The sequence below is a fragment of the Protopterus annectens genome, chromosome 14.part0 (assembly GCF_019279795.1).
Source record: "Protopterus annectens isolate FY-2018-M chromosome 14.part0, PAN1.0, whole genome shotgun sequence".
Taxonomy (NCBI): domain Eukaryota; kingdom Metazoa; phylum Chordata; order Ceratodontiformes; family Protopteridae; genus Protopterus; species Protopterus annectens.
This window is the reverse complement of record NC_056748.1, coordinates 339,080,978-339,153,066: the sequence shown is the minus strand read 5'-3', so window position 1 is coordinate 339,153,066 and position 72,089 is coordinate 339,080,978. Positions and strand designations below refer to the sequence as shown.

Sequence of the window (72,089 nt, the reverse complement as noted above, 5' to 3'; positions counted from 1 at the left end):
AGTATTAGTTAATTTTGTTTTAATCTCATAGAGGTGCTCATAAATATGATTTTTTTTAGTTTCCTGTCAGTTTTTCCAATATAAAAACAGCAACATTGGTTTCATAAAGCACAATAAAATCACTCTTTCAAAGTTAGTTATATCTATGATGATTTTTAAAATTAATGTTATTAATAGTAAATGTATCCCCTTCCTTAATGTATTTACAAAGTTGGCACATACCACATTTGTTCATGTATCCAGATCTATCCTTGAGTCCACTTCATTTTGTTTCAAGTATATTTTTCTGGTTCCTACCCTTCTTAAAACTAGGGTTGGAACTGTATCAGTGAAGGCTCTAATGGATTTATCTTGCCTTAGTATAGACCAGTTCTTGTTTAGTATTTGTTTTATTATGATGCTGTCAGAAGAAAAGATAGCAACTAGGGAAGTCCTATAGTCGTTAATGCCTGAAATATTGTCTTGAATAGTTGTATCAATATTAGTACTGGGGTGTCCTAGATCTTCTGCTAACAAATGGAAATCAAAAGCCCTTTCTCTTTGTAGACAACTTCAGGTAAAATCTCTGTGATAAAACTAGCAGGATATCCTCTTTTCAGAAACATATACTTAAATGTATCACATTCAGTCCGAAAATCATCCATATTTGACACCATCCATGCAGCACGCACAAATTGTTCCTTTACTATAGCTTTTTTGTTTCAATGGATGAGAGCTTGAATAGTGAAGTAAAGAATTTGAATACGTCTATTTTCTGAAGATTTTAGATATAAATTTCTTATTCTGATAGTCTTTAACCGAGAAGACAAGAAAAGAGATTTCATCTAAGTGATGTGTATGAGTAAACTTTAAAAATTCTGTTGTAGAATTAATGTACTTAATAAATTCATTAATTAATAATGCAGGTCCATCCCATAAAATAAATATATCATCAAGATATCGAGTATAATGCTTGATGTAACCATAGAAACTAGAGGGAAATAAATTTCTTCTCCCATTGTGTCACAACTAGATTAGATTATGACGTATTTTTACATGTCTTTAAATGTGGATTTCACATTTTTATTGCATTTGATGAAGTTCTAGTGTTCTGGGAGGAAAGCGCTCATCTTTCTTGTATGTGGATTTAATAAAGCTGCTTTTTGCACTTGGACTACAACTAAATAATTTCCTTTGGCTTGAATAAGCATTCTGCAATTTCAGTGGGGATTTCAGCTGCCCGGTTTGGTTTTGCGTATTTTTGGGCAAGTTTTTCTTTGTATTTTTCATTTTCTAGTTGTCTGCATGCCCAACAAGGACAGCTTTGCTTCATCCCCTCAACTATTGACTCGAAACCCCGATTATGGAGTTTTATAACAAACAGTAACAGATCTTACTACTATAGTTCAGAATTTAACCAAGAAAGTGGATTCTCTCCTCGCCATGCCCCCCCGATGATATCAGACGCAACTCCTGCATCAGCACAGAAGTCAACATGGTGGTTTCATGTTTGTGGAATGTTTTGACTGTTTCCAACCTCTCTAATGCCTCACAAACCAGCTCTGAACATACTAAAACACCATCGGCTGGTATTTCCAGCACTTTTACGGCCTTTTTTTCTTGTGGACAATGAGGTTCTCATAGTACACAGCATTATAACAGTTCAACAACAGCACCTGTACTAAAAGACTTATCTGCTTCCATTAACCTGAATCACAGACATTCAGGTAGGACTCCTACTGGTAACACCAACTTGCATACCCTTTTTGAAGAGTTTGACTATTACCTTGCTAAAATCAAGCGTTTGCAATTAGATAATGCTTATTTTACTGAATGCATAAAATAAAAGCTTGTACCTAGAGGTTTATGCATGTTGCATTACCCTAATGGTCTACAGCCTGATTCTACTTTAAAGAACTAACTGCATTATTTGACCAGCATGGATTAGAATATATGAATGTTATAATGAAATGCAATGAAGTTCTGATAAATGAATTAATTGAGACTGTCAGTGATTTGGACAATAATATTTGTAGTCACATCCAATATAATTTTAAATATAAGCATATATGCATTTTTAAGAGCACAGATGAAATGTGTTCTAGTATAAAGGCACTTAACGTGAAAAAACTAATTAGGGAAAAGACTGACTATAGCAAGGGTGTAGCATATCCTAACCCCCCCACCCTCACAGGAATGGGGTACTAAATTCTCTGCCCAAAATAGGACTTTTATTAATGAATCTTAAGCTCATGCCTCTAACTATAGTTCAGAGGAAATTTTTTTTAGATCAGGTAGAATTTCTTCCACTGCGACACTCCAAGTAGTTAAAGAACAGAGCTCCCTCCCACAGGACAACCACTGGGTAGACAGGTACACACCTTCTCATTAGCCCAACAACCGATGGGGGAGGGGAGGACCTTTTACAGTTGTACCAACAACAGGAAATGATTGAAGTGGACTTCCCAGAACAGACTGATGTTTTAGATACTATAGGCATTAATCATGACCATGTTTTACCTCCCCTATAACATTATTACAAATTCTTTAGGTGATTTTAAAGTTTACAATTTTTCAAATGTTTTCATGGATACTTCACATTGTGATATTTTTGTAAAGGGCTTTATTTTTGTACCTCAATACAGGTGTAATGTAGCCACCACTTTGATGGACCTAAAATTATACACCTGCAAGCTGAATTTAAAAGTTCTGTTTCAGAACTCTCTATCTAGCCAGTTTGACCCCCTTGCCATTTCTAGCACCTACAATCCTCCATTACATCCCATGATTTCTTTATTTGAGAGAATTTGTGAATTAGATATTCATAACCTCCCCTCCAGCCATAGGAGAAATACTGAAATTCACACTCAGGATACTTTCACTATTAATGAAATCAAAGATGTTTTGGAGAAAATTAGCATTATGAAACTGGACAAAGGGGGCGGTGTTGTTTTAATGAACCTAGATGATTATAATAATAAGATGCTATTAATAGTAAAGCCTATGCAAAATCTTCCATCAATAAATTGAATGGTGCTTACTTGAAAATAAGGAGTGAACTACAAGATCTCTTCATAAAAGGTTCAATTTCTATTGAAATTCTGAATTACCTATCGATTTTATATCCATAAGTTTCAGTAATGTTTGGTTTACCCAAATCACACAAGAATTTAACCCAACCACCCATGCGCCCCATAGATGCTAAGGGATGTATTACACACCCTTTGGCTAAAAATCTAGACTACAAACTAAAACATCTCGTTTTTAATGAAATTAATATTTGTAAACATTCCAGGAGTTTTCTGGAATCTATTAACAAGATACCTTTCAAAGAGACTTTTGTCTTTTTGACTATTGACATAAAAGAATTTTACTCCATTATTCCTCACAGAATTGGTCTTGACTGGTTTAGTGAGTTTCTTTATGCAAAAAAAGTTGACCATTTTGATGTATTTATACTCATCTCATGGAAATTGTGTTGAAAAACAATTTCATTCTTTTTAACAATGAGATTTTTCTGCAACAAGAAGGGGTTGCTATGGGTTCAGCATGTGGTGGATTGTATGCCAATGTAGTTGTGACACAATGGGAGAAGAAATTTCTTTTTCCCTCTAGTTTCTATGGTTACATCAAGCATTAAACTCGATATCTTGATGGTATATTTATTTTATGGGATGGACTTGAGTTATTAATTAACAAATTTATTATGTATATTCATTCTACGATAGAATTTTTAAAGTTTACTCATACATATCACTTAGATGAAATCTCTTTTCTTGATATCTTCATGGTTAAAGACTATCAGAATAAGAAATTTATATCTAAAATCTTCAGAAAAAGCGACATATTCAAATTCTTTACTTCACTATTCAAGTTCTCATCCACCGAAACAAAAAAAAGCTATAGTGAAGAGACAATTTGTACGTGCTGCATGGATGGTGTCAAATATGGATAATTTTTTGACTGAATGTGATACACTTAAGCATATGTTTCTGAAAAGAGGATATTCTGTTAGCTTTTGTCACAGAGATTTTACTTGAAGTTGTCAATAAACAGAAAGGGCTTTTTATTTACCTTTGTTAGCAGAAGATCTAGGACACCAGAGCCCCAATACTAATATTAATACAACTATTCAAGACAATATTTCAGGCATTAGCGACTATAGGACTTCCCTAGTTACTGTCTTTTCTTCTGACAGCATCATAATAAAACAAATACTAAAGAACTGGTCTATCCTAAGGCAATATAAATCCATTAGACCCTTCACTGATACAGTTCCAACCATAGTTTTAAGAAGGGTAGGAACCTGAAAAATGTATTTGAAACAAAACAAAGTAGATTCGAGCATAGATCTGGGTACATGAACAAATGTGATATGTGCCACTTTTGTAAATACGTTAAGGAAGGGGATACATTTACTATTAATAACATTAATATTTAAAATTAATTTTAAAATTCATCATAGATATAACTAACTCTGAAAGAGTGATTTATTGTGCTGTATGTAACCAATGCTGCTGTTTTTATATTGGAACAACTGACAGGAAACTAAAACATTGTATTTATGAGCACCTAAACCTAAAACAAAAAAAATAACTAATGCTTTGAGTAAACACATACTGGATAATGAAGAACACATGTTTTATTTTTTTGTAATTGATAATATAAAAACAGGCATCAGAGGTGCAGCCTGGTCCATACTTTTAGAAAAAAAGAGAGCTTTACTGGCAGTTATATTTTGATGCAGGCAACTGGCCAGGATTAAATGAAAACATTTCCATTAGTTCCCTTTTAAAACTCAATGCATTAGATTGATAGATTAATTAACTATATGGTCATTATTTGTATATTTATATAACATATTTTAAATGTTGATTACTTGATAAACACATTTTTTCATGTTCTCTTATTTCTCTGACCTTTTAATACTGTATTTTATACATGTTTACATATTTATACCCTGTTTTTATAGTTAAATTAAATTTTTATAGCATATTTATTACATACAACTTTTTCTGGCATTTCAATGTGTCTTTAAGGGAGTGTGTCTTTTTTCATTTAATGATTATGATGTCTTTTTACATGTCATTATAATGCGGACTTCACATTTTTATTGCATTTAATGAAGTTCTAGTGTTCTGGGAGGAAAGTTCTAATCTTTCTTGTATGTGGATTTAATAAAGCTGTTTTTTGAACTTGGACTACAACTGAATAGTTTCCTTTGGCTTGAATAAGCATTCTGCAATTTCAGTGGGGATTTCAGCTGCCTGGTTTGGCTTTGGGTGTTTTTGGGTACGTTTTTCTTTACACTTATAATTTCCTGTAAAGTCCTAAATCGTGACGGCATCAAGTACAAAAAAGTGAACTTTTTGAATGAAGGGCATGATATAGAGTGCTTCACAAGTGAATTTTTGACATCTTTGTTTAAATAGCAAGAAAATGTTAAAAAATTCAGTGACTACATTTTTTCTTTTCACCATAAAAGCATAAACAGGATTCACAAGTATCCAAATATACTGTTCCTTGTGAGTTACAATCATGTCTCCATCAGACAAATTGTAATGTTAAGTGCATTGATGTGTCTGCTTGAACTATTGTTGATGAAGTGACATTGCTTACACATCCCACATTTAAAAGTGCCAGGTGTACAGTGAGTCATGTTTATTTGGGGAACCATTCTCAAGCAAAGATTTAATGTTTTATACTCTCTTGTAAGTAAAGAGTGGCTGATTTCCCAGTATCTTGATATAGTCACCATTTCCCAGCATAATTTTCCAGCTATCCTTTAGTACATCCTTGATTACAGACATATCTATGGTGATTGGAAGGGGGAATGACATGTTATACCCAACCAACATTTGCAAAGCAGGTGGTGTGGTACTGTTAACCAGTGAAATGTCTGTAATACTCTGTGAGTATTGGTTTAGCAGAAGTGGATTTGAGCAATCAAGCTTCATCCTTAATCATAGATGACTAATCCTGCTCTTAGTGTCTTGCTGGGAAAAAAGTTCTGAAAATGATACTCTTCCTCAAAAGTCTGATCATCACTAGTTAACCTTCTGAATATGAAAAATTCCCCTTCGCAATTCCTTTTTTCATGTGATAAGGATGAAGGATCTTTTTGTGTAAATATTGATTGATGAATGTACTTTTCCTAAAAAAATGTACTCCTAATGGTTATATCTTCATCAAAATGCATTAAAGTGTTGTCAAGAAAATTGACTGACTTTCCAAAGCCACTCATTGTAAATTTTAGAAAAGATGTACTACTGTTGACAAATGAAAGCAGCTCTTCAAATTGTTTGGTGGACCCTTTCCAAATGAAGAACAAATCATCAATGTACCTAAGATAAAAGTGAACATAGGAAAATAATAGATTACATTTGAGACTCCTTTGCTCCCAAAATGCCATGACAAGATTGGCAAAGACAAGGACTACTCTTGCCCCCATTGAATAATCTGCAAGAAAATGAGAAAAAAATGTTTTCCAACATGATCTTGAGTAAGGTGCAATGTGAATCTAGTCAGATATACTTTGACAATTTCTATCCCACTTTGTTATTCAATGCACTGGTATAGTGACACCACATCAATTGATCCAAAAGAAATCCAGCCTTAAATCCCAGTTTATCTTGTAAAGGTTCAAGCAAGTGCCAAGAATCTCTTGGATACAATTCAGATGTTTGAGCTATAGGCTCAAGTATGTGGTTTAAGAACAAGGAAATTGGTTCCATTTTAAAAATGGCTGTTGCCAGTAATGGCCTGAATGGGGGTTGTTCATTTATTTGTGCACCTTTAGCATTTCAAATAATCTGGCTATTTTAGGTATCACCACTTGAAAAAAATGAATGCACCTCTTGATCAAATTCTCATTGACAGAATAAGTCAGAGTAAACTGTGAATGCTTAAAAAAACTTCTGTGAGTGTTTTCCTTAGTAGTTTCTTTGTAGCAATTGTTATCAGATAAGTTTCACATTAATTATAGTCTTAGTAAGATTTGCTGCTTGTGTGGGAATCAATGAGAATCCTTTACAAAGTATTACCATATGATGGGAGTTGAGTTCAAAGTCACAACGTCACAATCTACTTTTGTCTCTTTCTTGTTCTTCCCTCTCACTTTGCCCTGTGTCTTCCAACCTGTGGGCCACTTTGGAGTTCTTATACTTCTCAATGGATGCAATACAAAAGGAGTTGTTGAGAGGAGGGGGTGACTATTAATTGTTTCTGTGTTACCCTCAGTATTGTGTGATGTAATGTTGTTGGTAGCTATTTGTTTGCCCAGTCCTATCTGAACATACAGTTGTTGAAGCATCAGCATTCAAGTGAACTTCATTGAAAGGGTATGCTTTGCTTTCCACATTGTAGACCTAGATACGTAGGGCTTCAACTTGGCAATGATGTGTGTGTGTGTGTGTGTGAGTGACTGTAGTGATAGGTAAGACTGGCATACCCAATGGATTGTGGGTACATTTACCCTCATTACAAACATTTACACAGGGAAAAGATTTCCGCAACTATTTCACTCTCTTTTAAGGCTACCAATTGCATTGCCACACAATCATGAGGTCCTCTCTTCAAGCATACTCTGTCTCATAGTTAGACTTCACTTGTGGTGTGAGTGGCTGATGCACATTCCTCTACATTGTGGACATAAGCAGGGTTTTTGAATCCGATAATATCATTGTGGAAGACAGTAGTGACTAACAGTACTGACTTACTCAACAGATGGTGACAAGCAAACACAGACTACTGTAAACACTGACAAGGCTGAAAGTCTTTGAGTCACAGAAGACATTTTAGGGGAGGCTGAACCATAGCAACAGACAACTGATGTAATTCCTTTTTGTTTTCATTTATATAAATGTATGATTGCATATGTTGTCAGTGATGGTTTAATAAAGATGTTTAAAAAAAGGGTCAGGAATTGAATAATTTATGTAATGTTGCTTAGGTTATATGATATATAGCAATATATGTGAAGTATAATGTTTGTTAATGTTAATTTGTTAATACAGTTTGATTACTTTCGTATAAATGTAAATTTGCTATGTCACAAGTGATAATTCAGTAAAGATGTTTAAAAAAAGTATGTGCTTTACGAAAAATTAGATTCATTTCTGTTTGTGGTGTCATTGGTTGATATACAGCCCTATGAACTATGACTCCAGGTAGGCAGGTGTTTTATACACACACAGTAGTTACACCTTGACAAATTAAAGACTGGTAACATGCAGGATTGGCTTCTCAAAATCAGTTGACGATTAAAACTTTATGTATTGTAAACTGTTACAACTGGAGAGAAGCAGGCAAACGTTGTAATCCCTTTAATGGGAGCCACGTGCAATCAAATACAATACCAGTTTATTTCTTCGCGTGTGTGTTGTCTGACAAGTGTCATATGAAGTGCTGTGTGACATGCTCAGTTGGTGCACAAGTCAAGAGGACCTTGACCTACATTGCAGATGTTGTACTCCAGTAGTGTAGGCCTTCTATTATTTGTTCATATTACAGTGTTTACGGGCAAGAATGGCTTATTCAACAGATCTGGATGTGTGTCCTGCTAAACGGTGGTCAGAAATTGTAACAGGACCTTTGTTATGATAGTTTGTAATGGCTTTTGAGATGGGTTGGTGATCATCCAGTAATTGCTATTATTCCTTATGAGTATGCCCACTATAATGATGTTTGCATTTGCTCAGCTGTTATTACAAACATTAAGTAATCCATGCTGTAAAATAATGGTTGTCAGTTGTGGTTTTGTGGCAAAAATGTCTTAGAATTTGCCTCCAGTAGTATGGTTCTAATAATGGATGTACAGTGGAAGTAGTGGCTGAAGCACTTAGGACAACAGTGTTGTAGACCACTGTATGCTACAGATCACAGTCAATAGCTGCTTTCTACAGTTCACTTACTAGCAGATGGTAATAGTACCTCTTTGATGGGTATGTTGCATGTTGTGATCCAGGTATTATAGATGTGTTGCACAATGCTCAGTTAGGGAGATATTTTAATTTAGGACATGATACTATACTATACTATACTGCCTTCAGAAGTGTACTTTATCAGACTGCATTAGCTTGTGTATGTGTGTAAGCAGCAGGAACTTGATATTTAAGCAGCAATGGGTTACACTCACTGTATAATAAAGTGAAACAGAGCAAGCAGCAGTAATTACACAATACTAACATCTGGCATATTTTTGTTTGACTACTTCTATGTACTAACTATCATGAGTGATCACTGTGACAGTCTTGCACACACAACCGTGATGTTAACAACTGCCCCCAAATTACTTATATCCTCCAAAATTTCCATCTTCGTGTATTTTGTATTTCTCATGACATGCCCCACATCTCACATGTGATTACATCTCATCTGTTGTAGTTAGATATCTGTACTAATACAATGATATCTGTACTAATACAATGCAGCACAATCTTTGAATAATATGCTGTTCAAAGTGACAGTTTTATTTGTGACATGTCCTTTGCATTGCACCATATACTGATTTAGGATTGATTAAATATCCCAGTTCCTACCCCTCCCAACATAACATGCTGCTGCCACAACTTTTGTTATTGTTTCCAGTATCAGTACTTGTCAGGGAATTGTGGGGCACTCCTTATTTACGTCATGTTCCATAGTTTTATTTTTGATAGTTCCCTATTACCCCACATTGTTACATCAATACATATAACGGCATGGGAATTTGTACACTTGTTTCCAGCATGTCTGTTCACACATCACACTTAGTGTGATATAAAACACAGGCAATATAAATGTTCAAAATGAACTATGTCTGACAATGCTACTAAATCTCCTGCACGTCCACTACCTGCAATGGAATACAATGTCTTTCTATATCAGGTTTGCTTGTCCACTGTTAACGTACCTCTCTGTCTCTGAATTTCAGGGACCTCCCCGAGTTTAACTCCAATATTAGTTCTATTCCTCTTAATCCTATGTAATAATACGTGACCTTTGGAGAAAGGTGGTGGAGTCTACTTAACTAAATGATGATACTAGAGGTATACACTTCTTTCATATCTTAAACTGTGTACTACTTCATACTCTCTTATTCTGTCAACACCTCAACTTATAATACTAGCACTTAAAAAAGTGTCCCTAATGGTCCATGATTATTTCTGGATTTTTCCTCATTTGGATTAGGTTTGTCCCTGATCCACTTCAGAGTACTGACTTGATTATCTGTTTGTTCGGTTCCCCTACCCGTTATGTATTCCCTGTTGCCCTAGCTAGTATTGTGCCATTCATACAAACTTGCTTACTGAGTTTAAGCTTATTTCCCATCTGGTGTTTATATTGTGTGCTCGAGCCCCACTGGACCTCATTGTGGGCACTAGCATGTGTTCTGGCTGTAAGCAGATGCTGCTCAGTGTGGAGGGTTGCTTCGTGTCTTGCATATTCAGTTAGCACTACTGCTCATCATGCAGAACTGGACAATTGCATTAGCTTCAGGTTGCGCTAGTTAGTGAATTCCCAGGAAAATGTTGGGTAATAAGGGGCAACATAACACTGATATAGCCAACAACTTAGAGATGTAGTGTTCCGCTATGTATATTAAAATAGCAATATTAATATTTTTTTTTAAATGCCATTTCTTGTGGGTCCCACACATGATAACCCAGATGTTCATCGTGTTACCCTGCTGCAGTCATCACACTTGGGTTATCCTGTCGTCAGGTGGTCCCGCAGTCGGCCGGATTTCCAAAGTCTTGGTCTGACGTCGGTTGCTATTGCCTCATCCCTGACGTCAGTGCACCAGGGGTACATATGTTGCAACCGACGCCATTTTCTTCAGTCTTTCTTGCCACACGGTGCCCGAAGCAGAAGCAGTTCGCAAGTGCCGGTTGGCTGACTCCTGAGATTTTCGATTTCGAATTTCAGACCGAAGTCTTCTATAAAGCTAAGTACCCCATTGGGGAAACTTTTCTTGCCTCAGACCGATGTCAGAAAAAGTTAACAATTGTATTTCTTGTGGGAAGCAAATACCTCATAAGGATTTTCATTCTTATTGCATACCTTGCCTAGGCCCTGATCACGACGTCACTTCTTGTCATTTTTGTGCTAGATTTAATAAACGTACTATTAAAAGACGTTTTGATTTTGCACGGCACTTTTTTGGTAGAAAATTTAACTATAACATGCCGTTGGAGCTACCGACTACCGGCGTGCACAAAAAGCGCAGGGACAAGGACTGACAGTCCAGGCCTAAGCCCGATTCCGAGGCCTCGGTTGATCCGGTCACTGGTTCTCTGGTTATTAGTGAGGCTCTGACGCAGCCTCTGACTACCGCAGTTCTGGAACCCAAGACCGCTACAGATATTTTGACGGAATGTACTAGGCCGACACCGCCTTTTACTTCAGGCCCTTCTGACGATTTACCTTCCAAGGACATCGGTACTTCTGAAATGCCATCGGTTTCTGAAGGCATTTTCAGACCGACGACTCTTACAGTCAAAACGTTTTCCAAGTCAAAAGCTCCTTCTAAATCGAAAAAGGCTTCACTTCAGTCTCCTGTTCAAGGCCCTATGCCTAAGAAACATGCTCAAAATGGCTGAAGATTTGATTTCTCTTATCAGGGGTTCACAGCCTCCTCCTGACAAAAGGCCTAGACAAGAGGAAGATTCTGCTTCCTCTGAACAACTGTCTATTTCTTCGGATTCCTCTGAGGACCAAGACTATTCCTTCTCTCCTTATGAAGATTCTGATGCTGAGGAATCTATTCCCTCAGCTTCTCCTCCAGAAGATTACTCTTTTGGGGAAACTTTACACACTATGAGGGAACATTTTCACTGGGAAGGTCAGGATTACTCTGATTCCAAGAAAAGGCTGAGAGAGTTTCTTTTACTCCCCCAACACAGACCTCTAGCCATCCCTCCTGTTTTGGACATTGTGGATGATGTCTACTTAGAATACAGTTTCAACCCTGACTCTCTACCTCCTGCCCCGGCCAAGCCTGACAGATACTACAGAGTACCTGATTCCCATAAATTCCTTTACAAAAGCCCAGTAGCTGACCCAGAGACTATCTCCCAGGGTCCCAAGGGGGCTAAGGCTTCCATGGCTAAAAATCCAGTACCTTCTGAAAGGGATTCAAGAGCACTAGACAGATGGGGGACAAAGGTTTACACCTCAACCACTTCAGCTATGAGAGCACTAAACTGTCAATTTCATATGCTTATGTATCAGCAATTTCTGATCTCTCAGTTAAAACAAAAGCTAACCACCTTACCTCAACAATCTGAAATGAAAGAAGTACAGGATTTGTTGCACGCCACCGAGCAGGTGGGCAAACATACCTTACAATGTGGGTTTGATTCTTTAGAGGCCTCCTGCAGAGCAGCTGTCACTGGATCAGTTATACGTAGGCATGCCTGGTTAAAAGAACAAAGTCTGCCTGATCATGTTAAAGCAAAACTATTAGATGCTCCGTTACAGCAGGATGTTCTTTTTGGTGTTAAAGCAGAAGAAGTTTTAAAGAAAATGGAAGATAAGGCGAAATCAATGCAGACAGTCAAAGATTTTCTGCAAGTACAACCCCCTCGCTTCAGCAGAAACTGGCCAACAAGAAATTGGTCCTTTCCAGCAACTGACAGGCCTCAGAGGGGTAAATACAGGCACCCAAGGGGCAGAGGACAACCACAAGCTCAGTATAAGCCTTGCCAATGGGGCACTCCAACCCAGAAGGGAGGAGAAGACCGGTCTCAACCCACCAGAAGGCAAACTCAATGACTTGCACCTCAGCTGGCCAAACAAAGCTCTTTTGTCAGCCCCCTTGGGGGGAAAACTAGCACTAGTTGCAGACAACTGGCATATGGTCACAAAGGACAAATGGGTCCTAGACATAATTTTACGAGGATACAGATTCCACTTTCACACCTTGCCAATAAAAACAGGAATGCCAAACCTGCCACAAAATCAAAGGGCAGAGGCTCAAAAACAAATTACAGCTCTCATGGCCATGAGAGCCATTCAAAGGGTACCAGCTCAAGAGCAAGGCCAAGGATTTTATTCAAGACTCTTCCTAGTACCCAGAAAAGAAAATGCTTGAAGACCAATTCTGGACCTTTCAATTCTAAACATTTACAAGTTCCCAAATTCAAGATGCTAACACTACAGCAGCTACTTCCCATGTTGGTCAAGGAAGCATGGCTGGTAACGTTGGACCTCAAGGAGGCATACCTGCATGTCCCTATCAGACAAAGTTGCAGAAGATACCTCCGTTTCATTGCAGGTTCAACCCATTATCAAGTCTCTGCACTGCCCTTTGGCTTATCTACTGCGCCCAGAGTATTCACAAAATGCCTGGCACCAGTAATTGCATACTGCAGACAAAGAGGAATTCAAATATATCCATATCTGGACGACTGCCTCATCCAAGCAGAAAGAAAAGACATTCTCTTACAACATCTGGCTTTTGTGAAGCATCTACTAAATTGTCTGGGGTACACAGTAAACGAAAAGAAGTCAAAACTAGTACCCGCACAAAAAATGACATTCCTGGGTGCCAGCTTGGAGACAATGGCCCAGAAGGCTTATCTTACACCAGACAAGCAATTACAACTGACTCAATATTTCAAGACAATGCCAACAAAGACCCAATTAACTGCAAGAAAAATTCTGCAGGCTTTCGGCTTCATGGCATCTTGCATTCTGATAATACCATTTGCAAAACTGCATATGAGGAAATTACAGTGGTACCTAAAAAGCGTATGGTCTCAACAGCCACAGCTTGGACACAGTGATATCTCTCATTCCCTGCCTTCAACAGGAATTTCTATGGTGGGCGCAGGCATGTCACCTCAACAAGGGTCAGCCTTTCATCTTGCCCCCCACCCAGGCAAACTATCACAACAGATTCTTCAGACTATGCCTGGGGGGCACACATGGCAGGGCAATGCATTCAAAGCCTATGGACTGCAGAACAAAGAAAACTGCACATAAACCAAAAAGAGATGCTAGCTGTACAGAAAGCTCTGACAGCTTTCAAGGATCTACTACAGCCAGGACAACTTGCAATAAAGACGGACAACACCACAGTAATGTGGTACATAAACAAACAAGGGGGCACACATTCCTACCCTCTTTGCAGGCAAGCAATAATCTTATGGAACACAGCTCAGGCCTACCAAGTCCAGTTACAGGCTCAATTCCTGCCAGGACAGAAAAACACATTGGCAGACGACCTAAGCAGATACATCAAAGATCCCCACGAGTGGAAGCTAGACCCACAAATATTTACAATGATAACTCAAAGATGGGGTCTACCAAATATAGACCTGTTTGCCAGTCCTCAAAACTACCAGCTGACAAAATTTTGTACAAGGACATTCCACCATCAAGCTTGGAAAGTGGACGCTCTCTCCTTCAGTTGGAAAAACCTGACAGAATATGCCTTTCCTCCATTACCTCTTCTCACAAAGATTCTTTTGAAGGTCAAAAAGGAGAAACCTCGACTGATTCTCATAGCCCCAGACTGGCCCCGCTATTGAAGAATATGGCTCACAGCCCACCATGGATATTGCCTCAAATTCCTCATTTAATCACACAGCAAGATGAGCAGATTCTACACAGCCAGATCAAAACCTTAAACCTGGCTGCATGGCAAATCAATTAAGCATTCCACCAGCCCCTCTTTCACAAGCAGTAATGGATGTTATTCCAGAGGCCAGGAGGCCAAGCACCAGGAAGGCTTACTTGGACAAATGGAAAAGGTTTTGTGCTTGGAACCAAGCTAAAGGCCAAGACACAACTCAGCCTCATATGCCTCACATTCTGCAGTATTTAGCTGAGATGTTGCATAAAGGACTTTCCTTCTCCTCTATTAAAATCCATGCTTCAGCTATTTCAGCTCACTACGACACAAATCCACCTTTATTTTCAAATCCTCTTCTAAGGCAGTTCCTCAGAGGGGCAAAAAACATTAGACCACCTAGAAGAGCCCCTACACCAACATGGGACCTCAACTTTGTTCTGGAAAAACTAACGCTACCTCCCTTTGAACCAGCTTTTTCTGCAGACCTTCAGTTCCTATCCTGGAAGACTGCCCTGCTCCTGGCAATAACTTCTGCAAGGAGAGTCTCAGAATTACAGGCACTTATGGCAGTGGAACCTTTCCTCATTTTCCATTAAGACAGAGTTTCTCTACGAACTAATCCTTCCTTCATGCCTAAGGTGGTTTCTAGTGTAGCTTTAAATCAAACCATCCACCTACCCACTTTCTTCCCCAATCCACAGAATAAAGGTGAGAGACTCCTGCATTCCTTGGACATTCAGAGGCAACTTCGTTACTACTTGGATAAAACTAAGGCTTTCAGAAAAACTGACCAGCTCTTTGTTTCCTATGCTACAGCTTTTCAAGGGAGGGCCATATCCAAACAAACCATTTCTAAATGGATAGGCCATTGCATACGATTCTGCTATACCCATCATGGGAAACTAGTTCCTCCTACCATTAGATCCCACTCTACCAGCGCAACAGCTACCTCTACAGCCTTTCTCAGGGGGGTTCCTGCCAAGGAAATTTTAGAAGCTGTAACTTGGAGTTCTGTACACACCTTCACCAAACACTATCAGTTACCTCTTTTTTCTAAGTCCAGGGCAGGCTTCGCCACTGCAGTTCTGCAGGGCCTCATTGCCTCCACTAACCCTCTATGATGCCTCCACCCTACCTTAGCTTTGGGACTCAACCCAAGTGTGATGACTGCAGCAGAGTAACACGATGAACATAGTACAGTTTTGTACCTACCATAAATGTAGATGTTCGAGTGTTCACCCTGCTGCAGTCCAGGTTAGCCTCCCTCCAACCCTCTGATCTACTGGCTAAATCTTTGCTATGCCTTTCTGATGTATTTGCTTATAGCTGAAGGGATTTTGTGTTTGTACAGTGTTCACACCTTTTGGTACTAATTTGGATCACCTTTTTGGGGGCACCTGACATCTGGGGCAAGAAAAACTGAAGAAAATGGCGTTGGTTGCAATATATGTATCCCTGGTGCACTGACGTCAGGGATGAGGCAACAGCAACCGACGTCGGACCAAGACTTTGGAAATCCGGCCGACTGCGTGACCGCCTGATGACAGGATAACCCAAGTGTGATGACTGCAGCAGGGTGAACACTCGAGCATCTACATTTATGGTAGGTACAAAACTGTACTTTATCCCTATACCTTGTTATACATTTCAGCATTTATTCATTTACCTTTAGTTCAGACAACCAATAAAATATCTGGCCCACCTTTCAGCAGGCCAGCTTTATGCAGTTAGTGCAGAGGATTAAGGCCTTGAAGTGTTAATGAGCTGCATTCTGCAACCAAAGATTACAGGGTTTAATTCCTTCAACATAAATTTGCCAGTTGTGTGACTCTGAGCAAGTTACTTATCCAGACAGTCCTCTTGGGTCTCAAGTGAAAACAGACACTTGTGTCCAGAAGGCTTACCCACTAAAAATGTATAAAATAAAATAAATAAGGCAGAAGAAATAAATGATATACAGTGGCCTAAGCTTAGTTAGTCATATCCCCTGAAGAGACTGGCACTGTGGCCATGTTATTAAAAAAAGCTATATCTGGATTTCAATTGGTGCATGCATGACTTGGCTAGCTGATCATATGCATAATATATAATGCAATTCAAAGTCTTAGATAATGATTTGCAACTAAGTTTGCCACCCATCCTGTTGTCAACGGGGCACTCATGGGTTGAGCTGCCTCATCCCGTTGCCCACTGTGCAAAGTGGTGGGACTTGAAACATCCTGCTTTTCAATTGCACTGAATTGCCATGGAAAAGCTGCAATTACTTCTGGCTTTTCCACGGCAATTCAGTTATGTCACCAACCCAGACCAGTAGACAAAGCTACTGCCTATTAGGTCCGGGTTCTTTAATTTGTGGACCAGTTGGCTGCAATTCATGAAAGGGATGGGGATTGGGGCAGGAAGAGCCCTGCAAATATCACAGCTGTAGGAGCACTTTGTTTTAAGGGCTTCTACAGCCGCAAAAAAAATCATAACGAGATTTGTTTTTTTTTTCCCTAACTAGCCATTCATACAGCCATCCAGCTATTCATGCAGCCATCCAGCTATTCATGCAGCCAGCCAGCTATCCATCCATTCATGCAGCCAGCCAGCTATCCATCCATTCATGCAGCCAGCCAGCTATCCATCCATTCATGCAGCCAGCCAGCTATCCATCCATTCATGCAGCCAGCCAGCCATCCATTCATGCAGCCAGCCAGCCATCCATTCATTCAACCTTCCATCCATCAAGCCATCCATCTGCTACTCCAGCAGCCGGCCAGCCAACCACTCCAGCAGCCAGCCACTTGTACCCATAACAGCATCTCCTTCACCACTCCTGTGATGACATCATTGTAGAGGGTGTGGCTACTGTCATTGGCCACACCCCCATGCCCCACTTTGGCCCACTTAAAAGGTGGCAGCCTTATTTGCAACAGTGGTCAATTATTATAGCATGTGTAGAAGAGGGCAAACATCTGCAGTGGGAAAAATAGCTGGACAGAACCAAATGTCAGAAAAAAGGGCATCCCTCTTCTATGAATATTGGCTCAGATTTATAAAGCTTTCCTGAAAATGACTAGGGATGCCTTGTATAACTCAGAAATTCCCTAAAAGACAGGGGATATCAGCATAAACTCCTGCATAACTGGAGGAGTTCCAGTATGAAAAAGGTATGCAAATAAAGTAAATGTCCACATTCTTTGATTCACAACATTAGAGAGTACATTTGAGAATAACATTTACAGAGATCTAACAGTGGACTAATAACACAGAACTAAATGTCTAACAGCCTAGTGTTACTAGAAATAAACAAGTGCTCAGCAGAGCAAGACTTGGTAACATCACCATAAATATACTGATGAATGGATTGAGCTGATACATAAAATGCTGTCACACTGGAGTCCATAGTGAAAGGCATACTAACCACAGCAGAAGGCTGTGCCCTATGTAGTGTGATGCCACTGACCCATAGACAATGCATGCTGTGATTCCACTGAACTAAAGCCAATAGGGAGTATAAGCCTTACCAGATCCTTACCTTTGTATACAATGCAAATGGCAGCTTCTCTGCAGTCATGATAAAGGAAGCTGAAACTTTACTAAATTACTCCTGCGAACAGACTACTCAGAGATCTTCACATGTACTAGTGTAATCCACAGACAGCATTATCTAGCCCACCTCCTCTTTCACACTATTTAATACTTCTGTGTGTAATACTATATTTATGAGTACAAGCATTCTCTCTCTCTCTCTTTATATATATATATATATATATATAAGTGTGTGTGTGTGTGTATGCATAATATATTGTTGAGCAGTTTATCATTGCACTTTGTAGACTCATAAATTCTAGCTTGTATCAATGTGTTGATCCATAATGCCAAGTGTCACTTTTCTTTTATACTTTTTATCCACTCATGTGCTGTCCATCTGCTCCCATGTCATTCCATTGCCATCATTTAGACATAGTATTTTCTGCAGGGGGTCTTAACCACCTGGCAACAAGTATCTTGCTTCCAGATTTTAGCATCCTCCTGGGTATTTCCTGCATCACCTGCTGGTTCATAGGTTCATGTCTGTATAGTAGGCATGAAATCCGGGAAGACAGCAGAGAAGTGTAGAGAGTTAAGCTCAACGCTAGGAATAATTTAGTCTTTATAGTCTAGGACTATCATCACACAGTCCTCAGTGTATGGTCCCCTTAAGGACCTCTCTGTGGTTCAGCCACATGGTTACTGAATGCCCATGACTTTTTACTTGTATTTTTTTTTTTTTTTAAGAATTTCCTGGAGCACTTGGGCCAATAAAGCTCACACTCAGTAGCTGTAGACATGACTTGGCATGTTTTGCCATTTCCTTTCCAAGGTTAAAGATATGGCACAATTAGATTTTTTTGACTATACTTTGAAAATAAAGTTTAAATCCAAGCCTGATGTCCATAAACATTGAAGTATCTGAAAAATATCCCAAAGATCATCTAAACTAAGGGTGTAAAGGTCACACAGACAAACCATTGAGTAAGAATTACAAGAAAGACATAGTCAAGCTTGAGACTTCACTGTGTAATACCTTAAACCTTCTGTAGTGGAGGCCCATGGGACATATGCTAATGACCTCCTAAGAGTTTCAGCTACATGTCTCTGGAATGTCCATGATTTTTTTCCCTTTTACTTTAAGTGTTTACTGGACCACTGAGGCCAATAAAGTCAAATCCCACTAGCTGTATGCATGGAATGTGTTTCCCTTTTTCTGGGCTTATTAGTGCATTGTAGGTGGATTGTTTGGCTGTACTTTATAACCACAAATCTTAGACAAGCCCGATGCCCATAACATTAGGGCGACCGTAAAATATCTCAAATAATATCCAAACCAAAGGTAGTCCTTAAGGAATAATTTGCATATATCACATTGACCTTAATTACCAGTATTGACAGAAATTGAAAGCACATGTTCTTGATCCCATATTGATCTGGTCTTCAATAATGATGCATCTGCATCCTTTAAAGGGTTAATGATATGTATTTATTGTATCTAAAACTGGCATGAGAGATACTGTTGACGCTTTTTGGAATTTCCAGAGTGGGTCAACACATTCTGCAACATAAATCACACCCTAAGACCATATCAATGAGTGCTTTTCACTTAATTAGCAAATAACACTCTGCTTCATGCATTACTTGTTGCATTCTATCATCTCGGGTCATATTTTATTTTAGCATGGATTTATACAGCATTATTCATAAAGATTGTATGCATTTACGTATATGTCGCTACATGGTAAAATCAAGTACCACAACTTTATGCAATTCATAGAAATCCATGTACACTATAACATATCTGCTCATCTGCATACCTGGCATAAACTGTTTATGCAGTTGGCATGTAAAATGAGACCCACAATATATTTTATGAGTAACAAATGTTGGAATCATAATATACATTAATAAGTGATAGGAAGTTAATGGTGTACAAGTACACGACAATTAAAGTACATCCAGTGTACCACACAGACTCTCAAAGCTTTGTTGTGATCAGCTATACAGACCAGGGCTGAGCAACAACATTAAACAAAATCCATTGGTTACAGAAAAGCATTAAGAAAAAATTATACACATTTTGAAGTGTCCTGAGCTAAGTGTACCAGGCATACTAAATATGAGAGACTACCACACTTAGCCTACCCCAACAGTTTTAGCATTGATACTCCCCAGTGACAGCAACAGTAAGGACATATTAATTCATTTAAATAACATGCAAATATCTCCTTTTCTGCAATCCTGGCAATGTAGCCACAAAACTTTGAGCTGTTGCTTTGATGTGGTTCTAACAAGTAAGATTAGTAAGGAGTGCCATGGTTTCATTGCATATATGTACCAAATGTTAAAACTCTTCATGTGGAAATATAGATTACCATATATTAGGCGTTGAAGTATACAGGCAATAGTTTGCCATATAACAAATACAAGTATTACTGAAATCTGCAAAGATCTATGAAACAAATCAATGGCCACCAAGGCATTGCCATCTTGCAGACTGCCACTGCCTGACTATAATGATAATCAACAAACATTATTTTTGGCAGTAACCAAATCTGTCATGGTACAGAACCAAAGTCCCAACACCAATACCCCATTATAATATACATTTGAACCCCTTCTAGTAGCATGGATTGTATTGTATTTTTTTCTTCTAACTGGCACATTATTTTAAAAGAGAAATTGCAACTGTGTAATAAAATCTTGCCTTGCCTACTACTGCAGCACTCACTTCATGCAAAAGAAGGTACAGTGCAAATAGGAAAGTATCTAATGTTTATTATTTATTTATTTGTTAATCCCTGATGATGTGAACAGGACTAGCCCATAGTCAGCCACTGACTAAATATACAGTAATATGAAGAAAGTAAAAGGACAGAAGACCTGCATTAACAATAATTATTACAGAAAAAAATCTCATCACTTATACTCTGCATATACGAAATTGATTCTTAAAACTGTTGGGAAATATGTTTTTAAAACTCCATTAATATCAAAATGGAAGTTTGTGTTTCCTCTAGATTTTAGGAAACTCAGAACAATGTTAAAATTAATTTACTAAAAGGAATGGATTAGTATTATGGTCTGATTGCTTTGAAAAAGGAAAGGTTAAGTCTTCACAATATTTAATGAAATAATATAAGTTGGTGAATCTGCTAACCAGTTAATATTATTCATCAGTAAGAAATTAAATGAATTTGTGGATAATATGAGTGAAAAGGAACAGAAAATTATTCCTCCATTATATGAATATATGAATGCTGTTCTCAAAGGTCGATTGACATAAAAGGAAGCTTGTCCAAGCTATATGTTAATTATAAATAATAATAATAATAAGACTTTTGATACAAAATTCTGGAACTTTCTAGAAAGTGGTGGATTAGATGACTCAATAGATGGTAAGAATAAAGCTTTGATACATAAATCAGTTAGTCAAAGTTCTTCAGGTTTATACCAGAACGTTTTTATGTGGAAATATATACATAGAATGTTTGTTACTCCATATAAAATCTCTAAGTTTGATAACATGACTTTGGCTTGTTGGAGATGTAGTAAAGATTTAAAAGGTGGTTGGACATGCATCTTTATGGATTGTGAAAAATTAAATCTATATTGGGATGAAATAAGTATGTTTTTAAGTGGTTACGGTCTGATAATTGTTCTTTAAACCAATAATATAATGAATGCTCCACTTTCTATAAATGTAAAAGCCAAACAGCAAAACATGTTCTGGGCACATTTGGCAGTTGCCAGAAAAGTTATTACAAAAAAAATTGGAAATCAAATTAAGTTCCTACATTCAAAGAATTTTTACATTTAACAAAAATACTATGTAAAACTGAAAAAAAGAAGTAACAAGAATAAGATCATAATAAGAACTTTATTTGTTGGGATAACCTTGAAATGTTGCTACTGAAATAACAAGAGTCTTAATGTTTTAATTGTGTAAGATTACCTTGATGACTCAATGTATTCCTCACAATGTATAACAATATGTGATGTTGAATTTCTTCCTTTCTGTGTATCTATTGTAAATAAGTTAAACTGATAAACATTTTCTGAAAAAAAAATCTAATCACAACCAATAAAGCAGCATTACTTGTGTTACACAACACACAATAATGTTACATGTGACAGAGTCATTTTGGATCATGATGTTGTTACTAAGTGGTTAGAACACTCAGGGGTACACATACATGGGCAGCATATGGTCTGCGAGTGCATCAAATGACAGTGGTGGTATTCATTTCTATTCAACATGTTTCTATCATGGTGACAGAGAAGCCTCAAGGTGCACAACCCCTTTAGGGGGGCCTGTGAGCAACAGTTTCTAATAACATTTTAGAATGCAGAATCTCCATCTATAAATATTAATACCTTTGCTTCTTTTCATGTTTTATTCATATCCAGGTCCTTTTGACGTAGCCCACTCCTTTACTTTTCTGCTCTTCCAGGTAGTTTGTTTCCCCCTTTTTCCCATGTGTGAGCCTTACAACTGACACAATTCTCAAAGGAGAAATGTCATATCTAGACAAAATAATGCACAGCACCAGATTCCAAAAGAGTTACTCCCAGTGCCAGCCTGCCTTGATTTCAAAATACTTGCTCTCAATGTAAATGACTTTGATCATATTAATGCCCATTTCCAAAAAACGCCAGATTCCAAAAAACATGCTGTCAGGATAAAGGGTCACTTACACTGAGAGCATGTCTTTTGAAATTGGGCCCACAGCTTCCATTTTGTTAGCTGCCAGCTGACAAATAGCAATTTATTTGTCTCGCCATTCTCACTATTTAAACAAGAAGCAAAGCTCACTCAGTTCCTTTAGAGACTGCAGAAATGACTTCAGTGGTCAACAAAGCAGAAAAATAAATATTTTATATTTGCTTTCTGTATGCCTTAAACAAGTTTGTATAAAGAATGTAAACAATTCTGTGGTGAAAAAGTATTTCTGTTTAAATTTTTGCTGACTTTAATGTGCTGATCACACAGTCAGTCAGGCTGTTCCAAACAACTTTCATTGTAGTACTAATCAGACTACTAGAAAACTGCTGCTAATTCAATTGTTAATCCTTCTTTTCAGCTATCTGAAACATTTTTTCCCAAAATTTTCAAATGAATGCACTTGTATAGAAATTATAATGCTTTTCAATGTGCACTTTTTTCTTTGAGTAATAAGTATAATTTTTCTGTGACCTGCCTACTAAGAGTATCTGTTCTGTTTTTTCCACTGATAAAATATTTTTGTCAATCTTCACATTACAAAACAATGTTCTGTACAATTGTAATAATCCTATGGGACGTTTGTTATACAAACACTACAGATTCTATGTATTGTATGTGAACAGTATCTGAAGCTTTACTTCTTTGGTATTGCCTGTAAGTGGACACTGCCCAACAAGGACAGCCCAATAAACAAAGCATACACCAAGAAATAAGGTAAAGAAATTGAGATGAAACAATTTCCCTTGACTTTGCATAATAGTTTACCTGAGGAGTAGGCATCAGGTGAAAAGTTTCCACCTGCTCTTGTTAAGTTACAATTCTAAACTAAGCAGTAAAAAGTTCTTTCACTGGATCATTACGTGAACTTCTCATTTAAGGAGAGTAAGAGTAATAGCAGAGACTAAAATCTGGGTGAGGGAATGTATATCAAGGTACACTACAGAAATGCTGCCATGCATGTTCAGCAACTGACCACTATAAACAAATATTTATTTTTATTTTACATTTGTTGACCGGGCTAGTCTGGCTGGATACAATGTCCAAAAAGCTCCACTATATACTAAGTACATTACATAATAAAATTTACTATTTTTAAGTTAACAGCTAAGATCAGATCTTAAAAAAAAAAAAAAAAAAAAAAAACACTTTTTTTACTATAAAGCAGTTCATTAAATATACACATTTGTACAAACAAAAACAGTCAAAACAGAAAAGAAAAAAAAAAAACTGAGGAGGAGGGAGAGGAAGAAAAGGAGGGAGGAGGAGAAAATGAGAAAATGGTGTATTGCAGCACAGTTAGCAGCATTTTTGAAGTATTTTGTTTTTTTTTTTTTGTGAAAAGTGGATTATTGTCAATGGTTATTCCTAAAATCTTGTAGTGAGATCATGATTCAAGAATATTGATTAAGAGAAGTGGTGACCATGTCGAAAAAGCTTTAGAGAAAATGAAGAGAGAGAAAGAGTATTGTACGATTTTGTTGTGTTGATTTTTGTTATGAAGGAAAGAAGGGCAGTGGTGGTACTGTGTGTGGTGGAATTAAGCTGCCATGCTGAGTTTGCTATATTATGTTGTGAAGAGAGATAGTGTACAAGTTGCTGATGAATACATTTTCATGATTTTTCTAGAGATTTTCCAGATGTCAGGATGGTTCCCTTGATGTTATAGTTTTTATAAGTAAGTATAGGATATGGTTTCATTTCTTTTTTGCTTGAGAGAGAAAGGAGAGAAGAAGGCAGAGGGGTGGGAGGTGCAGTTTTCAGTTGATGAATGAGCTGTATGAAAGAAGTAGATATGGGTTTTAGAGAGAAGAAGTTAGAGGAGTTAGTATTATATTTAATATGTTGGAATAGAGTTGTTTGGTTTCATTTGTTTGTTTGGCTAGTAATTGAATAAGAAAAAAAAGAAAAGTATTAGAGTTCTGAGAGGGAGGGCTCTGGGTCAATGGGGGAGGATGTTTAGGGGATGGAGTGGGAGAGAGAAGTTTACTGATGAGTCTATTTATTTATGATTGTGGATTAGTTTTTCCGTTGTTAAGTTGTATTTTTTTCTTGTCAGAGATTATTGATTTTTTTTTTTTATTCTTAAGCTAAAGAAAAAGAATTAAATCAGGTTTTGTCTATGGGACTCTCCAACTTTGTTTTAATGTGGCATCTTTGAAGGAAGTGATTTTAAGCAATTCCCATTGCATGCTCAGTTCAGCTTGGAAGAGGGTCTATGTTAAAATAAAGGATGTCAAAGAATGGATATCTAAGAGGGCATGGATGAATGGTATTTTCTTGTGTATGCTTTTGATGTGAGGAGCCCCTAGAGGAAGTTTTTTTTTGTTATAGTGAGGCAGGGGTGTATGTCCCCATCTTGTAGGGTAGGATTAACTATTTAGTTTAAAAGATTGCTCTTTAGAAGTGTAGGGAGAGTTTTTTTTTTTGTGTTGTAGGAGGTAAGTAAGGTGATAGTGCCTGTGAATAAGGTAGAGATGAGCTAGGCTAGTGGAATTACATTAGGTAAGTATGTTTTGTGAAGCATTTTGATAGTTTATTAGTGAAATTTCAAGAGTAGTTGAGATGGGGAGGAAGGAGAGGAGGTTAAGTAAGAGTAAGAGTAGAGGGCAAAGGCAAAGATGGTATATAGGAGTTATTTATAGGAGGAAAAGAGGGGAGGAGGGAGGAAGGAAGTGTGGGTGAGAGGGTGAGTATGTCAAAGAGGGTGGAGAGGGTGGTAGAGAGAAAAAAAAAAGGAATTGAATGAAGAGATGAGAGAGAATAAAGAATGAGTATAGAGAAGAGGATAGGTATAAGTAAAGGATAAGTAAGGGGTGGTGTGTTAAGGCTTGGTAGTAATGTGGGAAGAAGGAGAGAGGGATGGGGAGGGGGGGGTGGTGGTTATAGGGCTATAAGATTAGGAACAATCAGGAGGCCCGTTTCAGGAGCCCCCAGGGAGCAGCACCCTTAAAGTGGAGAGGAAAAAAAGTGAGAGAGGAAAATAGTATATGAAGAAAGGATGGATAGAAATATGTGAAAGAAGAATATGTAAAATACTGAAACTAGTCATAAAAAGCAAACATGTTTTGTACAATTGCACAATGAAAGTGTGATTTTAACATTTGCCTTAAACAAAGGTGTGCGTGTGCTTGTGTGTATGGCTGAGTCCATATTTTAACACTACATTCACAAAGTCTACCTGAAGTCTATTATGAATCCATTGTCACATTCTCAGCAGTATTTGCATGTACCCTCCCTGTGTGCTTAACTTGTTTTCATGTTCTTTGTTGCTCCTAACCCTCCACATGTTCTTCAAATCTCATATCCCCTGTCTAGCTACCTTTTCATCTGACCTTTGTTATCCTCCTTCCCTAATTGCCAGACATTTTATCAGGTGTTAACAAAAAGAACCTGCATTCTGCAGTATCTTCCTTTACTAAGGCATTTGTTTCAAAATTAATTCTAATACATTTCTCCTGATTAAACTGTAGCTTATTAATGCTACTGTGTATCAATGTGTTGCCAATTTCTGTAGTTAGTGTTGTATGTAACCTCCTGGCCATTAATGTCATCGACATATCTGGAAAGACAGGTTTCATTATTTTTATTCTGAATCAGCCATAATGACGTTAAGTAAAATGTGATACAACACTGAGCCCTGTTGAGCACGGATGGTAAACTGGATCTTAAGAGTGCTGTTACAGGTGCACACTGTATTTTGGTTAGAAAAAAAAAAAAAGGCATTTACTAACCAATTTAATAATGAGTGGATATTATGGAGTTTAGCAAGTGGATGATGTCTTCATGCAGGATAGTGTCAAATCACATAATTTTGGTGAGGAATACTGTGGTGCTCAGAAAACCTTGTTCTAATATGGAGCCTACCCCTTTCTAATTTTCACTTACATCTGATTACATGACTTCCTCCAGAGTAAATCCATGTTGTTGTAGATCTCATAAGTAGGCAATACTAAAGTAACTCCTAAATCAAAAGCAGTGCTATAATTTGTAATGATGTAATAGTTTCTCTGAAAGGATGAGGAAGTTCAGTTGTAACAGGAAATTTCATTTTCAAAGTTTTGAGTACATTAGTATGAAAAAATGAGTAAAATAGAAGCCATCTCCAAGGGGCAATAAATGTCTTGAAACTTAGTTGAGTGCCTACAAGTCATTATCTCCTAAACATTAATGTAGTTGAAAACAGTTTAGTGCTTGTTTTCCATTTTTCAGCCATTGCTGTTTTTAAAACAGCTTTAGAATGTCTATATATACTGTATGCATGTATAAAATAGATATTTTTAATTTATGGGTTTTAATAGCCTGCTCTGAAAACTTTAAAAAACAGTAAAACTGTCTAAGCATTTCAGTTTTTGAATGGTCAGTGTAGTCACAGAGCACAATGCAGCAAAGGTTTTAGTAATTGTCTATTAAATGCATTTATTTAAATATAAAGTTCTCGACCTGTATCATAATTTTATCACTGCAATTTGCATAGGTATGTCTATAACTGCATTCAGATATTCAGTCAGCAGATGAGTTTCTAATCTGTCTGGGCTGGACAGTATGGTGGCTGAGCCTCATAGCTGCCCTCTGTGTGATTCAATCCTGACTTCCCATTCGTGTCTCTCGGGAGTTTGCCAGTTCTCCCTTGGCTGTGTGCATTTCCTCCGAGTACCCCAGCTTCCTTCTAAAAGAAGTTGGCTTATTGTCTACAGTAAATTGATCATGTGGATTGTATTTCAGCAAGTCCTTATGGCTTGGGTAACCACAGTTATAAAGGTCTATGTACTAACTCAGTTAAAATGTTTAAGCAGACTATTTGTTTTACATATTTATTTAATATTGTAGCCAACACCCTATGACTAAACCTCAGCTTGTGTGTAACCTCCTCCAGTGTACCTCTCTCAAGTGTTCTTGAAAGGCTTCATTATTTTAGCCAGAACCATCTATTCTGACCTTTGCAGTCTCCACTGTATCCATGAAGAAGTATTTTATTGTGCCTAGACAAAAACAGATTTATTCAATTTCTGATTATGCTCTTTATTTCCTGCCATACATTTCTTTCTCAATTATTTTCCTTAGAGATGCCTGTAATACCCTTGTGTTCATTTATGATATCACTCATTTCTGGAGAACATGAATATAAGTTACTGAGCTTTTTCACATACAATCTCCACTGCAGGTCTCGACTATCATGGTGACTTTGTCTGTACACTAGTTCCATGCGCTCCTTCATATTGGACCTTCAGAGTTGTATATAGTGCTGCAGCTAAGGCATCATTCAGCTTAAAATATGTAGAGCAGGATGTTTAAAGTCTTAACTTCACAGATACAAGATGCAGGGTTTGATTGATTCTGACCTTTGATTATTAGCTAAGCTTATAAGTCTGCAGACTGATAGCATAGTATCTACAATGAGCCTATGAAAATCATACTCTAATTTTTGCAGTAGGGTACTCAGATATTTTGTGCCAGTCTAATTCTGCCTTAAATTTTGCCCCACATCCCTTTCTAACTCATACTCATGAGTCATGCACCCCTAGTCTATATTTGTCCATATTCTTACCTTTGGTTGTCCTTTATTATATACAAAGCTCAGCACTTCTCTTAGTTGAGTTTTCACTGCCATCTATATGACTATGCTGCTGTCTTACCCAGATACATGTTTAAACTAACCTCATATTTGATATCATTGTCAAAGAGCTTGCTTTCCATTCAAAGAATCATGTATAGTGCATACTCACTGAATGTTGCAAGGTTTGAACATAAACCCTGTAAAACATCCCTTATCTCTTTTTGACATCTATCCTTTCAATGAGAGTCGGTGCTTCCTAACTTACAACCACTTTTTTGTCTAAATGTATATCTTCAATACCTTGGTTATCTTGGTTTACCTCTGAGCTACCTGTGAAAGGTGGAATTGAGAATCAAGTGAAGCTTGAAAACTTAATGTCAACTAGTTCTCCCCTGTCATTCATTGAAGTACATCAGGTCGGTGTGACATGATTCCTGACAGTAAACATTTAGTGATCACTGCCTTTTAGGCTGTTGTCTTCTAATTCATAAGTTTTTGAACTGACCATAATCTAGAAATATGTTCACTGCCACCTCACTGCTAGTTCAAGACGCTCAAATGTACAAATGTCCAATGGAATGTGCATTCTGAGAACACAACAAAATGGTCCAAATTACATATAGACAACGTTTTAGTTATCTACTTGGCTAACTACAACAAAGTAAGGCTGTGCCATTACTTTCTTGAAATGGGCATGCCACTGGTGTTAAAAGTTGTGTTTCATAAACTATCACTAGCTGAAGTACACACAAAAAAAAGAACAGCTGAAAATGTCCACTTGATTGCTAGATGCTTTTGATTTCTAGCCTTATATGTTCATCTGTAAGGTTTAATTACTTTGTCATCCTAGAAGAGCATATAATCAATAAAATGTACATTTATATGTACAAATTGCTTTCTCTTAGAGAAGGTTGCAATAACTTATCTTGACGTTATAGGGAGATCAAATGCATTTATACACACATGAATTAATGGAAAAGTCTTGCTGTGGAATGCCATACAGTGAAAAGTTATGAGACTCTTGGTGCAGATATCTGTACATTTCAGCATGCTGCACGAAAAACAGCAGTTCATTTTTAGATACTAACTGCATGAAAGAATGAGGAATTGGTTTAATAGCAGAACTATAATACTGCACGTTATAACAGCAGCAGAGAGTCTCACGTCCCCCTTTGCAGGAAAGGCAGTACGTATTAGTTGTCTATGCTGATGGAAGGACATATGTGCCCATCAACTGCAATTCCCGTGTTCACCTTTTATAAGATGTACACCCTAGTAGTGTGTGTGCGCCTCATTTTTATTTTTAATTTGCATTTCCTTACATGGCTATTGTCTGGTATTACATATGCTTTTGTGCTAAGGCACTTGTTTCCAAAGTGCTATAGTATCTATCAGTTGCCCTTACATCATTAACTCCATAGCCAATCGTTGCCCAACTGACAGCTCTTCCCCTGGTTTATGTTCTAAGTCAAGAACGTTTGTAAGCAACTTCTGCAGTTTCTGTTTACATTGTTCACACTTTGCACAATGCAGGCATTCCAGGTTGTATGAATGCAGTATTACGAGTTATGTGATCACCAGCATATTCCTCATTTCCATGGAGCATTTCAAATCAGAACAGCAGCTTGTAAATCCAGATTTAGATGTGACTTATTTTGATATTTTATTGCTAGCATACTTTGTGTGAAAATAAAAATGAAGCTAGGCAAGATACAAATGACACACTGACATTTTAAGACATTTTGCATGCAACAGTTAGAAAAAGGGAGAGCAAATTCAACCCCATAGGATTTAAGTTAATGACATCTTTTATTTGAAAAGTTGAAGGAGGCCAAGAGAGACCGGCAACAGAGCTGATGAGCGGGACTGACTCTTGCCCTTTGAATAAGGTCTGCTACCTGCAAAAGAGTACAAGTGTTATTTAGCAATATTACTGTTAAATTATTTTAAAATATAACATATAGTAGCTAATTAATGATGCATACTTTTATTGTGTTGTTTAAAACCTGACTGAGTTTTATCTGTTATCTTGGTAGGTGGATTGGTCCAAGGGGGGCCCCTTATAGTACTGACCCAAACCAGAAGAACAATTGATAAAAATTATCAAAATGCTTTGAATATTTATTGCACTGCTCTATGCTGTCCAAAGTATTGTATGCCATGAAATTACACCATCCACAAACCCATCTTTACTGTGTGTGTTTATGTATGAGCCATCATGTGTCCCTTGTCATGCATTATATGATGCACATGTCAGTCTGTAAGCAGTCAGCAGCAATCATTAGTAGAAAAAACTTTCATAAACTCACATTGGAAATATAATTACATGGCATGATGAGAGATGCAAACAGATACTTCATGGTCTTGTTAGGCTCCATCTCTTGCTGTGCACAACAATGAATCAGATGATCACTGCAAACTTGCTTTTTTAAGCACATTGCACTTCTGTTAGCCTCTATATTAACATAAAGTAGGTCCTGTGCTGACATTCTCAAATACAAGTCAGACAATTTTTATTGATACAACTAGAGAGAGTGCATCCCTTTCACACTGTTGTAAGACCGTCTTTCAAGGTACAGCATCATCCAGCCAGTTTTCTTGTGTACAGTTCCTGTGGCCTGCATTCTCAGTATGTTTTACTGTTTGTTGAGATCATAGAGATGCTACATGTACTTTGATCAGGCAGTAGTCACGCCTTGTGCATTTTAAGCAGTGCAGTGTAACGTGTGCGTGTCTATATGTATGCTATGATATAATCTAGTCATGCATTCTGCCTTTTGAGCAGTGCACTGTAGCGTGTGTGTTCATTAATACCATATACACCATTAACGTGCTTTGCCCTTTTAAGTGCAATATATGCAGTAGGAGTATATACCTTTGTGTGTGTGTGTGTATATGTGTATGTATATATATATATATATATTTTTATTTTTAATGCTGTTTCAGTGTTTTTGTCAGAAATATGTGCTAATATTTTATCTGATGAAAGTCAGCACTATGTGCTGAGTTCTGGATGACATATATTTAGAAGTCCAGGCATGTATCAGAGTATAACATCTTAATCCGCATATGGAAATAACATGTGTATATATATATATTTTTTTTTTATTCTGCAAACAACGTGTCTTAATTAAAGCAGAGATACACGGTATTCCTTTGCGGTTGGAAAGCACAATTTTTAATACAAGTGAAGCAACCATTATTGTTAATAATAGTCCTGCTGCAAGTAAGAGTAAGCAAATTTATAATGTGATAAAAATTTAGTGAAGAATAAAGCATCAGTAAAGAATCAAGTTAGAGGGGAAGTTAAGGTATTTAATGACATGTTCTGCAAATTAGTACCAAGGTATACTGTTCTTTTAAATGCATATTACAAACAGCATAAGTGCAAGCCTATTCATTTATATTGCCATGAGAATGTTGCAACTGTTGTTAAATTTGTTCAGTCAAATCAGATCATCAAATCTTTACTATGCATTTAAACAGTCTACTTTCAAATAAAGTTCTTGTCATCAAAAATGACTAATCTGTGCAGTCCGTTGGCTTAACATGAGTTAGGCATGAAAAACTGTGACTGTTCTTACCACATCTTCAGTCAAATATTCCATTATTATTTCTGATCGGGCATCTGAAAAATAAATTTTTAGTTGCCTTATTAATGATAAGGAAGGGACAGATTCCTCAAAGTGGGTAGTTATCTGTTATCAAACTGATTTATGCAGTAAGTTACATCCTTACAGTGAAGCTTATAATAAATCTAATCAAGCCATGATATGTCTGACCTTCAGTGCACTGTATAATAGTATAAATACTGCACAAACAACCAGAAAACATGTTTTCCAGTAGAAGCTGTCTACAGAGTATGAAATGCACATTAAGATTTCTGAACCTGCTGCTGTTGATGAAAGCACAACTGCTAGAAGTATGCAATTCACTTTAAATTAAACACTTCCAATTACATTCCATATTCATTCCCCTAGGAGATAGTATATGGTATTCCTGATATTTTTTTTTAGTGTATTAGACTAATTATGTTGTTGAATAATGATGTTTTTTCAAGAGATTGTTTTCTGTTTAGATTTTTTATGAACTCCTCTGAAGGGAAAGCTTAATATATTTAGGGTACTGCTGAATGTTATATTTGGCAGCTTTTGTAGATAAGGTTTCAGTTGTATGCTGAGTATTGTAATACACTGTGCTAGAAATTTATTTCCAAAATTAAATCACTAGGAAGAAAATGAATTGAAAATAAATCACTGCTAAAAGCACACAATTTTTACAAAGTATACTATAACACTCAAAATGCAACTGAAAACATGTCTACAAAAACTGCAAAATGTAACAGCAAACATAACCTAAAAATTAATTTATACACTTCTGATTACATGCAATATTCATTCTCCTAGACAATTATGTATATGTTGCCTGCTTGTTGCTGTATTTGGCAGTGCATTTTTGTTTTAAATCTATAAAAAATAATTTCCACATGGGGCAAAGCCTCCTATAATGCCATGTAGGGAACTGAGGGTGATATTCATAGACAACTGGCATAGCACACAAATCTGGTAGGTTTGTTCGCATATTAGGTATGGCTCTCCTGATTATTGGTCCCCCTCATTGCTCAGTAGTAGAGCCCTACTGTACAAAGTGGTGAAAGATTCAACAACACAAATAAATATGATAACTGCTGGTTGATACATATGCTAATTAATATCCCAGTGCACAGCTCTATGGGGTAAATTGCCTAGTGCAGTCATTCATAGATGTTTCCACTGGACAGAGAAGTACATAAAAAGATATATGTGTACAGTAATTTAGCTGCATACATCTATGCATTTTAGTGATAACATATTTGCTCAGGTTTAAGTGGAATAAGCCCCAACATAACTTACTGGATTGCTAGCTGACTCGCAGACAAAACCCAAGAAGTCAGGGTTGGTGATGCCACCACCATTAACAGACTAGTCACCAACCTGGTACTTCAGGGCTCTGTGCTGAAACCCTTTCTATTTGGCATCTTCTTCTTGGAGGTAACGGCTAATGTCAAGGGATCTTGCCTGACCAAGTTCATAGATGACTGCAAATTGGGAGCTATTATAGATTTCCCCCATGACACAGACATCTTACAATAGAATCCAACACAGACAAAAGACTTGTACCAATTCATTGAATAAAACTCAGTACCAACAAATGCATTATAGTGCCTTTTTGGAAAACTGCAACCTAGGCTAATTACTCCATCAGTAAGACATGCTTAAGTGTTGATCCAGAAGTCAGGGATATGGGAACATATGTAAACAATAATCCGGCCTTTAACCAACATGTGGTCAAGCTAGTAAGGAAATATTTCTATGTCACCCAAATTATAAGTAAGGCGTGGTATGGCAACCAAGTCCAAGAAATGTATACTACCACTTTATTTACCCGTATCAGACACATCACTGAGTATAATGCCCCCTTCAGCACGTACCTAGGTATCCTATGTTCTAAAAGGTAAAAATAAAACATATGCCTCCAGCTAACACTGGAATATTCAGAAACTACTCTAAGGCTAACTTCCTGCTATTAAGTGATAACTTGGCAAGATTAGAAGCCCCTGTACCCCTGAGAACACTGCTGCCTATGCAGAACTATTAACAGATACCTTATACATGTATGCTAATTGCTGCATTGAGACAGCTGTACCCACCAGGAAGAAGTACAGAACAAACTCAAAAAATAAGCCACCCTAGTGGAATCACAAAATCAATAGGCTGGATAACAGAACAAAGACAATCATAGGAAAAATTAGGAGGTGCAGTACCCAGCAGGATTAAAGTACTCCTGTCAATCTAAACAAACAACTCAGAGGGCAAATAAAGTCTACTGATGCCAAATTTGAGGTATGTTTGGCCTCCCAGGCCAAGGACAACCACGAAGCATTCTTTAGCTATGTCTGCAACCTTAAAGATAGTACACAGTTATGTGCAGAGCTCATTGTAAATGTAGCCACCTATACTGAGCCAGAAGATATAGCAAACTTACTGGCTGACAAATTCGGCTCCAACTTTGCCCCTCCCCCCCTCAGCCTTCCCTCAGGAAATAACACAAAATATAACAACTCCTGCTATCACTAGGGAACAGGTCCATAATGCTGTCACTAAGGCCAAGAACACTGCATCAATTAGCCCAGACAGTATCCCAGGATGCTTGCTAAATAGCATAAGACATGACCAATCAGGATCTCTGGAACTGTTATTTAACTGTAGCCTCTAAACAGGCTTAATGACTCATGAATGGAGAACAGTAACAGTCATCCCTCTGCACAAAGGTGGGCCATTTACAGAACTTGGAAACTACAGACCCATAAGTCTCACTAGTTGTATATGCAAAGCCATGGACAGACTTATCATGGAAATGGTCAATAATATAGTAAACCTCCAGACTCTGGACCCAACCCCATTTGGTTTCATCAAGGGTAGGTCATGCCTACTCAACCTAGTGGCCTTCTTTGAAAAGGTCACCAAAGCAGTGGAGGAGGGCAACATTGCCCACACTGCCTACCTTGACTTGGCCTAGGCATTTGACACAATACCCCACTTAGGCATTGTTGACAAATTCAAAGGGTTAGGTGCAAACCTACATGTCACTCAGTAAATAGGCTCACAGACAGGACCTAGGGAGTTAAAATTGGGGAGTCCACCTCTACAAATCCACCTCTACAAACAGGCCACTCAGAAGTGGAGTCCCTCAGGGATCAGTCCTTGGACCACTCCGTTTTTGGCATTTACTTCTCTGAAGTCAAGCCCAATATCATTGGTCTGTCTGACTAAATTTGTTGAGGATTGCAAATTAGGTGCTGTCAATGAATCCCACACCGATGGAAATGTTCACCAGGAAAGGCTGATACAGACAAACAACTGGTGTCAGAGCCATGGACTAAAACTAAATGCCAAGAAATGCATAATAGTAACCTTCTGGAAGTCATCCACCCCTGGTAACTATCATACTGACAACACACCCCTTAAAGTTGACCCAGTAGTCAGGGACTTGGAGGCACAATATAGACAGTAATCTGGCCTTTGTCCATCATGTGTCAACAGCAGTGAGGAAATAATTATATGTTGTGCAACTTATAAACAAAGATATGGCATCTAGGTCCAATATAGTCATTGTTCCACTGTATTTAGCATTCATCAGACCTATTATTGAGTACAATGCCCCCTTTGGTATGTACCTAACCAGGCATATCTAACAAATTTAAATGTCCATAGATATTCCTCATTAAAAGAATACAGAGCATAAGTAAAATGTCCTATGCAGACTGCTTCAGGGTGTTATCTCTATATTTTCTCTCCAACAGGCTGTTGAGGGGAAATCTATGCTTGGCATACAGAGCATTGTCAGACCACTCTCTGATGGGCCTCCTGCATATCAGCAAAACAAACAGCACCATTGTTACCTGTTCTAAATACTTAAACCTTTCCTGAGATATAAATAAAACATGCTGGTAAGACAGGTATGTACCCCAGAAACTACCCTGTCTCTGGAACAGGCTTCCCATCCATGTGAATCAGAGTTCCTTCCTAATCCAATTCAAGTGTAGCTTGGACAGTTGGGTGCCAAGCCAGGAATGAATTTCCTGTTCCCCATCCATGTCTCAAATGCACCCAGGCAACCTGTAAATGGTTCACATTCCAGGCTCCTGCTTGTAAGTGTTTCATCTCCCATGCCCCTGCTTACAATTGTCAAGGGTACCAGAGCTTGTTGGAGATATAGGATGCATGGCTAGGCTTACAAAGGGCCTTGTGGTCATTAGCCTAGTAAACATTTATGAACCTATGAATTAATTTAGAGCCATATCTATTTTATTATACAAAATATTACAGAACTTAATTTTTTAACACAGGAATGTATCATTGTTGCGCAATACCCTAGCCATTGCAAGCAAATAATCAGTCGCATCAGAAAGAACAATCCCACTCCTCTTATCAGGCCTCATAATGCATATATGCATACAAGTTCCTGAAGCCTATTTTTGAACACCAGTCCCATCTGCTGAAGGATTCATGGGGCTTTTTGGGGAGGCTTATGAACAGCATACGGAATAAACAGCTAGTTTTTTTAATAATATATGTGGTAGATTTCTTTTCAGAAGTCCTCTTAAATGAAGGTATAGAATTGTTCCATGAAAGTCTAATTGAATGTGATTTTCTTTCAGTGGAGATTATCAATTTAATTATGGAGGTTGTATTTTTGGTTTTGTATAATGATTTAATATTTTTTGAGGGTGATATCTTCAAGCAGATTAAAGGTGCAACTATGGGAGCTGTCTGTGTCCCAATATATACTAATTTGGTTTTATTAGCATGGGAAAAGTACATTTTTAATTTAGAATTTTATAAGTTTTGTAAGCTTTATTTGAGGTTCCTGGATGACAATATTATTTTATGGGATGGCTCAGAATATATTATTACAAATAACAATATTATTTTATGGGGTGGCTCAGAATATATTATTACAAATGTTATGGATTATTTAAAATAGTACCACTGTTTTTAATTTCAATAGAATGGAGTTGATTATTTAGATATTACTATTAACACTCAAATGACTTTTTTCACCCAGGATCTATTGAAAGCCTACATTTAGTAACTCTTATCTACCTTTTTGAAGTACTCACCCTTTTATTAAAATAACAGTGAAAGGGCTATGCATTACAGTTGTTAGAATGACTGCCACTTTGAATGAAGTTTATAATGAAATTGATAAACTCAAAAAGATGTTCTTGGACAGGGGTTACCCCAAAGACCTCATTAATAGGATAAATAAAGAGGTAATTAATGAATAGGATAAGAAATAAAAACCCCTATTAGGCAGAGGTTTGACTAATATGAAATGAAGCATGGAAAAAGCATCTAAAGCAAAACCTGTAACCAATTACAGATGCTTAATGCAGGGACCAAAGTCATAGACTATGTCAAGTAAAATGGGAAAACTAATGCAATCTTTAGCGCTCTCTTCCCTATCACAGGAATGCAATGTTTTTCCATTTTATTTGACTTGTGTTAGGGACAAATGCACTAAACATTGCATTAAAAATGTTTCAGTTTTACTTGACATTGCCTATGACTTTTGTATCTGGTTCCTGCATTAAGCTTCTGTAATTGGTTATATGTTTGACAAAGGCAATGAACAAAATGAGCAGCCTGGGCAATATTTTGCTTGAGGATTTGATACAGCATTGCTAATACAACATAGTGATGGTTCTAAATATGTGAAGGACATTTTTAATAAGAATTATTATATAATGAGGGCAGTTTTGATGGTCTTTGATGTAGTGGGCAGCAATCCTATTTTTTTTCTTTGTCAATGCTGAACTTAAAGTTTTTTGAAAAACCTAAAAGGAATGGGGTTGACAATTTAACAATAATCAGACCAGAAGGACCACTAAGCATGTTTTTTTGTAAGCAGTGCCCATATATTTTAAAGGGGGAATCTTTAATATTAGAGTGTGTTTTCAATACCAAATTGACTTTATAGGAAGGAAATAGTTCAACAGCGGGAGTAGTATTTGTGGCTAAATGCTCATTGTATCCCAGCTACTACATGAGTAAAACAGAAAAAATTTAAGGAAAAGAATCTATGAACATTTGTATAATATTAAGAATAAGAATATTAATACTGCTTTGTTTAAGCATGAACAAGAGAATAGTAGATGTAAATATGTTAAGTTTGCCACTTTGGAAAAACTTGATATTAACCCACTTGGGGTAGAATGAGAAATGTGTTTGGAATATGGAGACCTTTTCTGGCAGCTTAAATGAAATGCCAGCTCTCCACCTTGTCTAACTGGGTTTTTGTCTTTCCAATCAGTTTTGACATTGCATTCTGCCAAAGTTTTCCAATAATAAAGTGTAAGTGTATATTTTGAATGGGTTTCTTATATTTGGATACACATTCTTATATTAAATATTTTAATATTTTAAATGTAGGGAATGGTTTTAATTTGTAATGTGATTTCTATACTGGCAAGTAAAAGGAGGCATCTTTTTCTTTAAATTGTCATTATCCATTAATTATTATGGAGCAACTTTTTTATAAAAGGAAGTGATGTATTTTTGTATATAGGTTTTGATGAAGTCCTGTAATAGTTGGGGATGAAAGGACTTACTCTTTTAAATAAATATATATTTTTAAATCAAGACCCACCTATTCTTAATGAGTGTTCGCCTTCACTGCCATAGCATTACTGGGTTGCTTTCTTTGGTTACTAATTCAGAGTATGACAAGAAGAATTTGAACTACAGATAAAATAATATCCTAGCTATCACTTTCAAAAGAATACTATCCCTCACTACTCCATGCTAAAAATAAATAAGTAAATAAAATATACAGAGGTAGATCTCTCACACCTTTTCATAGATGCACAAATGATGTCATATAGCAAAGATAAATCAGAATAAATCAACATCCTGCAAGAGGGTCTTATATTGGTGCCAAAGTCATGGCCTTAAACTCAAGGCAAAAAAATATATCATTATCCCTTTCGGTAACAGCAGTGTTCCTGCTAACTACCACATCAGTAACAACACGCTAAGTCTGCACTCAGTGATGAAAGACTTTGACACACAGGTTGACAAAAATCTTACCTTTGATCACTATGTCTCCAAAGTGCTAAGAAGGGCATTCTATATCGCTCATCTCATAAGTAAGGGCTTGTCTCCAGAAAAAAAGGAAGTTATAACTTCCTTGTACTCTTCCCTCATCAGTCCAATAGTTGAGTACAATGCCCCTTTTGATATATAACTTTCCAAGCACCTGCAGCAATTGGAGAAGCCATAAAGGTTCCTCACAAGGAAAATTAAAGTTCAACATCTGTCCTATGTGGATCGTCTGAAATCACCATCAATGTAGTCCGTTTCATACAGCCTGCTCATTGGTGATCTCTGCCTTGCATATAAGCTACTCTCAGACCCTGCTTTTTTGGAAATGCTGGATATCCACAAGTCAAATGATACACAGGTTACTCGCTCTAAAGACCTTAACCTAGTATGTGACATTAACAGAACCTGCTGGAGGGACATATTTGTTTCCCAGAGTTTACCACACCTTTGGAACAGACTCCCACTTCATGTCAAACAGAGCACTTCTTCAAATGCAATCTGGATGATTGGATGGGTAACTGTAAATTTGTCCTGGCAGTTTCACCTGTGTCCCTCTTGGATACAGACATTAGGTGCTGATCTTGGAAATAAGGGTAGAACTTGGCTAGGCTTGTAAGGGCGCTAGAGCCATTAGCCTAGTAACTACCTATGATAAACAAACAGTATAAAATGTTTATACATTTTAGTTCAGTCCTCAGTTGTGTTTTCCAGAAACCTTTACACCAGCTTATTCTAGCTCCTGGATTTCCCCCAGCAAAAATAACTAAAGCAGTTCTACCAGTTGTAAATGACAACGGCTTAAATTCATCAGCCTAGAATAATAGACTGCCAATACAGAGGATCTCAACATACATGTCTTACTTGTCTGCATTTTAATGTCTGCTTTCTTTTTACAGTTCTTTTTACAGTTCTAATCAGCTGCTCCTTTGAAGTGGACTCTAATTACAGATTATGGCTTGCTAGCATAGGAGAAAAAGAGATTGTATTTTACATTTGAAACAGTTGATTTATGGATTTGCCTTTCTTTCATCTCCTTTTACTGTGACAAAAGAAATACCTAAAGGTTCACAGATTTTGCAGAAGAAAATGTATCACTGGTAAGAAATAAGAGAGAAGAAAAATACACAAGATCTTTATAGTTGGCTTTCTTAGCCATGATATCTACAAAGTAAATATCTATATATATCTAGCTATCTATATAGATATATACCACTGACATTCTCCAGTATGACAACTGGTGCCTTCTATGGCTTTAGCTTTTCGATACATTTTGTTTCATGGAAAATGATGGTATGATGCAGAGACGTCAGTTTTCTCAACTCAAATCCGTTTATTTTTAATCTAAAAACATGTTACTTTCTGGCCTTGGGAAATAATGTTTTGCTTGCAGATAAAATAAAAATGCACCTAGGTTTAAAAAATAAGTCATTCATATTTGTATAAAGGATTTCTGTTTCTTTTGGATTTACACAGAAATCTACACCTTCCCCAGATCTTTTATGCAGGCCTGTCAGACTAAAATCCTTCCTATTCTCTTCTGATAGTTACCTAGCGAGAACCTCAAAGTGCCTCTTTTTATCTTCAGCTGATTTTGCCAAAGATAGTCTCAAAGCTTCTCTCCACAGAGCACTCATCTGTATGCTTTTCTGTGGAGTATTCCGCCATCCTATTAATAGATTGAGTGTGTACATCTTTTTGACATAGTATAGATGTTCTAGAAATTATTTTTCCCAAATACCAAAAAAGTTTGGAATAACCTCGTGATGAAGGGTTCCAAACTGTGCGACTTACCTGCAGGGGGGCTTGATACAGTGGGGTTAGGAAATTAACTTTTTCCCATTATAGTGCGATATTTGAGTTGGTACATTTAATTTATGGGGGGTGTTGGGTGCAGGGGGGCTTATCACCTGCAGAAACATAGTTAAAAGTATGTTTGGTGTCATATGTGGAGGGGATGTTATTTACATGTGATTTTTGTAGTGTTAGATGTTATGAAATTCAATGTTTTTAAATGTTCTGGTCTCAATGTTATGAAATTAGATGTTATGGATTTTAGATGTTTTGAAATAGACCTATATATATATATATATATATATATATATATATATATATATATATATTCTCAAATACAAAAATTCTGAACATCAAAATATAAAACAGAACAATAAATTGACCAACACACATAGTCACAAACACTGTCTAAATACCTCTACCAAATACCAAAGCACAAAAAAATACATTTTAGCAGTGGAGCAAGCCCACAGTACTAACTGTGTAGATGGCATGCCACCCCAGTCTTATATATACCAGTTCTACAGTTGGACAAACACGAAGAAAATAGAAACGAATCTCTGGCAACATACTTAGAAACAATACCAGCAGTGATTTCCTATAATAATACAATACCAGTAAAATGACTCCTCCTTTCATTATTGACTTACTAGGTAAAAACACCCATTCAGTTCTACTCACAATACTAACCAGCTGTGCCCTATATGACAAAATGTGAGTTGAGAATATTATGCATTCACTACCTAAACATGCCAATGAAATTTATGTTTGAGATTCTCCTCACATATTTGCTGGTCAATTGAGGGAATGATTCTAAAATGCAGTCAAGTGTCTGGTTCTTCAAAATTTTAAAATTTAAGTTGAAAGAAGCATTGAATATGTGTGGGTAAAATACAATATTCTGTAGGTTTCAGTATTAGAGGGCAAGTGAGTATGTGTGACAATGGGGGGGGGTGGTTAGGGTTAGAGTAGGGTTAAGAGAAGGCATAGATGTAGTGTAATGCATCCGTGCTGGTGCGTGCTACATATCTTGATTAGTGCAGAGTGACAACGTTTTTTTTCGAAGGTACAGCATTAGGGTTAGTGTTAGCAAGTATTAGTAAGGTGGTGCAGGGGGGCAAACCTTAAGATACCATTTGCTATTAGACTGGCAACAGAAGGATGAATCTGCCCATTGTCTTCCTGCGATGAATAGAGCTGCCATATACCGCTTATATTATCTATCTATACCTTTCAGCACCTGCCCTCTCCCCACTCTTAGAATGGACTTGTATATTTTTATTTTTATTTCGTAGCATAGCAGACAATACTTCTAATACTTTTGTATATACCGATTGTTATATTTAATCATCATTTTTTTATTTCTTTTTAGTTTTACTTCCCTAGTATCTTTGTGTTTTATTGTATCCTATGTATTCCATTATCAAACTGTAAGTATACAGGCTTTTTTAATTATATTTGTACTAGTGTTATATTTAATGTTTAATTTTCTGGAACTTTGCACTCTAGGCCTCCACTGAAAATGTATATTTATTACCCAGTTAGACTTTCCTGGTAAATAAATGTCAATAAATAAAAAATAAATAAATAAATGTAATGAAGGATAATGAGGAATTAGAGTAGTTGGAGGGGGTAATATAGGTAGGAATTTGCTGGACTGGAGAAACTCAATACCATGCAGCTAAGAGAATTGCAGAAATCTGGTCAGGTCAACTCACCTCACTGCAGCTCTACACAGTTCAGCCCACCCTAGCAAAAGTGAATAACTCACTCACTGCAGTTTAAAAAAATTGCTCTTTCAAAAGTACAAGAAGAGAGAATTCACTTCCACAAACTACCCACTATTTAAATAGAAATAAAACTACTGCAGTGCTGCATTCAGTGCAGCTCTGTGCAGTAAATATTAGCCAGGAAAATAAAAGAATCATTGAAGAACAATTGAAATATGAAGTCCATGTTGTCTAAGCTACCAAGAGCCTGCAGTAGTTAGTCTAACTTTCGCACAGACCAAATAAGCACTTAAATCCAAAATGACAAACAGCACGGTAAACAAAATAAAATGTAGATTTGCTGGAAGCAGCAAACAAAATGCAGAAACAGCATCAGGCAATGCAGAACACAACTTTAGATGGCTAGATTAGTTAGGCAACTTAAGTGCAGACACAAAAATGTACTTTCCTGGCTTTTTCACTAATTTTAAATTATAGCAGTTAATCAAACAGTCTATACAAATAATGCAGGCTTCATTAGTCTTTTCAGAAAGACAAGGCTGATATGAACTTTGCTCAGTAAATATTAAACAAGAAAATAAAAGAACCAATGGAAAGCAAGTGAAATCTGAAACCTAAGTGCTCTGTGCTAAGCAGGGCTTGCAGTAATCAGTATAACTCTCAAAAAGATCGAAGTGCTACTTAAATCCAAGATGGCCACTAAATCAGGTCAGGTTGCTCAAAGCAAAAAAGAAAATGTAGAGTTATTTAAAGCAGAAAGCAAAATGCTGAAATGGTATCATCAGGCAATGCAGGAAACACCTTTAAATGGCTTGATCAGTTATGCAACTTAAGAGTAGACCAACAGAAAAGTACTTTCCTGACTTTTTCTCTGACTTTAAAATCCATCAGTTAGTCAATAAGTGAGTGAGTGCTAAAGATATAGGTCTTAGCGGTCTTTTCAGTGAGTGCTTTCAGAAAGACAATGCTAAGCTGTATGTGCATTTATCAATATGTACAAAAATTGAATAATGTGCATCATCCCAGTGTGACAATTCATAACAAGTTGAATCACCAACATGAGTTTAACATGGGTCCTGCATGGGCATGAAAGTCCTGTTCTCCAACTAACTCATGATCAACTGAATCAGAACTTGATGTATTGTGATTGATGACTCTGGAAATAACTTGACTGACCTGCTATCAATTATATGCATAGCTATTAAGTTAGAGAATATATAACTGAAAACAAAAGTAGAATTTGTGCTAAAACCTTAATGCAGCTGAAGCAGAACAACTACCTAACTGATTTTACAATGAGGAAATCATAGCTTAGTCTTGCAATAATCAGTCAAATCTAAAATGATCCACTCAATCTGCCATTGTTATAAACAAAAAATATTTTACATTTCTGTCAGTTTCATACAAGTTTAAGTAGGTATAACATATTGCCATTACGTCTGTCTAAATTTTTTGAATATAATATTACTTACTTGGGCAAATGTAAAACTGCATGGACTGCATTAAGGTGATAAAATATTCTCGGAAACCTAGGACACTTGACACTTCTGAAATGTTTAAACAGGACTTAGACATTACATCAGCGAGATCTGACAGCACTACCTTTTTCTAAGGAGCTGGTTCACTCGCTCTTTTGCTGCTGTTTGTGGCATGCTGCCATTGCATTATTCAGCTGTCTTTGTGACACATAGCACAGGGAGTTCAAGATAAGGCACATCTAATTATACGCTGACACTAATGTCTGTGATAAATAGGTCACTGATGGAAAACCTGGCTAATTCAAATGAATGACAATGCAGCACTGAGTGGCAGGATACATAATGACAAACTGAAAATGAAAGAGTGGTAAACATTTCATTCCTTAATGGTCCCTAAAACAAAATTCAGAAAAAGCTAGCTAGAGCCATATTCATTTTGCAGGATATCTAAACCTTCAGTTAAATAGCATTAACTCCATCTAGATTGTTCTGGCTCTTGTTTTATTAAAACAAGGTAACTGAAACAGGGAAAAAATAGGAGGAAAATGCTAAGCAAAAAATAGTGTCTGTGACTATTACCTGAGTTTCAATGTACCATTTTTAGAGTTTGTATATTTCAGTGAGGAAAATGTTACTTCAGTTTTAAGATATGATGATTGTTGGATGATATTTTGGAGGACAAGAATTAAGCACCTGAAGTCTGCCATCCCAAAGAACTGTAGATTTTATAAAGAATATAACAACATGGTGTTAGGTTCAAGTTTCTGTAATATAGCTTTATATAGTCAGTGGAACACAAGATATTTATCAAACCCCTCAAGTGTCTTATTCTTTAGTATCATCAAACCACACTCTGAATCTCAGCCCTAATGGCTGAGGATTCACTGTTTTAATCTATTCATTAAGTGGGTAAGTGAACTAGTTATCTGTCCTCCTTTTCATCCATGCTCTAAGCCCCACAGGGCCAAGAGCAATTACAATATATATGGTCACTTTACAGTAGCCAATCAGTTAGCATGTTGTTGAGAGGTGGTAGGAAACAGTATCAGGAAGTATTCATAAAGAGGATATGTACAAGCCATACAAAAAGCCTAAGATTAGGATTAAACCTTAGATTGTGTAACTGTCAGATAGAAATCATAACTACAGACCACCATGCTACCCAAAAATGCTGATGAAACATTTTGTAGAACTTTTTATAAAGCTCATCAATCAAGACATAATTACCATCTTTATTTCACTTTATCGGAAAAAAAAACAAAGACCTTTAACCTACTTTTATTTAACCCTGCAAATGCATCTTTTCCCCCCCCCCACTGCACTGGCAATGAGATTGTGTTTAACTCTTCTTCAAAGTCTGGTGTCTTTAAATGGAATTATCTAGGTACTTTCATGGTTTAAGTATCTGGTAGTTAAAATGCTGATAAATAGCTCAGCAAAAAATAAATATCAAATCTGGCAAATGTTATGTCCATTTCTCTTTATCTCCATAGTAGTTACTAGGTTTGCAGTCTTGATGACCATTAAGAAAAATCATTCTGTGTTTCCCAACTCATGAAATCCAGGTTCAAAGAACACATGATCTACATGGACAAGACTGAAGGCTTTGTTACTGTACTCTGTATCTTATAGGTGACTGAGAGACAACTTGTGCCTGGCCTACAGAGCAGTCTCAGATTCTACCCTTATTGAAATGCTGCACATCTATAAGTCAAATGGGACACGATTCACTCATTCTGGGGATCATAACCTAGCCTTCCATGTTAACAGGACATGCTGGAAAGAGGTATATGTCTCCCAGAGACTGCCACTCCTGTGGAACAAACTCCCAATTCATGTAAAACAGCGCTCCTCAATGACCCTATTTAAGCGTAACTTCGACAAATGGATGGGAGACCGTAAATTAATTTATAATTTAATTATAATTTTTGGGAGCAGACCAAAGACATAATGGAATTACAAAAAAAGCAAAGAACAATATTGTAATTAGGTACGTTACCACTTATACTTTAAAAATGGAAGGGGTGAAACAAATAATACAAAAAAATTGGAGAATTTTGATGGCAATGCCTGAACTGAGAGAAATAATAGCAGAAAGACCCTTATTTGCCTATAGAAACTCAGAAAGTTTGAGGTTGAAGTTATGTTACAAAGATTTTAAACAAATAAAAGGAAGAAGCTTATCTAATAGAACAGGTACCTTTAAGTGCTTTAACTGTAGCTGTTGTGAAGATATTTTTGAAGGAGAGAGTAAATTTGTGCATCCTACAACAGACCATTTATATTTTCTTATGTGAACTGTAACATGGTACAAATAGTGTACCTAGCTTACCTGTGTAGCCTGCCCCTCATTTTATATGGGGAAGACTACCAGGAAATTAAGGTAACGAATAGTGGAGCACAAATCAGACATTAGGAGAAATATAAAGACAAATGCATTGAACAAGCACGTAATGGACAATGGTTCAGGACATTTTTTTTTTATTTTTTAGATTTAGGGTGATAGTATAGTTACAAGTATAAGAGGTGGGGATTTAAATAATATTTTAGAAATAAGAGAATATGAATGGATTGTAAGGCTAAGGGCAGATTATAAACCTGGCATTAATAGTGTGGCTAGTATAAAGCCTATTTTAGTAAAAAAGACAAAAAAGTTTAATATGATCATTTAATAAAAATAATATAAATACAGAGAGTTAGGATGGATTTAAAATGATGTTTTATGTGAACTAAGTATGAACTTTTAACATTTGTATACATTTTTCACAAATTATACGAGGGGGATGGGAGACTGTGTGATAGGTTGGCTGGATGACATGTGATTGATTGATACTCCTTTTTAAAATGTATGTATTAACTGTTTTTATAATGCACTGAAGAAGGGTGTTGACCCTAAAGCTTTGCAGCATAAATTTGTTTTTGGTCTTGACGTGGTTATTTGTTGCTGAAGGAATAGACCATAAATTTATCCCAGTGGTGTCACTTATGTCCCTCTTGGATAAGGGCAGTTGGTGCTGAACATAGGCTGCAAATATAGAGCATATAACTTGGTCAATAAGGAACAATGGTATAACATGGCTAGGCTTATAAAGGCTAATAGCCTATTAACCTCCTATGAACCTATGAAGTACCACTCAACTCAGTCCTTATCAGACCCGTCATTGAGTACAATACCCCCTTTGGCATGTACCTAACCAGACACTTGCAACAGTTGGAATGCCCTCAAGGGTTCCTCACTAGGAGAATCTAGGGTATGAATACCTTGTCCTACACAAATTGTCTTAAGGCCATATTCCTGCATTCAGTTTCCTACAGGTTACTGAGATGCACTCCATGCTTGGCATAGAAGGCATCCTCAGATCTAGCTCTAATGGATATCTTGAACACCTTCAAAACAAACAGCACCAGAAACACTAGATCCAAAGACCTGAACTTTGCTTGCAACATAAATAGAATGTGCTGGAGAGCAGCGATGTGTCTCAAAGGATCCTCACACTATGGAATAAGATCCCCATCCACATGAAGCAAAGTTCAGCTCTAACCATATTCAAATGCAATCTTGATAACTGGATGGGAAATTACAAACTTACCCTTGCTCTGGCCTCCATGTATCTAATGGATGGCAGAGGTCAACAGTAAGCAAATTAATCCTCAACTAACACTCTCCCACATAACCCTTCGTTACTTCCTTAACAACATACCGCACCATATAGGTGTCCAAGGTACTCTGGGACAAAACTAGGTTGGGTTGCACAGCCAGGCTTATAAAGACCCTGTTAATCATTAGCCTAGTATAAACATATTTATACTTATGGATCTCCTAGGAGGTCATTAGCAGCCAATGTCCAAGAGGAGCAAGTCCAGTAGACTTTATCCAGATAACAGCCGTCAATTCTGTTTTTGAATATATGCATACTCTGACTATCTTATTTCCAGTGACAGTTTTTCCATCCCCTAATTGCCCTCACCTAAAAGTAGTTATTGTCCTGTTTCTTTTTTTTTTTTTAATCCCATTTTCTCAAATTTCACCAGGGCATTATTATTTGGGTATTAACTGGATGTGTAATGAAGGTAATGCCTAGTGTACAATCTATGATATCCTTGTTCATACTTACAAGGATGAGTGTGTGTGTGTGTGAATATGAGTGTCTATATATGTGCTAGTTCATAGGTAGGTACAAGGCTATCAGCCCAAGGGCCTAAGTAAGCCTAGCCAACAAGGTTCCCTGGCTTACGCCACCCAAGAAAATTAATTTCCTGTGCCCCTGTCGAGCAGAGCCACAAAAGTGATTCCTGGGGGTGTATTTCCCATCCACTCATTAAGATTTTTCTTGAAGAGTGCTAATGAGGAACGTTGCTTGACATAGATGGGTAGCTTGTTCCAGAGTATAGGAAGTCTCTAGGACAGGAATTTATCCCTCCAGCATGTCCTGTTTATTGTGGTGACAGGGTTTAGGTCCCTAGAGTGTGTAAATTGGAGGGATTGGGATTCCTTTAGGTGTAGCATGTCCAACAGCTCTGGGTTTAACATAGCTTTATATGTTAGGCAGAGATCTCCTCAGAATAGGTGATATGCTACAGAGTAAAGCTGGAGTTTTTTGAGACAGTCAGTGTAGGGCATCTGTTTGAGGCCAGTAATCCTCTTTGTGAGTTACTTCTATGGCCTTTCCAGCTGCTGCAGATGTCTTGTGGGGTACATTCGAAAAGGGGCATTGTACTCTATAATGGGTCTAATGAGTGCTGAGTAGAGGGGAACAATGACCTTTTTTCCTGGATGGAGAACCCTTTTGTGATGAGGTGTGCCACATAGAAGGATTTCCTGACTACAGTGGCGATGTGATTATCAAAGGAGAGACTACTGTCCACCTGGGTCCCAAGGTCTCTTATCACACATTTGGCATTAGACTACTGTTTATGTGGTAGTTCATGAGTACAGAGTTTTTACCAAAGGGGATGACAATGCACTTTTTGGCATTGAGCTTGAGGCCATGGCTCTGACACCATGCATCTGTCTCAGTGAAGCCCTTCTGTAGGATGTCCACATCATTTGGGGATGCAACTATGGCTCCTAGTTTGCAGTCATCTGCGAACATCATTAGCCAAAGGCCTTCCGTGTTAGCCTGTATTTCAGAGAAGTAGATACCAAACAGGAGAGGTCCCAGGACTGAACCCTGTGGTATTCCACTTGTCACTGGTTTGAAGTCAGATTTGGAGTCTGCAACTTTTACAGTGTGGGTTCTGTCAGTGAGCCAGTTGGCAACCCATCTTGTGACATAGGGATTTATACCTAGTTTAGTGAGTTTAGCTATAATTCCAGAATGGGGGATAGTGTCGAAAGCCTTGGCGAGGTAAAGATAGGCTGTGTGAACCACCTTACCCTCGTCTACGGCTTTGGTGACTGCCTCAAAGAAGTCAATCAAGTTCAGGAGGCATGATCTGTCTTTCAAAAACCCGAACTGGGTGGGGTCCAGCGTTTGGAGGTTACCAATGTCTTTGAGTTCCATGATGATGCGTTCCATGGCCTTGCAGACCAGGCTCATCAGGCTAATAGGGTGATAGTTCCCAGGATCAGTGGTGGCTCCCCCTTTGTGGAGTGGGATAACTGTTGCTGTGTGCCATTCAGTGGGAATAATGCCTGACATGAGACTATGACTGAACATGGTGCTTAGGTGGGGAACCAGTTCGTTCTGAAGTTCATGTAAAATGCAGCCTGGGATGTTGTCCTGTCCCATGGATGCTGTGTTTTTGGTTTTAGACAGTGCAGCTTTTACCTGCATAGATGTGATTACAGGGACTCTGCATTCTTCCTGTATAGATATGGGCCCTTTAGGGGGTGAGAGGGGAGTAAAGTTAGCACTGAACCTATCTGCCAGGATGTTGGCAATATCAGTTGGTTCTGTAATTTTCGTGCCATTGTGCTGCAACTCAGAGCAGATCTGGGTGTTACCATTGAGATTCTTGACATAGCTATAGAATGCTTTGTAATTGCCCTTAGAATCAGTGTTGATTTTGTTTTCATAGCTAACTTTGGAGGATCTTATAAGGGATCTCAGCTTCTTACTGAGGCAGACCAGGGAGCTCCTCCACTCATGGGATTTTACTCTCTTTTGCAGCAGTTTCTTCCTTCTGTTTTAGAGTTTGTTTATGGCAGGAGACCACCAGATTGGTTTCCTTTTTTTGGACGATAGCATCTTGGTTCTGTTTGGGATAGCACAATCCATGAACTTGTGTAAGTGCTTATAGAGTGCATTTGTGTAGGATTCGGCAGTCATAACTATATTGTCCATCTGCATGGGTGTCATGAAGTTCACCACTACTGTCTTAAGCATGAAGTTGGCTTTGGAGAAATTTTTTTACTGTGGTTTCCTTAATGGTGGGTAGGGGCAGGATGCGGATATCTAGGGTGATTAGCTTATGGTCGGATCTGACCAACAAGGAGTTGACTTCAGGTGTGGAACACCAGTAACTCATGTTGGTAATGACTAGGTCTAGGATATTGTTGCCCCTGGTGGGAGGTGTAGATTAGTTGATCCAGGGCATTGGAATTTATGAATTCCAGATAGCATTGAGTGAAGGAGTTGGTACATGTCTAATTTTCCCAGTTAATGGTGGGGTAGTTGAACTTGCCCATTATTGGAGTGTTTGGCTTGATCCCTAATATTTTCCAGTATATCAAGAAAAGAGGAGTGGGGATCTGTAGCAAGCTGCAATTTGGATTGCAGTTTTGCCCAGAGTTAGTTGCACTTGGATAACCTTGAATGCATTATGCTGCGCAAGTATCCTGGAGGTGTGGATATCCTTAATGAATATGGGCACACCTCTTCCTTTGGTGTTCTGGTCCAGGTTAGATGGCCAAAAAGTGTGGTATGAGTTATAGCCTGGTAATGCAGGGTTGCTCCCTAGAGCCTTGAACCAGGTCTCAGTTACTGCACAGATACCGATGTTCTCCATTTTAAGGAGTGCCTCGAGTGAGTGCATTTTGAGATTTAGACTTCTAGCATTGAGTAGCATTACCCTCAGTTTTTGCATGCCTGTTCCTGTTACGGTGGTGAGTTTGTCATTTGAACCTTACCTAAAAAAAGGCACTATAGGAGCGGCAAGACCCTTAGCCAGTATCCAGAATCCCAGGGGTGACGTGCAGGCCATCTCTGGCAAAGCATCATGGTCTGTCGACCGTCATCCCAGGCAGACAGATACTGGATCCCCTTAGAATGACACCAGAAGCTTAGCCAATTGTTGAAGTCAATCATTTTGTCCTTGTACTGTGGTATCATTCTGGGTGATGGCAGAATGCTACTCAGGGCTAGGGTCATACCTGCCTGAGCTACAAGATCGGAGAGCTCTTCCATGTCTCTTTTCATGTAGTCCAGGGAGGTACATCTCAGGTTGTTCACACCAGCATGGACAATGACAGAGTCATATTTGTACTTGGTGTGGAGTGACCTGAGTGCTTGCGTTATGTGGCGGATCCTGGCACCCGATAGGCAGCTGGCAGTAACCATCACCTTGTTTAGCCTGGTGAGTGCGACATCAGCGTGCCTGACTATAAAGTCACCTATGACTAGTGTGTTGGGTACGTTGTTTTGCCTTATGAGCTGTGGTTTATTGGCACACTGAGTTTGTGGGCTATGTGTCATTTGGGTTGTGTTGGGGGGTGGAGGTTGCTTGTGTTTCTGCTTTGCAGGTCTCTGTTGCTTGAGCAGATTATTATTGAGAGCCTCCATGAATGTTTTTGTGTTTCTGTGTGTGGATTTTGGTGGTGTAGGTTTAGTGGGACTATATGATGAGTGTGGTGTTTGGTGCAAGTGTTTACCTTCTCCTCTTGACTGTCAAGTTCAGTCTTGGTTGGAGAGAGCTTTACCTCCAGGTTGGTTAGATAAGTGCATCTCTCTCAGGTTGTGGTGTTCGGTGGTAGGAGGAGAGGGTTGTCTGTGTACATGAGAGAATTGTTACATTGCTCCAAGATGCTCAGATTCATCATACAGACAGGAGAGAACACTGGGAGCTGACCCTTGACATGCCTGAATAAAAAACTACTTTCCTCTAGACATGTGAGGAAAGTGAGTATAAGAGCTGTTTTTCTCTAAGCAAGTGAGGAAAGTAAGTACGAAAACTGTTTTCCTCTAGGTAAAGAGGAAGGTTGAGTGCTGTAGTAATTTGTAGCTTATTTAGTGCTAACAACAAGTACTAAGCACGAATAAGCAAATTCAAGTGCTAAAACTAAGAATCTTTACCTGGATCTTGTGGTAGATAGGCTATCTTGTACTTACCACTCCCACTGATAAGCTAGAAGGGTTCCCTCCCACACAGAAAGGCTTGGGGGGCTCAGAAGCTTACAAACAGTCCTGGATACAGAAAATCTCTATCTGGACTGGACTAGTTACAGGAAAGGTGAGAAAAAAGTGCAAACGCAGGCTTTTAAACCAGAAAGTTGAAAGAGATGGAAAAACTGCCCAAACAGCCAATAAACTACAATTTCTGGGCCAGAAACCACTCTTGTGGTAGATAGGCTACCTAGTGCTTACCACTCCCACTGATAAGCTAGAAGGCTTCCCTCCAACACAAAAAGGCTTTGGGGGCTCAGAAGCTTACAGCAAATCTGTATCTGGACTAGACTAGTTACAGGAAAGGCAGGAAACAAGCTTAGAATTTTTTTTTGTAAAGTGGAAAGGGAGAAAGGAGAAACAGAAGATAACTCAAAATTAAGGGCCTAAGTGGCTTGCTCTTCACAAATGTTCCCTCTGTATTAGGTAGAATGAGCTAGTGATACTAGACTGGAATAGAGCTGAACAGATGGGCCTGTAGGAGTGTCTGAAGTCAAAATATGATCTCATTGTACTCGGTTGAGTGAGCAAATGAGATTGACCCAGGAGGAGTGTTCAAACACAAATTTACAGGAGGGGCGGGCAATTCTAAAGCCACCAAGATTAATACCAGAACAAGAACAGGGAGGGATGGCAGGAAACTAACTGCAGAGAGAGAGAGATACCGCATTATTCTATGAAACAATTAAAAAGAAACATAAATAACTACAGAGGGACACAGACCACAATATTCAATGACACTATTAGACAGTTACATATCTTTGAATTTATTAATGCTCAATATCTGAGTTGTTTGGGTTCTGCTACATACCTACAATCAACTGCAGTACTAGATGAGTTAAGTACAAACTTGCAGTGTTAAAGATTGTACTGCATTTTATTTTTCTAATGCTTATAAATACAGAGAAACCCTCTAGGCTAAGAGTTTAACACTGAATATCAATGAAGTGAAACACAATAGCCCCTACTTACTGCAGAGAGAGAGACCACAGTGTTCTATGAAACAATTAAATAGAAAAATAAATTACTACAGAGAGACACAGACCACAATATTCAATGAAACAGAAAAATAAAATGCAGTGCAATCTTTAACACTGCAAGTTTGCACTTAACTCAGCTAGTAATGCGGTTGATTGTAGGTATGTAGCAGAAGCCAAACAACTCCGATTTTGAGCAGTAATTGTGCATGTGTATATTTGACTGTGTCTGTGTGCAGACATGTGCATCTCTCTCTCTCTCTCTCTCTATATATATATATATATATATATATATATATAGATGGGTCTACTTGAGTAGACTGAAAATCCATTTAATTGAATCTTAATTAATTAAGATGACAACACAGAAACCTTACTTTAACGAATGTTCACATCACCTGAAATTTAATCCGGGAAAGGAGGCAGTTGGCCAACATTAAAAAACAAACACAACGAAGCATGTCAAACCCTCCCAAGTGCCGGGCTTCACCCCACAAACCCCCATAATTAAATATACCAACGTCAAGATCGCACTATAGTGGGGAAAAGGGCAAATTTCCCCACATTGGCCAACTGCTTCCTTTCTAAATTCTGGTGATGTGAACATGCTTTAAAGTAAGGTTTCCGTGTTGTTGTTTTCGTTATTCGATTAAATGGATTTTCACATATATATATATATATATATATATATATATATATATATCGATTATATATATATATATATATCGATATATAGATATATATATATATATATATATAGATATATAGATATATAGATATAGATATGTATGTGTTGTACATTTCATCACTGAATACTTTATATAACTTATAGTCTGGATGTAAAATATTTCCTCCAATAATACCTTATAGATCTCACCATTGTATTGCTTTAAAAAAACAGCAATGGCCAGAATTCCCCCACCTTCTTACAGCACAGCTTCAAATAGCACACTGCATCCTTCCCAAACCTACTGCTTGCCCCCCTCCCTCTCTACCCTAGTTTCCTTCTACACCCCCCACCAGATCTCTCAGAAGCTCTGACCAACAACTACTTGACATACATAAACCCAACAAAAATATCAGTAAGCTACTTTATAATTACAATGCGTCTCTAGCCTGGAACAAACTTCCTAACTCCATTAGAAACATCTTGAATACAACTTGATTCAAAAAGCAACTAAAACGTATTTTTCTTAAGCTCATGGATCTGCCCTTGCCAGGAACCTACTTGAACTCTCCCATCTTTCCAGTCTTGCCTCTCTCCATGCATCTCACATCTCTCTTTCTCTAACAGCCTTCATGGCTACATTTTCATTGAACCTCCCTTTATAAGTAGCTTTACTCAATTATTTAATGTCACTACTACGTATCCACTACATCCAATGATAATGTAATGTATGTATCTATTGTACTCTATTTTCTTTTTGTGAGTGAAACTCTTAGATTTCATCGACTCCTATCTGCCTCTGTTTCTTGTACTTTCCTTGACTTGTGTAAATACATAATGTGCACATTCAGAATTGCCACATTCTATTAATAGGATCTCGTACTATTGGAATTTTATAACTGTATTTTTGCTCTGCTTTTTGTTGTGCATACTCCTTGTTGTACTGTTCACTTTTACCGTTTTGTATGACTTTGAATATATTGTCCTATGTTACTGTGAATATTTATGTATGTAACTATCCTGGAGCTTTTCTCCTCAGGTCTCCACTGAAAATGATGGGCTTCTAGCTCAATTGGACCAACCTGGTTAACAAATGTCAAATAAATAAATAATTACATATCTTACACCGATTTGAAACAATAGGTGGAAGAACTATTTTATGCTAGAAATATAAAAAATATATATACATAGTAATAAAACAAATATTAAACAATTTAACAGATATCCCATTTTCTAAGTGAAATAATGCCCTCCAGGGTGTGAATTACAGGGAATTAATGGACCTTCTAGGGGTGGGGTGCATGTCTCATTACACCCCTTACACTGCTTAGTAGTCATTTCCCTGTAGTATCCACCTGTCAGGCATTACTGCTTGCTTATTGCGCCCTCTGCACTGTTCATGAAGGACTGGTCACCGCAGACTGAATTCCAGCAATAACATTGCACCTAAAAACATGTCAACAAATCAGTGTACCTCACAAGTGAACATAATTGATCAGACTTCAAAACTGCACCTCAAATGAAAGGCAAAACAAGTGGGATACTGTCATGCAGTGTAGGTGATTGCATGGCTGATTGGTTAACTGTGGTAGACTTAGAGTTACTAAAAATAAAACTAATCATACAGACTTTGAAGCAACATACTTAACTTAGATTACAGTTTGCAGCCCAGCAGATTATAGTCCACTACTTGGCGTGAACAAAGAGTTGTGGGTCATTTGGAACAGATTCAATTTAATGGTCTAAAGCAATGATGAAAAAGGGCCATGTTTACATAACTAAGCAGAAGAAGAACATTAAGAGAATTAGTGATGTGTATTCCAGGAAAATATAATCGAATGAATCTCTAGACCCCAAAGAGTAGGAGTTAGGGGAAATTGTTTAATTGTAATATCCATCTTTCTAACTGCTAGCAGCAAGCACTCAGCTAATGGAGTAAACACTAGATCCCACCATTTGATTTCAGTTTGTTTTGCTATATCCTGTCATGGATGATCACTATATAGTTAAGTACTTACTGAAACCAACAAATGTCATATTTTCTTAGACTGCTGTTGTTGCATTCATTGTTGAGCAGATATGCAGTGCCTGATACTGAGCAGTAAATCACTAACTGTAGTTGTACCTTGCAGAATGATTTATTGGCAGTTGTATAAATCTTTACTCCTGGGGGTGTGCATGAAGCACTTGTGTATGTTGTTGCAGTACCACATGTTTACTGAAGTAAATCTGCATGAGGTATTTATACATGTTCCTAAATACCAGAGTCTAAACTCATAATGCTAAAAAAAAATTGCCAAGGCATGATACACAAACTACAAGACCCACCAAACCAACACTGTGGATCTAAAACACTTGCTAAATATGACACCAGTTATTAAATATCCAATGCAAAGAAAAAGTGTGCAAATTAAGAATAAAGCCCAGTAAATAACACTTCCTGCATTTTCCTGCAGAGTACCAGGTCATGATTACCCACAACATACAGGCAATGGTAGGCTACAGTCTCAGAGGATTAATCAAATGCAGACAGATTCAAAAACAGTGATTTTTGTATATTCTTTGCCAAATTATAATGTTCCAAAACTATTGGTTCTGCAATGAGAATAAAATACTGCTTGATATTTGAGCTGCCTCAGAATATTCGATCATTTATACACCATATGACATTAGTGATCCTCAGTGCTAGCATTCTGAGCTGGAGTACAACCAAATACTGATACCAAATGCTAATACTTCTCTCTCTCCCATGCATACAGTACAAGTTATGAAGTCAGAAGAAGCTCAAGCATTAAATTATGTTAGTCTCCCCAAGTAAATAAACAGTTCCTCCAGAGAATACTGTGAGCTAAAATGTGCAGGCTACAAATATGTTTTTAATAGTGAACTGCTCATGAACTAAGCTGTGCTACAGCACAATGGAATTACTTGACCTTTGCTTATTCTAAACATAGACACAAAGACATGCTTAAATTATATTTTCCAACTCTGAGAAAGACACAACTAACCAAAACAAAATAAATGTAAAGTAATACAGGGTCATTGCCAAATAAGTTAACCGTGATCCAAACAACTTTGCAAAAAAAAAAAAAACAAAACAAAACCAAGACCACTGGCTCAGACCCAAATCTCTTTAATTCTCTACTGCCTCGAAACAAGACTTTCAAGGAATTGCAAAATACATCAAAAGTCTATTACCTTATATACAAAATAAAAAATGAATTATTCAATTATACAATCAATTAATTAAATAAAATACCTCCAATTAATCTCTCCATTCAGTCCCACAGGAACCATATTATCATAGTTAAGTATAAAAACAGATTCTTTATACAGCAACTTTTCTTTAAGAAGAATTTCATCATTGTCCCTAACATATATTTGTTTTAAAACACTACCCTGTAACACAGAAAAATCACTGTTATGTGCATCTTTAAAATAACAAGTTGTCTCGGTCCCCTTCAATAATACACATCACACCAAATGACATTTGACGACCTTTATTAAATTTCCATAACATAGCTTTGATCATCAACTTTATTAATTACAACTATTCATGATATGATTATAAATACAGCATAACATCCTTGTAATGTTAATCAGGGCAGTGTACCTACTCACCCTGCCCAACAAGCAGGGCCCAAACCTCTGCTCGCTTACTTTACTTATGAAGCAGCATCCCAACTCACTTCATACACCATCCATTGAATTTACCTTCCACCATATAGGCATCATCCTTACCTCAGCTTGCTTATCTATTCAGCAAGATTCCTCCAACTACTCATTTCCTTTCCCCAGATCCTTGAAATGAACATCCAGACATCACGGGGGGAACAGAAGAGGGCAAGTCTATCCCTCTTCTCCGTCAACCAACCTGACCAGGTTGTTCCCCCTCCCTTCTACCCAACATTGTTCAATCCACTTCCCATAAAGGGAAGGGTCAAGCCAAACATCATTTGGTGTACCCTATCATCTGTAAAGCACCTTAGAATCCCGTCATAAACCCCTTTGCCTTGCCATCACTGAAACACACCCTAATGAAACTAAATAAGGTAGAATTACTGTGACCCTGTTGTAACACTGGAGCATCCTCACCAAAAGAACACATACCGTTTTAGCCCACTGCCTTCAAAGCTGAAATCATTGCTCAACCTGAATGTATTGACAGCCTGTAACCACAACAAAGCCACTGACTATAACCCCTTGAACTCAAGACAGCACCCAGTCAAACAAGTAGCAGCAAATCTCACACCCAAGACCCTGTTAACCATAGCATATCATCTTAGCCCACCCACTACCCAGTTCTATATGTGAAACAACTCCATTACCATAGGGAACAGTCTAACTCCAACTTTAATGTCCTACCCTAGCTGGCAGAAAACCAGCTCCCCTTGTCCTACAGCTGCCTTATCCTGCAACCAAGCTTCCTTTAAACCTTCTAACTCCCTTGTAACAGCACACCCAGTTTCTAAAAGCACACCAATACAGCCACCTACCTACCATGCTTCCTAAACCCTATCTACAAATTCACCCAAACCTCAAGTGAAATGATCCTTGTGCTATTCTGTAAAACCTTAACTTGGTATGCAACATTAACACTACCTACTCAAGGGATAAATGTTGTCACTCCCAAAGATACCACACATTAGGAACAAACTCCAGCATCCTGTCCAACACCACATTGGCCCTTTCCCCACATACGGTTCAATAACTGGATGAGTGAATACAAGCACCCCAAGGTTCCAAGAAAGCAAGGATTGAACTTCACTGGCTTGCAAGAGCCATAGGGCTATAGTCTAATAAGTTCCTGTGCTCCTATGAATGTTGTGACTCTACTCATACTGTGGGATCCCCCACACTCCCCATAAACTGTCCCCAACAGCCCCTTGGACCCCCTTTACCTACCTCTCCCTTTCCCCCCTATACCAATGCAATAATCCGCTCCCACTAATTAAACAGAGCTCTAACATGCATTACTAAGGTGATTACTCAGAACCCCCTTGGGCCCTATTCCAGTTACAAGAACATCCATTCTATTAAAACATCACCTTTCAATGCATCGCATGATGCCTTCTGCACTTAAGCAATTTCCATCAGTAACTGTTGCCCATGTGTGCTCCTCATGTGTAACCTCCTTGCTCACCACCACTTCCATCACCTGCGAATTCACTGTGTATCGCCACAACTGGTACTCAGCACACCACCATCTACAAAGAAAAGGAGAAAAGTAAATCCTCTAATATGTAAAGAGAAGGCTCCACTTTATATCCACCTATTCTAAATTACAGCCACAGCGTTCCAAGACCCCATCTGCAAGAAAGAAAGAGATATGTAAATACATAACACACATTGCAAAACCTCTTCAAAGGCAACCTATCCTGTCAACCCAGAAAGGAATGTACCACCGCCACTCACATCTACGACAAAGCAGCTATAAGTGAAGCTATGCTTCCAATGACCTTATCAAATACCCAAGATAAATTGAACTACCAGTGCAGTATGTTAAAACTAAACCCTACACATGAAGGGACCAATCAATATCCACAACCAGGTAACCTTGCTATTCCAGACCACCTCCATTAGCCCTTGTATAAGCCAAGCTAAATTATATTGTAAAGCCATCTACCTAGCTCTTAACCTTCAATCTGCAAATGAGGCACACTAACCAACATACATATGAACAGCTAGGAGCCACTTATTTAGTTATTATTTTTTTTTTTTTAATTTAGACACACATTCCCCCATTCATGCTGGCTACCTGGATGTGCAGCCAGGCACCACCCTGGGAAAACATTCACTTTATGGTCCCCAACAACAACATTGATACAACTGAAATGTTGGACCCACTACAATCCCATGTGTACACTCCTAGACATCCTCCTCCATCACAGGCTCCGACTGAAGAGATGAAAACCCAACCTATGCGCACCGAATCCAAGCTTACATTTCTGTTTTTTTTTTTGTTTTTAAATAACCTATACAGAGTTCTGCAGCCCCAGTGCCTTCAGCCCCCCCCCAACAAAACCCATCAGTCTGACTGGAAAATATATAGATTTTGTAGTCTCCAGTCATTTGGCAGTAGCAATGAAGTAGACAAATGAATGACAGTCTGTGTCAAATCATCCACTAAATGTGCCCACATCTAACTCCCAGTATGCCTATGTAACATATAGTACAGGACTGACAATCAAGATTGATATCAACGTGGAGAGCTTGGACATTCAGCATCCAAATGTGTGCCAATCTATAGAAAATATAATTTGAAGGGGCATTTTTGGTTTGATTGTTCCTGCATGTCATAGTAATACTTCATTGCTATACACCTTGATATAAAGGTAATTATTCACTTTCAGATACATCTGCTAAAGTTTCTAATAAAATATGAATTCTACTGTAAAGGAATTGTGTGATTCATTACTGTTGAACAAGATAAGCATGTCTGTTTTTGTGCTGAATCATCATTGTAGGAGGTGGAAGGGGAAGAAATCAGGTTCTGATGTAATTGTAAGTCAAACATCTATGAAGCTAGATATAACCTACTTACCATATACTGTTTTTGCTTTTATTAATTATCAGCTGAACAAGACTAATGATTTGTTTTACTAATGAGCAGCCTTCCTAGCATTTCATTTGAATGGTGTTACATATTGACCTCAGAGCAGGGTGTACGAGGAAAGCCAAATGTCATTGTTATGTTTGCTTAGTATTTAAACCCCATGTATCTGATATATATGGAAGATAAACATCTGGTTCTTGCTAGATTTTTTTTTTAAATGGGCTTCCTTTCCAAGCTTTTGGTTTCCTGCCATTTATTTTACCTTTTCACTTAAATTGGTTCGCATTCAAAGCGATTGTCAAATCCCTAACTCACATTTCCAACATTTATCTCATATTAGGTATTCTTCCTGTGTAAGTCAAACAGTCTGTGCAACCAAGAGCTGATGGCCACAATCCCCAGACACACACTGCCACCGTGCATGCGTGGCAACCACAGTCAGACTGACTGACTCACTCAAACACAGGCCCAAAGTTTGAACCAAAAGTGCCCGCCATGTCAATGGAGATGCACCAAATGCACAATCCCCCAAGTTATAGTACTGGTGTATGGAGGCCACTCATCCAAAAGAGTAAGAACACATTTCAACGTAAGTTTCCAAATCAGTGCCTTCACTGCAAGGTACTACCCAGTGTCCCGCTCAGAGCTGCTGGACCCATGCAGCATATGCACCAGTCCTCAGCTTCCATACGTTAACTTCCTGTCCCAGAATTTTGCTTCGAAAGGCCAAGTTGTACCACAACCATGCAAACTCTCACACTACTGCAGCGCATCTTTTCAGTGCAGGACAGCCTCAGGATTCACTTCAAGAGATACAAAACCGCAGAGGAAGCAGAACAGAGGTGCCGCTCAGGCACAGTGCAACACACTCCACCACGGCTGCCAACTGCAACACGCAACCCCCCCCCCACAAAAGGGAGCACCGCCGAAGCAGGAGCAAGACCGCCCCTCCTAGGACTACAGAAAGCCAACACCATGTGAGAATCCCACATTCTAGCTGAGAAAATCCACCAGCCTTTGGGGGGGGCAGATTGCGGCTCCCTGCAGCCCCAAATCACCACCAGAAAATCAAGACCGGTATATATATATATATATATATATATATATATATATATATATATATATAATTTTTTTTTTAATATCTATTCTACTGAATCAACCACTGGCATACAGCTGCACTCACCTCCCCACTTGAGACACCCATGGAAGCAGGACCCAGACAGAAGATGAGAAAGGCAACCAACTTGCTCCATTCCCCATGGGGCCCTCCCCACAAGGTCTGAAATCATGCATACATGCATACCATCAAAGAGGTCAGGCAGCACCCCAAAACCCTCTTACCCAACCAGGCCTCCACTCCATGACTATGCTGGGGCAATCTGCCCCATCCAGCAATCAACCAGACAACACCACAAGGCCTCCACCCTGAGATTTTGCTGTGGCAACTCACAGAACAGTGAACAATATTCCCTATGTGAATCTGATAACTGACCACAGCAATGCCTCCATATAGCTTCTCTACCAACTTACCACATTTCTTCCAAGGCCTACATTCCCACACACACCACCACCTGACAGGTTGTCATGGGCATATCTTACCATAGCAAGTTCACGCCAAATGTGATTGCTTGACCCAACTACACTAGCCTAAACCTCTTAAGCCACTCCCTATCATTCTCATTTCCTCCCAACCATCACTGCCTCCACTTCCTTTCACCTCCCCAACCCACTTAGCTCCTCCTAATATTAACCTAACCCCCCAATGAAGATGTCCCGGGATAACTTAGTTTGTTGCCGGACTTCATCTATAATTTTGTCGTCTTTTTGCTTTTTAACTTCCCTAATATGTTCCATCTACCTCACCTTAAAACTTCTTTTTGTCTCTTCAATATAAAAGAAGCCACAGGGACATTTCAGGGCAGAAATAACCCCCTTGCTGTTACATGAAAATCGCCCTTTGGGTGTGTATTTAATCTTATTTATATATTCAACAGAACACACCACATGCTTGCAAACAGAACAACTATAGCACTTAAAAGTACCCACAGACATTGGATAAGTTATACATATTAATTTTTGGCAAAATAAAATTTCCATGTACAACCATGTCCTTTAAATTTCTCCCCTGTTTATATGACATCATAAGATATTTATCCAATATTTTATTCAAATCTTTATCTTTCAGAAGAAAATCCCAATAATATTTTAATACTTCATAAATTTCCTTACTTCTAAAATTATATGTAGTAACAAAATACATTTGTTCCTCCTTGCTGTTCCAACTATTATCATTCGCTCTGCTCAAGTATTTTTTATTTACATTTTATTTGAATCCAAAGTTAAAAGTTTGTACTTAGCTTCCTTAACCACCCGCTTGTTGTAACCCCTATTACAAAACATAATTGCAGTATTATCTATTTCATTTAATAAATTCTGTTTAACATTACAAATTCTAGATAATCTTAGAAACTCACCATAAGGTAGTGCTGAAAGAACATTTATTTATTTTATTTATTTATTTTACATTTGTTGACCGGGCTAGTCCAGCTGGATATATGTCCATTTTCAGTGGAGGCCCGGGGAGAAAAGCTCCAACGATATTACAGATAATTCACAGAAACGGTAAATACAAGGTCAAAAATTAATAACACATTGAGTCAGAACATGAGATATACATGCAAACAGGCATAGTCATCGCAGGAAATTACATAAACAAAGTTTAGTAGATATTTGCTATACAAATTCTAAAAATATAAGTATATAATATGTAAAAGGTGAAAAGAAAATGATTAAAATATTTTGAAATTTTTTTGTTTTTTTTACATATGTCTATAGGATGTTGTGTGAGGAGGAATTAAGGAGGAAAGGAAAAAGAAAGGTTAATCTGGGTTGTTACAGGAACAAAGCCAGTGTTTATTGAGATGTGTTTTCAGCTGTTTTTTTAAAGAGTGGAAGACTAGACAAAGATGAGATATCAGATGGCAGTTTGTTCCACATTTTTCCAACAGAGTTAGAAAAAAGGCTATCACCTGCAGAGTTATTGGGTATGGTAATATTAACCAGTAGTTTGTTTGAAGAGCGTAGGTGTTTCAAGTTATTATAAGGCGTAATGAGGTTAGAGAGAATTGGTGTTTTAGAAGGCTGATATAGAATTTTGTGAGCAGTTAAGAGCTGTTGATAAATCAGCCTGTTAGGAAGTTCAAGTCAGCCTAGTTGTTTTAGGTTAAGACAGTGATGAGTTCTGAAGAGGGATCCTGTGGCAAATCGAGCAATATTGAGGTTATTTTTAGAGAGATTGGTATAAATAGTAGAAGCATATAGAAGGGTAGAGATAAGGTGAGAACTAGCTAAGGTGGTCCGAGCTTCAGGTGTAAGGAATGGTTTGATTCTATAAAGGGAACCAATCTTTTTGTTTATTACTTTTATTGTGTTGTTAATATGAGAATCAAAACTGAGATTGTTGTCAATAGTTATTCCTAGTAGTTTTGTAGTAGCATCAGGAGAAATCAGAGTGTTATCAGAGGAAGTAATAGAGAAATTAAGAGAGCTTGATTTGTGGGTAGGTGAGAACAATAGCAACTTTGTTTTCTTGGGGTTGAGGAGTAGGCAACGGTCAGAGAACCAGTGTTCAACAGTGGAAAAGCTTCTTGGGTAAGTGACAGGAGTTCAGTCTGAGAGGAAGCAGTGCAGATTATAGTGGAATCATCTGCATATTGTATGCAAGTAGTGTTTGGAATAGCTGACTGGAGGTCGTTAATAAATATAGAAAATAGGAGTGGGCCAAGGATAGACCCTTGAGGCACACCTAAAGCGACATGAAGGAGGTTAGATAATGAGTTTTTCCAAAGTACTGCCTGCTGACGGTTTTCTAGGTAAGATGTAAACCAGGATAAGGAAGAAGGATGAATTGAAAGAGATTTTAGTATGTGCAGAAGGAGTTTATGATTAACCATGTTGAAAGCTTTTGAAACATGGGGGGGGGGGTGACAGCTAGAAGCATATAGATACTGGCTTCCATCCAAAGACTTTCTATGTACTCCAGTACAAATTTCCCCACTATCCATGCCCTTTGAAGTTAGATCCAAATAAGATACTTTGTCTCCATATTGTAATCCATCAGACAAAAGATTAAATATATATTGTGTTGTAAATCAGCAACAAACTGAAGCACTTCAGCCTTTCCCCCTTCACAAATAAAAATCAAATCATCTATGTAATGGTAGTAATTTTTGCAGGTGTAGCAAAACAGCTTATAGTAGCACACAGGTATTCAAAACAGTGAAACTGCAGTAATACATTCTCTTATTTATTTATTTCAAATTTGTTAACCAGGTTGGTCCAACTGAGCCCATTCTCAGTGAAGACCTGAGGAGAAAATCTCCAGTAATAGATATATAAATAGTAATACAAGAATAAGTAAAAACAACCTGTTAATACAAGAATAAGAAATATCATAGCTCAGACAGTAAACAAAGAAATATACATACTATGGTTGAAAGGCATTTACCTTACAGAAATTGGTAGAGGAGTTTGGTCATATATGATAGTTACACAGTGTCATAAGGTTATGCAGTAACAAGACAGGAAATTCAGAGGTTGGTTAAATATGATTATGATACAATATTTAAGGGGCAGGAGTAGGATGATCAGGTGGGATCCTGGCATGGGCATATCCAGTTAGTTTGGAAACATTTTTAGTTCTTTTTTGAAACTTGTTGCTTGAGTGATGTGTCGTAGGTTAGAGGGTAGGTTGTTTCAGATTTTTGAGATGGAAGATTTATATAGGAGATTTCCTATGTACAGTTTAGATGTAAATGTTTCTAGAAAAAAAATCTTAGAGCTACGGAGGGGGCGTGGGGGGAATAGTGTGTGAAAAGATTTGAGAGGGAGGGGCAGGAAGTGGGTTTAAGTATATGGTGGATTAGCTGTAATTGGGACAGTTTTATGTGATGGGAGAATTCAAGCCATTTAAGCTCATGGCGGGCTAGGCAGTGGTGGGTTTGGGTTGGTGGTTACCTGCAAATTTGGCAATTTTGTTGTAGGTCTGCTCAAATCTAGAGAGTAAACAGGATTGAAGATTGTTGAAGACAGGTGAACCATAGAATAGGCTAGGGAGGAGGTAAGCTTTGGCAAGGGATTATTTAGATTCTGCAGAGAGGAATTTTGAGTTGCGGTACAACAAGCCTAGTTTTTGATTAATTGTTTTATTGCATGGTGGTGAATGTGCAAGTCAAATTTTAACTGGTCATCAATAGTCATACCAGATAATTTTGTGTGATTGTCTACATTGATTATTTTGGTATTTAGAGAGGAGATAGAGAAATTAGCCTTGAGGTGATCCTTATTTTTGGGAGATAGAGAAATCACTTTGTTCTTTTGCAGGATAAGCTGATTGATTTTTAGCCAATTTTCTACAAGATGGAAGGATTGTGTGTGTGTTTTTGGAGAAGTGTGATGGAGTTAGCAGATGTGATGAGGGTGGAGAGGGAGGTTGAGGAGTGAAGGTCATTGGTAAAGATGTTAGAGGAGAGGTCCAAGAATGGAACCCTGGAGTATGCCAGTTTGTATAGGTAAGAAAGGAGAGCAGGAGGATTGCCATTTAACTGGTAACTATAGATCCATAAGAGAGCTGACCTGGATAGGTTGAGGTTAGACAATTTGATCAGATATTTAGAATGGGATACTGTCAAGTACTCCTCCAAGCAAACACCAGATAAGAAATCAAAACTCCACAGTTAGAAGCAACAACTTTAATCCTGGTGCAGTCTGTTTGACTTGGCACCCAATAAAATCCAATAGCAGCAGTTGATGAATTCAATACAAGATAAAAACAGTAAACAGCAGTCAATATGATCGAGTACAAAATAATATAAGAACAATAACAGGTTAAGCACTTTCACCTAACAGATTTCAGGCTTCATCAGAACAAAGTACAGATGTACTGTGTCAAATGCCTTAGATATATTGAGGAACAGACATGAAAGTAAGTTATTACTGTCCTAGATTTGGCAATGGTGTGAGTGAAGGATATCAGTTCTGTAGAGGTGATATGGTGAGGTCAGAAGCCATGTTGGGTAGGGGAGAGGAGGTTGTTTTGTAGGAGGTTAGGAGGTAACTAAGGATTTGATTGTGAATAAACTTTTCTAGTATTTTGGATAGTGAGGAGAGTATGGCAATTGGCTGGTAGTTGGTGGGATCATGAGAGTCCCCTCCTTTGTGAAGGTGAATAATGTAAAAGGATTTCCAGATTTTGGGTACGGTGGCTTCTCTTATAGAACTATTAATGAGTATAGAGACTGGATAGGCAATGGGTGTTGCAGCAAGCTTGAGGAAGTGGGGTGGGGGTTTGTCTGCAGAGGGGCGGGATTTTGGCCAGTTTGCTGATAGTCTATAAAGAATTGGTTAAGGAGTGAGGTGGTCTCATGGTCAGTAATGTTTGTGTAAGGATTGGGGGTTTGGGGTTTACCTGGATGTAGGTTGGAGTTGATATTTTTCCAGAAATGTTTAAGATTCGAATGAGTGGAAGTTTGTAACTTAGCATAAAAGGACTTTTTATCTTTGTAGATTTCTTTTTTGACTAGATTCCTAACTTTTTTAAATACTTGGCGGTGATTGGAAGATTTACTTTTTAACCAAATGTTTTAGGCATTATTTTGTTTTGCATTAGTTTGCGGGTGTCTTTACTGAGCCATGGGGCAAAGTTTGATTTTTATTCTAATTTTGTGTGCTCTTATTCTGTCAGCTTGCCATTTAATAGTACAGATATGTTATATACTTACTTGTTTTTTTTTTTTTTTTTAAAAAGATAAAGTATATATATTGCTGCACAGTGAGAGTGACAGAGCATAAACTCTGGATAAACAAAGAAAATTTGTGCAATGCCTTAAAAATGAGGGGGATTAACTCTGTTACTATTTATTAATTCATAGATTCATAGTGTGTTACTAGACTAACAACCTGGGGACCTTTCTTAGCCTAGCCAAGTTTTCCCAAAATAATGATGATGTCCTGTATCCAAATAGGACATTGAGAACCAGGCATTTATAAGTTTTCTGTCCATTAGGGACATGGGTGCCAAGTTTGGCATAAATGTCTTATTCTTTATCCACTAGTCTAGGTTGCAATTAAACTGGGTAATAGACAAACTCAGATTTACATGGATGGGAACCCAGTTCCATAGGAGGGGCAGTCTTTGGGATACATATCTGTCTCTCCAGCATGTTTAAAAATTAAAACAGTACAAATGCTACATATGCTAACAGTACTGTGCAACTTTCTTAACTACAAACTCTGAGGGAAAAATATCCCACTTATTAAATAAGGCAGTGTATTTTTGGTTGGCATGTAGGTATTCAATAAAATCCTGCTTAAAAAGGCAAAATGAACAATAAAATGGTTTATTGATCATAAAGTGATGATTACAGGGAAGGAAGTAACAGATAGAGAGGATCACTACTGGAAGAGAATCATACAATAGCAAAACTTAAAAATGATAAAATAAACACAAAAATCTTGGAGCCCCTCATCCCACTGACTTATACATACTAAATCAGTTGCTGTTATACAGTGGAGAAAAAGGGGAAACAGAAGAAAGCACACCGTTGGTTGACACAATCCAACACACTGTCTTAACCAAACAATGAGATTCAGAATTTGAAGTGCAAACCCTTGGAACAAAGTCTAGGTTAGCCGTGTGTGTGGGTGTGTGTACATATATAATGAGATATATATATATATATATATATATATATGGGTATGTATGTATATGTATGTGTGGATATATATATATATATATATATATATATATATATATATATATATATGTACACATACATAAAATGGGTATCCTACACCTGATCAAATGTACACACTCTGACACCCAGGTGAGCAATGTCAAATGTGGAATTAACAAATATCTAAACATTCTGTGCATGCTCCAGGGATTACCCCAGAGTAGACTAAAGCAACAGCAAGTGTTTTTGATGGGGGGACAAGCTCCCCCCTACTGCTAATTATATATACCAACTCTGAGATTGCACAATTCCTGGGAAAAGGAAATATTCCCTATCTGGGGATTGTCAATCTCACACATGTCAATTAAATGGTGTAGACCAAACAGGTGTCAGCATATATACAATCAGCAATGCTACCTTTAATCAGATCTTATTCATTTGACAAGTTACATCAATGGAACATTTCATCATAAACATATAATAAAACACAAAAACAACCCACATATTCCACTACATTACATATACTAACTCCATGTGATCCTGAATGTCCCTACCACTCTGGATTCAAGAACAAGCACTAGCATTGGTCTTCCAGAGGGGGAAAGTCCTGTGGCTCATTATTGTGAACTTTCTGCAATACGAGTTTCTGACCTTCAATCTCAAAATTTTGGCAACTGACTTTGCTGGCTTCATATCAGTGATAAACGTATTTGTATCAGAAGACTGACTTTTCAGAAAGTCATACTTCATGTGGTGAAGAATAACACTTCTGAAAAGTTGAAATGTTGTACTGAAATTGTGGTACAGTGGGGATCAGAGAATTTATTCTTTTCCCCATAGTAGTGCGATCTTGAACTGGTATATGTAATTTGCAGGGGGTGTGGGGTATGCAAGGGAACTTAGCTTGCTGCAAAAACACAGATTTTTGGTTTTTTGTACTGTTCGATTTTTCAGAAAGTCTATCTTATGGTCTCAATCTGTCATTAAACCAGAAAACAGTAGAAGGGAGCGAGTTTCATCTGTTGTAATTGTTAAATTAAATTATACCTGCATCACCTATGTGCTTGAATAGAAATGTGATCTTGAAGAGCAACTCTGTGCTGCAGTATTTAACCTTATCCCAGACTTATTTTCCTCACTTTAATATCACTTAAAATTTAAGGCCCAGAAACATTTAATTCCTTTCATATTTATTTCTATTTCTTTACCTTTCACTAATTATTATATTCCCTCCATCTTTTTTCTTGCTTAGATCTCTAATTGTTTTGGAAAAGAATTTGCATTTGTCTAAATAATACAGGGAAGACAATACACTTTGTGTTTTGATTAGTCATAGTTACAAATTGTGTTGCTGCGGTCACTAAAGTACTATAAAGCACAAACAACAGCTAAAGTGAATCATATTTTCCAAATGTGTTAGTTGACAGAGTCATCTCTACATGAAAAAAGGATGAGTTGTAATGGCATTTGTTTCCAGTGAAGTGTGTTTTTATCCATACAGCTGTAGAAAATTAAGGATATTATGCAAAGTTACAAGCATCTTTTGTCTGCTTGTCAGCTGTAGCTGTACCATACTATGCTGACACAAACTGCACTGTTGATTAAATAGTGCAGAAAAGTGAAATAATATATTTATGTGCGTGTGTATCTCCATAATATCTTAATATTCTGTGATGTGTGGAAACTTTGCCTCTCCCCAGAAAACATAACTATGCAAAAAGAATCAAACTTCCAAAATTCAAACTGAAGCCTCAGAAAATCCTGTCTGGGGACTTGTACATAAACAGACAGACTGTTAATTCAAAAGCTACAGGGTGTTACATATTACAGAAGTTGCTACAATTTGCCTTTCATGAGGATACCCTTAAAGATGAGGCACAAGTTGAATTATGTAGAATAATTTTAGTCAGAAGCAGTTTTTTATTTAGATGTTAGATGTGTTTTTCTGAACATTATGTATCTATTTTTTATTTTAAATTTCATGTGCAAGTTATTTAATGTTTGCATATTTATTTGTAAAGGAATGGCTTAACTTGTTTTTTTAAGTAAAACAATTCTGTTCAAATTTGAATGTTTGTAGCTGATGGTTTATTTATTATCTCAAGGGTTTATGCAGTTTTGCCAGTGTAGTTTTTCTGTGTGTCATTTACTTGCTACTACTTAAATATGTAAAAGCTATGTGATTTAAAGGATGAGCATTATGATCTGTTCTTGTTTTTTTGAATTTTGATGATCATGAGGCACCATGCTATAACTTAGGCAGGGGAGACTATTGGTGTTAGAGGGTTACCATTTAATCCCCCATTCTGGAAAATATTGTGTGAATCTGTGTGCAAAATAATTTTGGTCACATATGAACAACTGTTTGTAAAAGTGCAGTGGAAGACATTCTGTTTAGTCTGAGGTGTATAGAATTTTGTGGAGTCAGTGATTATTAGTCTAAAGCATAGATGGATAGTGTAAAGCTCACTTGGGTATGGCAGCTTTTGGTTATTACCATGGGAATGTACTTTGTATACTCATGACCAGTTTTCTTTTGTATATCTATAATACCAGTGATGGAATTCAGACCATTTACATTGCTGATTCCATTATACATATATTGACAGCAGCTGCATGTGGTTAAGACCCATAGCCCTAGTCCATCACAACCTATATAGATATACAAACTACAGTAAGGTTGCTCTGCAACAGAACTGCAAGAACCAGTACTGCAGAGCCTGTCTCTGAAAACTAAGCTGTAATTCAAACTAAAACAACAAATTTTGAAACATAATGTTATACAGTATTTATTTAGCTATTCTTTGGGTTGGAGACAAAGTGCCCTTGCACCCTGTTCATGAGAAGCTGAGCTACCCCCACACCCTGTTACTTATATGTACTAACTCCAAGATTGCTGTATCTTAAAGCAATGAGAATACTCCAAGGTTTTACAACCAACCTCAGACTTAAAATATGTATGTCACATTTGCACTTGTAATTTCACTTTTCTGAGGATTACACTTATTGTATACCTAACTTCAGTTGGTACTCCAGTTAAAGCACAGTGTAAAACTGCATATGTTCAAACCTAAGCAAGAAAATAAAAAGATATACCGTGTATGACTACCTATGTTAAGTTTACTAACATCACAGAAGGATGTAAACGCAGTCTAAAACATCACACCGGTTGAATGTTATATCAAGATGTTTTCTTTTTCTATCAACAAATACTAATTATTCAACATACACAGTAAAGGTGGACTGTACATGGTTTCTCTCTTTCAATGAGTTCTTGGTCACTTCTTAAGGTATTGTGGGTTTATTGAGAGGGGTGAAATTAATACATGTAAATAAAAACTATTCAGTGTTGGATAGACTGACATCCTATGCAAATGAAAAAGGTTTTCGTTTTTGCTGGAGAAGAGTATACTATTATATTTTAAGTTAATACCTGTAAGATATGCTATTATATAGAAAGCTTTCTTATTGCTATATTCTGAGCTAGATTTGGATAAAAATGCTATGCTTCTGTTTTGTTTGCAGCAAAGTGAAAGATAACCTGCCATACACCACAATTTTCAAAAAAAACGCAAACGCTCCAGTCAGACTAAAGCACAATAACTGAGTAATAACCAGAAAAATGTGCTTCGGAAATTATAAGAAACCATACTGTAAACCAAGTTGTGTAATAAAACTTGATTTATTAATAGAATTAAGACTTTCATCTACAATGACATTTCATCAGAATTGACTTTGTTAAAAAGCACTGCTTTTAAATCCTGTAAATCATCATGACTGGTTCTAAATTTAAACTTCATTTCATATTTTATGCACAATTTGTTAAAAAAAAAAAAAAAAAATCAAATA

General features: G+C 37.5%; 1 long non-coding RNA gene across 1 annotated transcript; it reads right to left on the bottom strand.

Annotated features, from left to right (window-relative positions):
- Window positions 1-30,158: 30,158 nt before the first annotated feature.
- Window positions 30,159-44,127, bottom strand: LOC122788788. The gene is made up of 3 exons (XR_006362734.1): window positions 43,978-44,127; window positions 31,923-31,966; window positions 30,159-30,236 (listed from the first exon to the last, which is right to left on the bottom strand). It is a non-coding gene; the product is annotated as an uncharacterized LOC122788788 (long non-coding RNA).
- Window positions 44,128-72,089: the final 27,962 nt, after the last annotated feature.